The 64171-nt window shown below is 32.9% G+C and overlaps 7 protein-coding genes and 2 pseudogenes across 18 annotated transcripts in view; 3 read left to right on the forward strand and 6 right to left on the reverse strand.

Annotated features, from left to right (window-relative positions):
* Positions 1-3133, reverse strand: part of LOC18109942 (FCS-Like Zinc finger 14) — a 3224-nt gene extending 91 nt beyond the window's left edge. Inside the window, exons 1-2 of the mRNA XM_006388178.3 lie at positions 2252-3133; positions 1-439 (exon numbers count right to left, since the gene is read on the reverse strand). The exon at positions 1-439 is cut by the window's left edge and continues 91 nt beyond it. Coding sequence (XP_006388240.2) covers positions 280-439; positions 2252-2817 — 726 coding nt within the window. The 5' untranslated portion in view covers positions 2818-3133 and the 3' untranslated portion in view covers positions 1-279. The remainder of the gene's footprint in view (positions 440-2251) is intronic.
* Positions 3134-13508: 10375 nt separating this feature from the next.
* LOC18107855 (pentatricopeptide repeat-containing protein At3g42630) lies at positions 13509-18421 on the forward strand. Of its 9 annotated transcripts, XR_008058083.1 has the most exons (4): positions 13509-13729; positions 14176-15713; positions 16066-16143; positions 16242-18421. XR_008058083.1 is itself a non-coding variant. In XM_052449057.1 (2 exons), exons 1-2 carry the CDS (start codon positions 13604-13606, stop codon positions 15334-15336), a joined length of 1287 nt encoding a protein of 428 aa, XP_052305017.1. In that variant the 5' UTR covers positions 13509-13603; the 3' UTR covers positions 15337-18421. The 9 variants fall into 9 exon arrangements, 1 of the variants encoding a protein (XP_052305017.1); XR_008058079.1 differs by having other exon boundaries at positions 14176-17423; positions 17653-18421; XR_008058080.1 differs by having other exon boundaries at positions 14176-16753; positions 17295-18421.
* LOC18107857 (U-box domain-containing protein 35-like) lies at positions 15998-26120 on the reverse strand (annotated as a pseudogene).
* Positions 20993-22720, forward strand: LOC112325079 (uncharacterized). The gene is made up of 3 exons (XM_024590655.2): positions 20993-21618; positions 21878-22021; positions 22271-22720. The coding sequence occupies exons 1-3, from the start codon at positions 21262-21264 to the stop codon at positions 22409-22411; spliced, it is 642 nt and encodes a 213-aa protein (XP_024446423.1). The 5' UTR covers positions 20993-21261; the 3' UTR covers positions 22412-22720.
* Positions 26121-27868: 1748 nt separating the features above from the next.
* On the reverse strand, positions 27869-30778 carry LOC18107858 (pollen receptor-like kinase 2). The gene is made up of 3 exons (XM_006372161.3): positions 29959-30778; positions 29089-29718; positions 27869-28870 (listed from the first exon to the last, which is right to left on the reverse strand). Exons 1-3 carry the CDS (start codon positions 30755-30757, stop codon positions 28191-28193), a joined length of 2109 nt encoding a protein of 702 aa, XP_006372223.2. The 5' UTR covers positions 30758-30778; the 3' UTR covers positions 27869-28190.
* Positions 30779-31405: 627 nt separating this feature from the next.
* LOC18107859 (uncharacterized) lies at positions 31406-35461 on the reverse strand. 2 transcript variants are annotated; one of them, XM_052449160.1, is made up of 10 exons: positions 35191-35461; positions 34947-35052; positions 34641-34825; positions 34108-34253; positions 33611-33702; positions 33443-33513; positions 33173-33412; positions 32434-32497; positions 32117-32179; positions 31406-31763 (listed from the first exon to the last, which is right to left on the reverse strand). In XM_052449160.1, exons 1-10 carry the CDS (start codon positions 35352-35354, stop codon positions 31578-31580), a joined length of 1317 nt encoding a protein of 438 aa, XP_052305120.1. In that variant the 5' UTR covers positions 35355-35461; the 3' UTR covers positions 31406-31577. The 2 variants fall into 2 exon arrangements, with proteins under 2 accessions (XP_052305120.1, XP_006372224.1); XM_006372162.3 differs by having other exon boundaries at positions 33173-33513.
* Positions 35462-36909: 1448 nt separating this feature from the next.
* LOC112324902 (probable cation transporter HKT1;4) lies at positions 36910-38252 on the reverse strand. The gene is made up of 3 exons (XM_024589536.2): positions 37808-38252; positions 37414-37632; positions 36910-37283 (listed from the first exon to the last, which is right to left on the reverse strand). The coding sequence occupies exons 1-3, from the start codon at positions 37894-37896 to the stop codon at positions 37085-37087; spliced, it is 507 nt and encodes a 168-aa protein (XP_024445304.1). The 5' UTR covers positions 37897-38252; the 3' UTR covers positions 36910-37084.
* A 4239-nt stretch (positions 38253-42491) lies between these two features.
* Positions 42492-47561, forward strand: LOC18107861 (mitochondrial outer membrane import complex protein METAXIN-like; annotated as a pseudogene).
* Positions 45629-54331, reverse strand: LOC18107864 (receptor-like protein 13). Of its 3 annotated transcripts, XR_008058130.1 has the most exons (11): positions 53926-54331; positions 53365-53520; positions 53166-53234; positions 52929-53075; positions 52707-52847; positions 52007-52156; positions 51770-51919; positions 49997-51675; positions 46334-46373; positions 46048-46200; positions 45629-45983 (listed from the first exon to the last, which is right to left on the reverse strand). XR_008058130.1 is itself a non-coding variant. In XM_052449207.1 (10 exons), exons 1-10 carry the CDS (start codon positions 54281-54283, stop codon positions 46133-46135), a joined length of 2955 nt encoding a protein of 984 aa, XP_052305167.1. In that variant the 5' UTR covers positions 54284-54331; the 3' UTR covers positions 45629-46132. The 3 variants fall into 3 exon arrangements, 2 of the variants coding, with proteins under 2 accessions (XP_052305167.1, XP_024446536.2); XM_052449207.1 differs by having other exon boundaries at positions 45629-46197; XM_024590768.2 differs by having other exon boundaries at positions 45629-46200.
* Positions 54332-64171: the final 9840 nt, after the last annotated feature.

Raw genomic sequence — 64171 nt, forward strand, 5'->3', positions numbered from 1 at the left:
ACCCATGGACCATGGGGCAATAATAATAAAATTGAAAAACTCAAGTCTATATATGATACCCAAGTTGGAGTCAGAAAAACTTGTAAATTCTTTCTGAAATAATCCAATCCCAGAAGAATCTTTCTTGCAATCTAGGGTATGGAGACCACCTCCTTTAACCCTATTAAAAACTCCGGTCTACTGTCTCTCCATACCGTCAATGGCAATTTATTTGTAGGATATCCTTCATATTCTTTAGTTTCCTTTTATTTACTGAATACTGGTGTTTTGTAAAATACTCTATGCTGCAGCTACTCCAGCAAAAAATAACAGAGGAGAGGAGCAGGGCGTTACAGAGCACTCTTGTTTCTTCCGAGCTTCAGACCCAGACTTCTCCTTGAAATCTTCAATTCTGATATGTTTATCGCGGCACTCTGGACTGCAAAATGCATTTTCACCCCTGCAAACAAGGACCCATTTCTGTTTTAGTAGCGCAAAAGGAGTGTGTGATATGAGATAAGAGAATGAGAACCGAAAGTTCTCAAGGCTCAAGTTAAAAAAAATATTCTAACAAAGCCTTCCTAAAAGAATCAGGAACCACATGCAGAAGCAAATGTCAATTATTAGGTGTTTCTACTGCAGCACAATTCTCAAACAAAGTGAGAACTTGTTACTTATTTTCGGGAATGGAATAACAAAATGACATTTTACCAACTACAATTTTTCATCCAAATCCCGCAAATTATAGTCCAACCTCAAATCTTTTTAAGGCTATATAGCACTTGTCTTTCTTTTATAATTTGTTCGAATTATAGCATTTAATGCATTCTGAGGTGCTAAAGGGTTATAGCAATAGAACTAGACTTTCAAACACAGTTCAATTGCTATAGCCCTTTAGCACCAAACTTCTGCAACCAAACACAGTTCATTGTAAACAATCCCATGACATGACTCTATTACACAATTTCAAGTCCTGCAACGTAGGGATAAAGAGCCATCAAGTGCTTTTGCAGTGATTTTTTTAATTTGAAAAGAAAAACCCATGTATATAGTTGACAAGGCATCAATGCTTCATTTGGTCACCAAGCTGGCAGCACAAAGGTTTCTTAGCCAACACAAACTGTAATTGACTGTTCTAATTTTCACCAAGTTGCACCATCATTCTTCTGCTCGGGAATTAGTTGGTCCTATTTCTATGGAATGGTCTCCTTAACTAAAATAGAAAAGTGCATCCAACTTGCTGCATACCCATTTCATACTGAATTGTGGTGTATATAATCATTTAGAGGTAGCTTAATAAGATAAAATCAACTAAAACATTGCTTTATTTTATCATTTGCACTCATCGGATTGCAGTGTTCTATTTCAACATTTTTGTATGAATAAAATGAAATACAAAATGAGGTTGCAAAGTTCTATTCCAAACAGTCAGCGAGTCCAAATTCATGCATGAATTGAAAAGAGCATCACTTATGAACAATTCTTTCAGAATTCATGTATGCAGCCTAAAACATATGAGATTCAGGACAACAATGGAACCCCAAATAAGATGCTGGATAAACCACCTTGAATCAAATTCTTTGAGATAAAGTACATTGGCCCAAATCGCTAATTTTGAATGGCCTGATATTAAACATAAAAAGATAGAATTAACTGCTATTAAACCCCACAACGAAGCAGCTACAATTGAACTTTTTTAAACCAGTTAACTTTTATAACATCAAGTACTCAAAAGAGATAACGAGATCAATTAATGCTCTAATTGTACGGCATCTTTGGTCGAATTACGATCATATTACCCATTTCTAGTCCACATGTTTTTCAGAACAAAGAAATCCGAACATAAATATGTTCTACAGAAATGGAACTTAACAGAAGACCCGATCGATTGTATGATCACATAAGCTATCCCGTGTCATGTCCACATTTTCCATGACAAAGTAATCCAAAATAATCATCTTTTAAGTGGAAGTTTTAAGTCAAAACTGGTAATCTACTTGAATAACAATGCAGCCATGACAGAAACAGCAAGGGTAAGCAATATTTTGTCCAAACACAGATTTGCCAACTAATCCATTGACGGTTAAGCCATCGACATCTATTAATATATTTCCAATCAACAATTTGCACTTTCCAAACAAAAAATTTCATATCAATTCAAGGCCAAGCAACAATCCATGCTCAAAAAAGAAAAATCATCAGTCAATCAGAATTCACACAATTCCAAACAATTAAACCGCTAAAATTAAAAAGAAAGCAATCCTTTATGTACCTGTACATGAAAATGTCCAGCCCCTCAAGCAGCTTCTTGCAGAGATGGCAAGAACTCAAGAAATCCTTGCTCCAAAACTCCCTCCTTTCAGCAGTAGCAACATCAATGGGCATCATCACAGCTGGTGAAGCAGCATAAAGCAGTCCAGAACCAACATCAAACCAACTCACTGAATCAACACAAACCTTATCATCATAATAAACACTCTTCTTAATAACATTATTCCCAACATGAGAAATCACACAAGTATAACTCTCATCATTCTCATCAACAACAACACCACCTTTATCAAAATTCCACACCCCAATGCCTCCTTCTTTGAAACATGAAGCAGGTTTCTTCAATGAAACAACAGGGACAGGACTGGATCTTGGTGACAAAGCAAAGTCAGAGACTTTATCAGACTCATCCATTGCAGCAACAATTCCCAACCCAACAGCACTACCACCATTCTTAAAATTCCTAGGTGATTTGTTAGCCATTGAAAAGGTCTCAGTTAAGGTTGTAAACAAAGAAAGACTGATTCTTGGCCTCTTTTTCTCCATTTTCAGACCAAACTGAGACATGGGCAACTCTCAAATCTTGAATTCTTCAAAATTCAAGACAAGGGTTTTCTCTTGTAAAGAGAAAGAAAGGGTTTGGAGTGTTTCCAGGTATATATGTCATGGAAGTGAGACTTAAATGGAGAGATATTAATTACAACAACTCAGAGATTTTAGAGAGAGAAAAAGAGAGAGACACCACTGCTAAATTTAGAGTAGTGAAGAGCAAAAGAGAGAGATTCTATGAAGCTAGATTTATGGGGGAAGATTTTTTTAGAGAGAGAAAGAGAGCTCTCTGCTTACCTTGTAGAGAGAGGGGGGCTTCAATGCCTGTGATTTCAGTGGAGAGGGGAATATAAACAGTTTGTACTAATAATTATTTTGATTAATTAATTAATTATAATAATTTGTTTGTACTTAAACAACTTATTGTTATTTAGTGATTATTGCTTTTAGGTCCTCCTACCTTTTTTTATTCTCTAATGTTTCCTTAAATATTTTTCATTTTACTGTAATCCTTCTTAATCCATCATTTTATTTTCTATTTTACTTAATTAATCATCATCATTATTCATCATATATAAAAACATATATATTCCACCAATACAGAATCCAATTATTGATAAATTAGTTATATATGCATGTTTAAAGAGATATTTATTCTTTAAGTCAAAATTTAAACATCTTTGTGAATATAATTAAGAAAATATAAATTTAATATATATAAAAATAACAAGGGTTGGACTCATACTTAAGATTTAAAAATAAAAACTTCCTTTTATTTATTTTTCAAAAGAAATTTTTATTATTTTTTTATATTATTTTAAAGTTGAAATGTTTGTTTAGTAATGCAGTAACTTCTGTTTTTTAAAGTTTTTTAAAGTGTATTTCAAATTATTTTAGGTCTAAAAAAAATAAATTTATTGTTTTTTAAATATTTTTGGATTGTTTTAGTATGCTAGCATAAAAAATAAAAACATCTTAAAAAATATTATTTTAATATATTTTTAATTAAAAAATACACCACATCACATTATTAAATACACAAAATCTTGAATGCATACGTTGCATTGGTAAAAAAAAATACGGTTAATTAAGTGAAGATTTTAATAATTAGTATAGTCTAGTTATAAAGAAATTGGCAAACTATGAAACTAGCTTTGAGTACAATTTCTGAGCATTTTACGCTTGTTAATTTCAATATAAAATGAAGGGCAGCATGGACTTGCATTGACTTTGTCTTGACCTAACTCACAAAACTCCAAATGTCAGTAATTTCATGACTCAGTATTACCTTCGACAGGACACCTGATTTGTGATTCTTAAGACTGAAATCTTTTCAAACTTTACCCTAATTTCTCTGTGATTTTCTTCTTTTGAATTCTACTTGTTTTGTAACATTCGGCAATTTTTCAACATCGACAATAACAGTGATACATGTGATGGTGACAAATAAACCATTATATAACAGGAGATGAATTAAGAAGCCTCATTTGGATTTAATTTTTTTATATATAATGTATTTGGGTTTGTGCTTGGTTAGTATGTCAAAACAAAGAAAATAAGTGAGGATATGAATACATTTGATTGAAAAGATGAAAATATAAATATAAAATAAATATTTATGAAAAACATTTGAAGTAAATTTTTGTATTTTCATAAGAAAACAAGTCCTCATATTTTTACCGTCTTTGTTTATTCTATTACGAGATAATAACAAAATGCTATCCATTAATTTTTATTTATTTTATTACAAGATAGTAACTAAATACTACCCATTGAGACTGAATCTTTCAATCAATCATTCATATTAAAACCAAAGTTATTATTCATGACTTGATTCATGGGTTAGGCAAGTTGGTCTAGGTAAATTTAAGCAACGTCATTTGACATTTTTTTTATAAAAAAAATTAAAATATAGTTTTGAATTTTTTTAAAAATTAAATCAGATTTTGATCAAATTAATTTAATGAATCGCTCAAATTTAATCAGATCAACTTTTATTTTGAGTTTTTTAAAAACCATAATAAATCCGGTTTAACAATCAATCCAAGTGGAAAAAAGAGAGGTAAATAGAGTTTATTTTTCTTTTATTAGTAAGTGAAAATAAAGTGAAAACAACTTAATTCTTAGTAAATAAAGCTCATAAATAAAATTCCTGAAAGTGAAATATATCTCGAGAAAGATCATTCCAACTTTGCAAGAAATTTAATAGAAGAAAACAGGGGATGCTTTTTGAATGATGAGGAGACTACACCGAAAGAGAAAGCACAGTTTCCATTGTATTTCTTGCCGGCCATGCTGTTTACACCGAGCAATTTCGAGAAGAAAATTGTGCTTTAAAGTTTAAACATAAAGTGCACGGCCCCACAATTGTTAATAAAAAAAAATATACAACCTTTCTTTTCCCATTCAATGTCATTATTATATCATTTTTTTATATATCAAGTTAAATTAATTTTTTATCTGTGTTGTAAATAAAATATTTATATCAAATTAATACATTTATATATATAAAAAAATTCGGTTAACCTGAATTTACGCTGAACAATCTAAAAACTATCATTTTAATATATTTTTTTTAAATTAAAATAACATCATTTAGAAAAAAATAAAATCAAATTTTGATTAAATCATAAGTTAACTTAATAAGTTAATTATGTTTTATCAAGTTAATTTTTATTTTTATTATTTATTTTATCGATATATTACTAAAGTGAAACTCGTGGATCAAGTTTAATAATAGTGGTTTTTAGCTGTATTCAAGTGTAGATAATGGAATTTGCTCTTTGTTAATGATTTTGTGTTGGCTAATGTAAATTAGTATGAAAATTAGGTAAGTAAGCCCAAGTTTTTTAAGAAAAAAGAAAATAACAATAACGTAGAGTCCCTATTCAAAGAGCGGCTAATGTATATTATTTTACACTATAGTTTGTTAGCATATGCACAAATACATAAAGCAATTAAAAAGTTGTTTACCACATGGTTTTCCTTAATAACAAATATGGCCCAAAATTAATAATGAATAATTAATATAGCATGTGGCCATGTAACATCGATCGTATGAAATATATTTTCATGATTCAATTATTTAATTTGTGATGTGACTCTTTCATAGAAAAAGGCATTCCTGTGGGGCTTCGGAGGATCAAAGTGATGAAAAGGCACTCTCCTTTTTCTTAGCCAATCATTAACTAGTTTCTTCAATTCGAGTGCGCGACCTCACTCGGTGGTGGACCAGAACATAGCTTCGGTTCCATGTATGAAAATGTGGTTGAAATCGTGTTTTTTTAAATTTTAATTTTTTTTAAAAAAATTATTTTTTTATTTTCAGATCATTTTAATATACTGATCTTAAAAATAATTTTTTAAAAAATTAAAAAAATTATTTTAATGCATTCTCAGTGAAAAGTATTTTGAACCGCAATCATTATTACAATTTCAAACAGGCCCAGAAAGATAAACATGGATCCATCTTAAAAAACTGTTTTAAAAGGATCAAACACTCTCGTTTTGATAAAAATATTTCAAAAAAATAAATATCATAGGTTAAATACCAGATCAACCGAGTTGATTGAGTCAACAACTCAATCCAAGTTTTTTAGTGGGTTAGCTGATTTTTTTCTTCAATCCAAACTGTTCTAGACAATGAGTTTCCCTGACAGTGTAGCCCTAGTTTTACAATTATAATACAAATTGCTTTTTTGCTTTTGACGCTTTCATCGGTTTCAAGTTCTAAGAAATTTGGAAGAAAAATACTCACTGGCGTTCACTACTACTTTGCTATATAGTAAAATTATAGACATATATCAAGAAAAAGTACCTCATAGTATAAAGTATCAAGAAAAATATATAGATTTGATATATTCAAAATAATAACATATTTTAAATACTAATTTCATTCTTCGAAATTTGAAAACTCAAGGAGCTAGGTATAACAGTACCTTCCTGAGCCATATATAGCTGGATTAAGTGATAAGAACTTTCGAATATTTGCTCATCTCGAGCAACTCATGTTCGATTCTTATATAAATAAGGCAGAGTTATTCTAGATTTTATATACCAAAAAATTAGGGACAGGAGCTAGGATAATTTCTTGGGAGAGGCCAAAACTTTTTTTTTTTAATTTATTTCTTGTAAGGAGCTAGGATAATTTCTTGGGTGATGATATATGAAAGTTGCCAAAAAATTAGGGACAGGAGCTAGGATAATTCGTATATAAAATATGAATACAACCCGAGAAGAATTTAAACCATCACCTTCCAATATTTCCCCAAACATACCTCTGGGTCTTATCTTCCTTCTTACAGAGGGAAAATTATTTGTAGCATATATAGCTAGTTCTCTAGCTTTCCGAATCACATGATAAACATCGCTAAATATAGAGTTGAGATCTATATATATATATATATATATATATACACACTGTTGTTAATGGAGTTCAAGACATTACCTTTAAGAAAAGCTTAGTTACTCAAAATAGATAGAATTAAACAACCCATTTCATCTCTTTAATTGCAAACAGTTAAATTATCAAATAAATAGCACTTTGATTCTTCATTTAATGGAAGGTCTGTCAATTTTTGCACTTGTAGACAAAGGAGTTCCCGCCCCCTTAATCCCTTTCTCACCCTTCATGTGAAGAAGATTTAATCAATAATAATTATATATGAGATTAATAAATGATTTATCAATTAAACTATGTATTTTTGTAACCGAAACAAAAGAATCCAATTCCATTTATTGATCATCTCATTAATAAATTACAAAGAACAAAGAAAACCATTATGTTAATTAATGAGCAATAAATTCATTAGCTACTCTATTGTTTGTTTATAGAAGTTGATGCACGAAAAATCTTTATGATGCTCACATTGTAATAATCACTGGATATATATTAATTTACCACCGTATAAGAAAGAGATATTCACAAAAACAAGAGAGAAAATCATATTTGATCCCGTAAATAATGATTATTACAAAAATATTTTTATATTTTTCCTATTCTCTTTATGTATATTTCTTTTATATTCTTTATAGTGTAGTGTTAATTTGATATTATAGTAATAGTTATTTTTAAAAATGCTTTTCATTTGAAAATATATTAAATTAATATTTTTTATTTTTTTAAATTTATTTTTGATATCAGCATAACAAAACAATTTAAAACATTTAAATATTAATTTTAAACCAAAAAAAATTAAATTTTTGACCAACAATATTTTGACATACACGCATACACTATATATATATACATAATACAGTCATAACCACAACTTTTCCAGCAGACTCTAAATATTTTTTTTATTATTGTTGTGAACCATAGAAAAGAAATAAGGATGTGAAATGCACCTTTATAACATTTTCAGTGTGAATAATAATAATAATAATAATCATAAAGGCTACTACTGTATGTTCTATTTGTGTGCTTGACTTCTAAATTGTATGTTAATCTCTTGACTGATTTTGACCATCAACTTATTAATTAGCAAATGGATTATCTTTTTAAGAAAATCCCTAAAGTGATAATTCATGACCTCAGTAAGACAATAATGGATGATTGATGGAGAGATCATATATGGTATAAATGTGTATGAAAAAACATAGGAATTAAATATGGATTTTTCAAACAAGAGAGACTAGTTAATTATTAATTTCTTAATAATACTTGACTCTTTTTTTATAATGATAAATTTCATAATTTTTAATGTTAGCCACGTTTGAAGGAATAGTGGTTGGGGGCAGCTAAATAGATCACTGTGGATTATTATTTTTTAAAAAATATATTTTTGATGGACTCAGATTATTGGGATTTATTATTTAATAAAAGAATGAAAGAAAAAGAATTTATAGATTAACCCAATGACTCATGTTTAATTTAATTAACAACTATATTAAAAGAAGCCATATGATGAATTCTACCATAAGAAGCAACAAGCACCTCCATTATCAGCTCCTGAGACCTCATACATGAGCCAAGAAATTAATGGGCACAAAAACTTCCTCCACCAAGATTGGAACAAAAGGCCTTGGCCGAAACGTCTTTTAAGAAACAAAATATAATTTTACTGAATCATTGACAATCATATCTTTTCCAGTCACTTAGATAGAAAGAAAAATTAACCAAGGAAATTATAACTCTTTACATTAATTAATAGAAATCATGACAAATTAAGGTACTAATTAAGTCTATATATATATATATATATATATATATATATATATATATATATATATGGTAGGGAATGAAATTTAGGGTTATAATTTCTCTTGAAATTTCTTGCAGTGAGACGTGGGAGTCCTATTGTTAATTTATAATGACTTGTTCATCTCTAAAACACAAACTTTTTATATACAAGAACTATATATATATCGATTTTTATTTTATTTTATTTACTTTGTTTAGCATTAAATATATATAATACTTATTTTTAGCTGACCTTGGTTTAACCCTGGATAATTCGTAGTAGAACCCTTAACCCTTGCCGGCCCCTTTTCCGATTCGATTTTAAAAATCTTGCTTGCAACATTGGCTCAACACAAATTATTACCATACACCTTAAAAACCTCTTAAATTATTACCATCACCAAATCTAGTATTAATTAAGAGGTAAGATCTTCTTCATATATATATTTTTAAAGATAGCATAATTGATTTTAAATTGAATAATCATGATTTAGATCATGTTTGCTTATGAACATGCTTTTTATCTAATCTAAATTATTAAATTCAGAATCAACGATGAAATTCAAAAAATAACTGGCAATATTTAAATCCAACATAACTGACAAGATTCAAATCCATTATTTCCTTACATGGCTCATGTATTTCCCTTTTTTAATAATAATAAATAGAATATATAACAAATAAGATGGTTTTAATACCTGCAAGGGTTTGACAAGCTAGAATTAAAAGTTACAAGAACATATACGTACAAAGAGAAAATAAAAACAACGAGAGAAGGAAGACAATAACAAAACATAAGAGATATACAATCAAGAAGACAAATCCAGGACTCATTAGACCAACTTAGCAAACTTTCTGATACTCTAAACAAGTCTAATCTTGTGTAAGTGAAGTTTTTCTCAGTTGTTTGTAATGAATTAACTCAAAGACCGAAAAAATGGATCGGTTCCTCGTATGAACATGAACCATCCGGCCCACCAACAATTATAAAAGCGAGAGTCACAAATACAGTGGACATTTCTTGCTTACTCACAGTCTTCTCCATGCTTGTCTTGGTCTTCTCATATGGTAATTCTCTCTCCTCCTTAAAATATAGAGTCGGGAGACCATATTTTGTTCTCCTAACTCTATATTTTATTTCAATGGATGATTATTATTAGGAGCAGTTGAAGGACTAGCTAGATCAGTGGGCGACCTAGCTAGGGTGGTTGCTCGTATTAAAATTTTGAAGTGCACAAAGCTGGCTTGTGCTCAAGCTTGCGTTGACAAATATGGTGTTTATACCATTGGTGTATGCACCCGTACGTGTTGACAGTTCCTGTTGCTCTATAAATTCAACATGAGAGGCTCCTGTTGTTTGATTTTAATTTGAGCTTAAATTCTATTGAATTTGGAATAAAATATTTCTTTACATTATCACACATTTTATTGAATAAAATAGCTTTTTTTTCCCAGGTTAATTTGATGGACTGTCTAATTGATTTTTTATCTGTATAATTTGGATATTCCACTTGCTCCTCCAACTTTTTTTAGTCCCTCTTACGACTGTTGATGATTTGCAACAGTTTCTTTGATAGATTGGGATGTCTCTAAATTTAAATTTTACTGGGTTGTCTTGGTGACAAAGTTATTAGATCATGTTGGTTGAGTTAACTCAAGTCGATTTAAAACGGTTTCTTTTCAAGAATTTTTTAAAAGTTAAATCTACGTCATTTTTTTAATCCAAATTGAACTTTTATCGATTCAACTAAATTTAATTAGATCAATTCATATCTATTTTAATTTAAAACCTAACTTAAACTAAGTTTTAGGTTTGCGAGTTACTAAGTTAACTTGCATAATCGAGTCAAGTTTAATAACACTATTTGATATTACTGCAAAGGTTTTTCGCTAAGTTAATCTAACAAGAGCCAAATGCTATAAAATGAACAAGTATTTAAAAGTAGAATAACTACAAGAATTTTGCAATTTATCAATAGAATATTTTATCTTTTGTTAGAAATTAATTTTGTCGACAAAGTTTATCACAATCTATTAATAAAAAATTTATGTTGATATTTTTATTTGTATTTAATTTGTTTTGGTATTGAATTTATTCAAAATATAAGTGAAATTGAAGCAAGAAACAATAAATTCTCCTCCCTTTAAGCAATTCAATCCTTCTTGATTGATGTAGTCCTAGGGATGTGATAAAAAACCAAACAATTGAATAAACGAAAAAAAAAAAAGATCAGCTAAAAAAACCAACAAAGAGAGAAAATTGAATAAGCCATTAAAAAACTTAAAAATAAAATCAACTAGGTTTGGTTTTGGTTTTAAGAATCTAAAATTAACAAAACCAGACCTATTCAGACTAGTCTAACCCTAAAATAAATATATTATAAAACAAAAACAAGTATATATATATTTTTCTCAAACTCTATATCAGTATCAATTCACAACCGCTCTATTTTTTTGAAGCTGTTTGGAAGTATAGTAGCTATTGCAGTTCAAAATACTTTCCACTTAAAAATATATCAAAATAATATTTTTTTTTAAAATTATTTTTAATATATACACATCAAAACAATCTAAAAATAAATTAATTTTAAACAAATAAAATTTAAATTTTTACAGCGTGCCCAAACACTTCCTCTACTCTTACGATCTCCTCCACCAGCATCTCTGCCTCTCTGGTGTAAATTCTCTGCTTTCTCGTAGCTATCTCTAGTTTGAGCTCTTACAGCTAACACAATAAACCTAAAACCCTAAAATAGTGACCTCTCCTCTCTCCGCCCCTCTCCAACTCCAATCCTTCTCTCCAGTCTTCTTTGCTGTATTTCATTGGAAGTTCTTGTTATGACTTCATGACTCTTCTGCACTTCATGATTTAATTTTTTTTTTGCCTCCCATAACAATATTTATAGTTTTAGCCCAATAAGTAGAAATAATGAAAATTTGGCTCCTTTTAGAATAATTTTCCTAATTTAGCCCTCCTTAATTTCATTTTCTAGCTCCACCCTGGACATAGAAACAAGAAGTGGACATAGAAACAAGAAGATGAAAGGAGAGAGAGTAATTTTCTTTCCTTGCGTCTGTGTATTTATTTTCTTTTCTTGACCAAATTCCAAGTGGGCCAAAGCGTGTGTGGAGCAAAACAATCCCAGATGCAATCTCTAGATATGGATCTTGTTCTTAAACATCATGCCTAATTTGTTTGTCACCAAATTAATGGGATAAGTTGCAGGATGTTTGTCGCCAAATGGTATGAGATATCATTTTCTGAAAATTGACTCACCGCTAAATTTGTTTTCTAACGTCGGAATGAACTTCTGCAATTGCTCTTTCTGTCAACTTTTTTATCAGCAGCTTTGATTATTAACCTCTACTCCCTCCTCACTCTACAGTTCTTCACAACAAAACCATTTGCTTGCTGCTGTGAAGGAATGGCTCCTAGGAATATCCACACGTCAAGATGTTGAAAAGAAAAAAATGTGCTTGCTATAATAAAACTTGGTTTTCGTAGGCAAGGAGCAGCTGCAGGCAGGAGAAGTGGACCAGAAGAATCTCTTGCACTTAATGTCACTGCATGGGATCCTAACATGGATTCCTGTCTTGGTTCAGCTGAGAGTGAAATCAACGTATAAATATTACTTTTATTCTCCGACTTTCAAACACTTGTAGGTTTTATTGATTTTGATTCGCAGTGTTATACAGCATTGATTATATTGCAAGACCTTCCCTTGAGTAATTAATTGTATCAAACCTCGATGAGATTAACAGAAAATGCACGAAAAAAGAGCTCAATTTCAAGTTTCTTGTATTTGCAAGACTCAAGAAATCATATAATTTTGATTGTAATTATATGTGTAGTAATGCAATTTCCATTAATCCCCAAAGGAAAATATAACATAATTCCTTCCCCAAAAAGAAAAAAAAGTTGTAAATCAAGTCTAAAACAATAATATAATTTTTTTATTATAATTATAATTATATGTATAATGCAATTCCTATTATTATATTATATTATATTATTATACATATACTAAAAATAAATGATATTTTCCCGAAGAAATGATATAATTGTAACAAAATTATAATATTTAGTTTTTTTTAATAGAAAACAAGTTTTATTGAAAACCTGTAACTTAGACACTTGATTTTTTTATTGTTGTCTTCTTAAGTCTGATTTTTTAATTTTTTTAACCCAAAATATACCGATTAGTATTGGATTAAAGAGACTGAGGCAATGAGGATAAATAAAACATGTTTTTGTATTTTTTATTTTAAAAATATAACAATTTATTTTAAAATTATCTTAAAAAGAGATTCATCAAATTTATTTTATACTTCTATTTTTAAATTTTTAACCACATGTTTATCTTTATGTTCTTAGACAGTTACCAATCGATTTTTTTTAAAGACAAATTGCTACAAAAGTCAAGGAAATCATTATTGATTCTTAAATAGAAAGTACTAAATTATAATTTAATTCAAAAAATAGGGACTAGAATATAACTTTCTTTAAAAATGAGGCAAAGATGACAAGAAAATTTGCAGAAAACAGGACCAAAAGTTGTCTATCTGAAACCAGCGGTAGTCTATGTCTCTGTGTTTCGAGGATTATTCAAAGAAGTGTAAGAAATGGAAACAAAAACAGTAATAGCAGCAACTACATGTTATGCTAACGTTATTGGGTCTTATAAACCTAAGCGTTTTGCTATTTTTTCCATCAAAAGAGACCCAAAAAAGAGAGCTTTGGCTCAAAAGGTACGATTATTCCCACAAATCCTTTTGTGTTCATGGTTGTGTACGGATTAAACGATGCAAAATTCAATCTTTTGATTAGAATTTCATATGGGCCTGATCCTTCTTTGATCACATTGTAGTTAACTTTTTAGCTTTTCTTTTTGTGCTTTCTTTCTTTCCCTTTTGAAGGCATGGACTTTATTTGCATGAGAACATAAAACAAGGAAACAAAAATGGAATCACACTTTTGGTTTTGGATTAATATTAGTGGGATTTGATTAGTTTGTATGAGTTAGAGTTATGGTGTTAGTTTATGGTACTTCGTGCTAGAATTTAGTTCTTTGAGTTTCTTGAAAAGATCTTAACTTTTTGTTAAATGGTTTTAGTTTGAAGGCTTGTGTCCAGGGAATTTGAATTTTTTTGAGCGTATATATATAAATATTTGGTTTTATTGTTGCTTCGTGCAGATGATACGGCAATGGAAGAGGGATCAGGGTGTTTTTGGAAAGGAAACTTGTGCCGATTGTGCATCATTAATACAGACATTGTGTAAGCATAGAAGGCCTCATCTAGCTGAGGAGCTTTTACTAGAGTTGAAATGTGAAGGGTTTTTACCAGACAACCGTACCCTTTCAGCTATGATGCTTTGTTATGCTGATAGTGGGCTTTTACCTCAAGCTCAGGCGATATGGGAGGAAATGTTGTATAGTTCTTTTGTGCCTAGTGTTCAAGTAATTTCGGATTTAATTGACATTTATGCAAAGAGTGGACTTTTTGATGAAGTAATCAAAATTCTTGATCAGTTGAGTTCTTTGAGAACTTTTGACTTTTTACCTCAGGTTTACTCACTGGCCATCTCTTGCTTTGGAAAGGGTGGTCAACTTGAGTTGATGGAGGATACATTGAAGAAGATGGTCTCGAAAGGTTTTTGGGTAGACTCTGCCACTGGCAATGCTTTTGTTGTTTATTATAGTCTTCACGGTTCTTTGGCAGAGATGGAAGCTGCTTATGATCGCCTTAAAAGGTCTAGACTCCTCATAGAGAGAGAAGGAATCAGAGCAATGTCATTTGCGTATATAAAGGAAAGAAAATTTTATGGGCTAAGCGAGTTCTTAAGGGATGTAGGTCTTGGTAGGAAAAATCTGGGAAACCTTATTTGGAACCTTCTTCTTCTATCTTATTCTGCTAATTTTAAGATGAAAACTTTGCAGAGGGAATTTCTGAACATGTTGGAAGCAGGATTTCATCCTGATCTTACTACATTTAATATACGAGCTTTGGCTTTTTCAAGAATGTCTTTGTTGTGGGATCTCCATCTTGGCCTTGAACATATGAAACATGATAAGGTTGCTCCTGATCTTGTGACTTATGGTTGTATTGTTGATGCATACTTGGATAGAAGATTGGTTAGAAACTTGGAATTTGCTCTCAGCAAGATGCATGTGGATAATTCTCCAGTGTTATCAACAGATCCTTTTGTGTTTGAAGTTTTCGGGAAAGGGGATTTCCATTCAAGCTCAGAGGCATTTATGGAATTTAAGAGGCAGAGGAAGTGGACTTACAGAGAGCTCATTAAAATATATCTCAGGAAACAACACAGAAGTAAACATATCTTTTGGAATTACTGACAATTGGCCATATGTGACTCTGTAGAATCTCGGTTGGTTTGACTGAAAATTGAAGTATGCTCATGTAGAATTCTTTTAGGTTCCTAGAGTTTGTGGTCATTATGCAACCTGGAGCTATTACTTTGTATTTTGTTGGAAAAGATGATGATTTTTGCTTCAGATGTCTACTCTGCTTAATAGCAATTCCATGTCTGATGATTAGACTAATTGTTCAAAATATGTCCCCTGTCATCTTAAATTCTAGAATATTTTTCAAATCTTGCTGATCTAAGGATGGTTACCCCTGCAGAGGCTGAAGATGAAATTGGACATGGTTGAGATATAAATTGTAATATCCAATATCCGCGAGCTATGTAAGAATGTAAAACAAGCTTCAGGTAACATCAAATGCCAAATTTATCTATCTTTGCTACAGTGAAGTGTTTTTCATTTTGCACTCTATCTTCTCCCTTTATAAGACGCTGTGCTTGTGTGGCTTCCTGGGCTATCACATCCAGATTGTAGGTTGCTTTGAATCATGACATCCTGACAACAGATCAGAAATAAATGAACGGCAAAGCTTGCAGTGGTTGTACTTTTGGGATCTATGATATGCTATGGAATTAGTAAACATTGCATCTTTAGAAAAATTGAAGTTTGCACAAGCAGATTTTTTCCCTTTTCAGTTAAAAAAGAAGTCTTGGAAGCGTGTAAAACTCACTTGAACTGTGGAAAATTGGCTGTGATTAGGTGAACTTCCTGTGCCCTCCCCAAGCATGATGCTAGGCATGTTTTCTTCAGCAAGTTCTCTCAATCTTTTAAGCTCAGGTAGCATGACTGATCCAAGATCTGGTCTGTCTTCTTGCCTCAGTTCTGCACATCGAAGAGCTAACTTGGTGAATTTCATGGCTTCCTTGATGGGCCAGTCTGGAACGTCTGGGTCAAGCATCTCTGCAAAAGTTCCTGTCTCAATGGCCCTCTCAACATGATGAGTTAAACCCATAGGTGGCTTGGCTGTTATTATTGGTAGAAGCAGGATGCCAAATGAGTAACAGAATGTTCCAGCTGTTGATGTCATGCGATATGGAGTAACTGTGTTGGCTATGATGGAGGGATAAGCCTGGCCAAGCCAACATCACCAATCTTACTTACATAGTTGCATTCAAGCAAAATGTTGCCTGGTTTTAGATCACAGTGCACAAGTGGTTCTGGTTTGGTTTGATGGAGGAAAATAAGGCCAGTGCCAATTTCTGCAGCAATCCAGGATCTTAGTTGCCAAGAAAGAGGTGGACTATTTCCTCGGCGGAACAGGCTGTCTTCCAAGCTTCCGGTAGCCATATACTCATAGGCTAAGCAACCATACTTTGGGCATGCTCCAAGGAGGAGAACCATGTTTGGATGCCTTATGCAGGATAATACTTCAATCTGCATAGAAATTGTCAGAATACATCTTAGAACAAATGGTTCAATAGAACAAAAAAGTTCAAATAATAACAATAAAAAGAAAGAAAAGAGAAGACAAAAAAAGAAGAAGAAGGGGCAGTGCCATTTCACTGGATTTTGTTTAGTTTTCTTCCTAAAGCAAAAAAGAAAAAAACAGCTTGTGTTTGAGAAACTTAAATCCAATACATGTGGCTCAACTTTTACGACCTGGAGGAAGGCAATTGATTAGCTCAAAATCATCAGACTTTTTTTTGCTTGACCATTACTGGCTAAATAAATCTGATTAGTTTTTAGTCAGCTCTTTGACATTTCAAAAATCACTAGGTTTGGTTTCTCCTTTTGTGGTTTCTAAAGAAAAGAGTGAGAAGTTACTAGTTCCCCAATTCAATTCCTCATGTTGACTTTGTTTATCGCTTCTGCTAGGATGTTAGTTTCATCATTTTGAATTCAGTTTCATTAGTTTAATTCCAGAAAGTTTTGATGGATATATGGAGGTTTTCGGTGTATTTACTTATTTAATTTCAGTTGATGGACAGAGTTCCAAGCCTCTTGCTGAAACTGTGACATTCCTTGAGCTGCATCTGGATGTAAGACTTTAATGGTGACTGGTGTATGATCCAGATAACACCTGTAATCAGGCCCGTAACCTCCTTCTCCAATCTTGAGTGAGTTTGAAAACTCATTTGTTGCTGCTTCAATCTCCTCAATTGTGTATTTTTGATACCGAAGATCACTGTTTGAAATGGATTCTAGTGCTGTCTTCTTCTCCCCAGATTCCTTTTGAGCTATCATTTCTGCATTTAGCCTTTTCTGTAATTCTAATTCTGCGATCCTTTGAGCTGCTTCAGCTGCCTCAATGGCTGCTTTAAACTTAGCTTTCTCCTTTGCTACCAGTTGCAATGCTGCGTCCTCTGCTAATCATGCTTCTTCTAACCTTAGTTCTTCTTCCAATTTCCAATGATGAAGTTCCCTGGCCTGCAATGAAATTACATCAGAATTCAATCAAATTGCATTTGAACTCAAGGTTTGATTTTTTACTTTTATGTGTTTAGGCATGCCTTTATTAGTGTGTCCATTGGTGCTTTTGGATACTTTGAGCTATTTGTTTATTTTGACTTTCAAGTTTGAGTAACATACTAATTTACAAGGAGCTTGTCTGAAGAAAATGAAAAGAGAGCATAAATAATAAATAATGGAATGATGGAATGATGCCATGCCCCTCACATAGTTTTAAATGTACTGATAATTTCATTCTGAAGGATGGACCTTTTTTTACCGAAGAACTAACAAAATTTAGACTCCGCTCAAAGAAATTTGAAATGTCCAGTGCCTTCTGTTTTCCTGTTAGTGCTTCCTTGCATGCTGAGCTATACATGTCCATTGTTTGCTTGAGCTCATGTCTGAGCCTCCACATCTCGGCTTCCATATCATCCTATAAATTTTGAATGAAGCATGCATTAGCTTTCTGTTTTCTATCTACTCTAATGTGAATCATTTTACGCTACATGAGTGTGTCTTTTTTTCCCTAACGTTTATTATTGTCGCCCTGTCAACCTGCTTTTTCTATGATTACATGTTATGAATGATTATGTTTCTATGGTAATCATATAACTATTATTGAACCATTACATTTTGGAAAAAGGTGTGGGGAAACCCCCCCCCCCCCCCCCCCAAAAAAAAAAAAAAAAACTTATAAAGAAGGTGATGGGTTTGACAGAAAATGGGAGAAATCTACTGGGACGCTTTTCCCTTTCATTGCCAGGGAACATACTTCAATCAGGATCGTACATAAATTGATGCATGTTGGTGGGTGTTTATGCATTTGTTAACCATTCTTTCTCTGGGACTTAATGTCCTTACCATGTTCTGTGAAGATGACCATGATGTGCCACTCTCTTCTTAGGTTGATGAGAAATTATACTGTGAACTCACATCTATTGATTTATTTCCTGAGTTTGATGACCCAAAGGATCTATAATCATTATCTGAGCGGTTTGAAAGCCGAGGTACCATTCCAGTTTCTAAACCGTCATGGAAAGTAGGAAACATGCGATCAGTGCTTGGCCTTCCGCTGCTTACAAATGATATGTCAGAACCTGGAACGGGTTCATATCTGGCTAGTCCACCTCTTCTAGTGAATGGTGATCTGTTTCAGTGATTATTAGGTTTGTCCTCTCATTGATACGAGGATAGTCTCTAATCAGAAATTTCCATCATCTTTAAATAGTCTCTGCTTAAAGATCTACTGGTGCTTTTAACCAGTCTCGTTATCAGTGCTTGTGTCAAATGTCAGCCAAGTGAGCATGGACGGCATAGCTTTTGTTGTGAGAAATATTATGGCTTTGCTTTGACTTGTCTTTAAAGTTGGTGAAGGAAAGCAGTAGTGCTGGGACTAGTGATACGAGCAAAGCAACAACAGCAAAAAAAAAAGGTTCGTAGCATGGCCAAAAGATGCTAATAGATTTAATGCTAATTAGATTTCTTATCAAGCTTTGAAAAGAGAAGTATCAAATTGTGTCAAGTTCAAAGAGTATAATTCAATAAGAACATAGCACTGCCTTCCATTGTTACTGGAAGAGAATGAGAAGAAACTTCCATCCATTTAGAGAAACTTCCATCCATTTAGACTTTAAATCCTGTGAGTAACCTGTATCCATTATGAATTATTGATGGTCATCATTGTTTTATACCTATTCACCCCAGAGAAGTTAAATATGTCGAACTTGATTTCCATATCTTCTTGGAGGCCTTGCAGTGTGCATGTTAACCTCTCTGGTACTGCAAAAGATCAATACACCTCTATTGAGCAACCTCGTTGCATTTTATCTGCATCAAACATCAACAGTGAGATCAATGAAGTAAAAGAAACCCCAGTAATCTCTATTGCTAAATTACGTGTAGCACTTGAAAATTCAATTGCATTACCAAACGTTTAACCTAATGAAATGGGGATTTGAAAATAAAACAGGCAGCTGAAATCACCTCCTTTCTTTTGCAGAAGCAACGGAATGGAAGGAACAACTCTTTGGCTTGGCTGTCAAATTTGTTTCCACCTGGCCAATTATAAGCATCGTACTGATCACCTTCTTTCTTTTCTCCATTCCTTCTGGCCATCTTTGTCTCTCTGTCTCTGTTAAAATCAAATTAGGTGCAAGTTTAAACTATATGAGAACAAACAAACAAACAAAGCTTCAATGGTAGCCCCTTGTCTCCTTGAAATATGCATTAAGACCATAGCAATATATGATCACCATCTTGATAAACATGAAGAACAAAGAGATTTCTTCAGAAACTAACCTTCAAACCCTTTCCTTTCTTTCCTGATGAGAAGGTCAAGGAGATTTTTCTGCTGTTTCTACCTTGTGTAAATCCCATGCAAGGAGGGGGTCAAATGAAAATGAGCTGGTAAACTCCCAAAATCAGCCAAGTAATGCCACACTGTGCAGAGTAGCCTTGTGTTAGTTGCAGAAACTAGATTGAGCAACTTTACCTAGGGTTTTCATGTATTCTGTCTCTTCTTATGAATCTGTATCCACCCCAGCCCTGTAGAATTTCTTACTAACAAATAGAGATCCTCAAATCCAAATTGTGAAAATGTCTGCATACCATGAGATCAACCATATGAATTAGCCCTAGAACATATTTCATGTGAGTGTCCTTAAATTTGTCATTTTTCTTTGACAGGCAGACAAGCCTTTATTTGGGTTGGTTTTGTTTTGAATGAGGTGCCCTATTCTTTGGATTATGATAGGCACCCTCACTTGATTACTTGCAAAACAAATTTCATTTTTTTTCTAATATTAGTGTTATCTATTTGTAATAATTTACATAAATGAGATATAAATCATTAAAAAGTGTACTAATTACCTTATATAATTTGTTTGTCATCCTTACATGGCTCTTGTTCTCTCTCTCTCTCTCTTTCTTTTTTCCCTCTACAAGTGTTGTGTGGCTCATAAAGGGTAAAGATCTGTCGAGAAATAGATGATACTCTAATTTTGTGAAAAACTATAGTCAACAACAAGAAAATTAAAACTTTTTATTCAAATACAATATTTTTTTTATTCATAAAATTAAAAAAATAGTTTATTAGTTTTTTAAATTTGTACTGAATTTGAAAAATATATTTTATAAGGTTTTTATATTTTTCCTTCACAAGTTTTCCATTATTTTTCAAATAAAGAAAAAGCATGAACAATACATTTTTTTTTAGTATACTAGTGTTTTTCAATAATATAAAAAATTAAAATTATTTTTCATATATATATATATATATAACATGAAGATTTTTGATAGAGTTTTAACTCAATTTAGACTAGATTGTAGATTCACATTAAGGCCCACAAGGCAATGAAGATAACCGATTTTTTTGTTCATTCTGAAACTGGCGCCACGCCCACCTCTCCCCCCCTGTATAAACAAACCCAAACCAAACCTTTTATAGATTGCCAAAGAAAAGAAACAAAATAAATCTCTGCATCAATCAAGAACTGAAGAAACGAAATGAATATTGATCTTTTCAATGCCTGTGGCTGCCAAGGAGCTTTTTCCTCCAGCAACAAACGCAGCCCTTCTGACCTCAACACGACTCCCTCCTTGAACCAGCTCAAGAAACCCTTTCTTGGATCCCAAGAAAACACCACCACCACCACCACTGCAAATTATCCTAATTCTTTCCACCGTTGCTTTTCTGATCCATGTTCTGAACCAGTGGCCAACCAATTAGCTCTGCAATCACCACTCGATAGCTCCAAGATGGTAGGTACAACTGCAGTGTCTCTGCCATCACAGCCAGCACTGAGAAGGTCAGTGTTAGACCCATCTCCAAACGAGAGCTGTTCACGGTCGTCAAGCTTTAAGGTCTGCTTATTTATTGTCAATCCTAATCGTATTGTTATCTTTGATAATTACAAAGATTCTTGAGACTATTGGTTTTGATTTTTAGACTTTAAAATAGTTCTCTTTTAGAGTTAAACTGGACTTTCCCTTTTTAAATTCTTCGTGCAAAGTAGATATGTGGTTCTTTTACATTTTTGGGATTCTTGGGTTGGTTTTCTTATTCTTTAAGATAATTGAGACAGATTATAATGTGAAATTGTGAATTGATGGTTAAAAACAGTGGCTGAAGAAGATGAGGGACAACATGAAGGAGATCAATCTGTTGTGGGATGAAATTATTATGCCTGCAGATGAAGAGCCACCGTGCGAAAATCATGAAGAAGATGATAAGGCCACTGAGCTAGAGAATATTAATGCTATCAAGGTACAACTACTTTTCACTTCCAAGAAAAATTTGGGTCAAAATAAAAGTTAGATTGTAATTATGTTTCATTATGCCAAAGCTACTGTATTGACCTTACCTTGGAGTGAATTTTGTGTTCAAAGATCCAAATTTTGAAGATCCTCATATTAAGAATTTTGATACATTGACTGTTTGATGGATTGTCTGATTGATGATTTATGTCAAAGTTAGTGGATGGTTTTCATTTAAATTACTTTCTGGTTGATGCAGAGTGATTTAGAGACAGATTGTGAAGAATCTGTGACAGTGGAAAGAACTGGGGAATGCTTGATTATTCATTTCAAGTGCTCTTGTGGCGAAGGCTATCAGATTCTTCTCTATGGAAGAAATTGTTACTACAAACTCATGTAGATTCGTCTCTTATTGGCCCAAAATCCTGATATCAATTACTGATTTACTTCTTTATTTCCAGACTGGTCATTCATTCTTTAGGTTATCCATATTTTTTTTATGTTCACAAGATTTTCAGATTTGTAATGCTGCCTTCTAAGCCAAAAGTTTCTTTTCTTGATTGATTTTTATTGATGAGTTTCTATTCATCTGATTTGATTGTGTACTATGGGAAGATTAGTGTAATGGAGAGAGTAGATGCTGTATAAACCCTGTTGGAATTCTTGCATTGAATTGTTAATCAAGAAATTTTCTGCTTCAGCTTATAAATTTTTGAATCGAGTACATTTCTGCTGTAGCTAGATTGATTATGTGTGATGATTGTGATGTTCTCCTGTGATTTATCATGAACTCTCACCTTCTACATTGCAATGCAAATCTCTTAAGATGTTATGTGGGAAAAATAAACCATGCCTGAATCACTGAAATCTGTGGAGTAGCCTGAAGAATTGACAGAAATTCGGTAACGTTATTTTACAGGAAACCATAAGAAATCCAATCATATTACAAAGTTAGAGATTACAACACAAATCAATGGTGGACAACACCTCAAAAGAAGATCATTTAAATACAGAGAAGTAAAAGTAAAACAGAAGAACAACAACTATCATGTGGAACAAGCTCTGATGTTTGACAACTATGTGGGATTGTCCTAAAGCATCTAGAACTTTCTTCTTTTCCTCAGTCTCTTTGAGAACTTTCTTTTCAGCTTTGATTCTCTTTTGTACCTCTATCTCAACACGCATCTGAGCTGCTTCTGCTGCTTCATTTGCAGCCCTACTCTTTGCTTTCTCCCACTCCACCATCTTCAATGCAGTTTCCTGGATTAGATTCGCCTCCAGTATTCTTTTCTCCTCTATTATTTTCCAATGTTCAAGTTCCATTGCCTGCAGTTAAAACATTGAAGGTTAGGACTTGTTAAAGCTGTGGCATTAAGTGGGGTAGGAAAGTGGAACTCAGCTTCTCAACAATTCTTCCGCTAGCTAAATTCTGCTAAATTTCTACAGTCCCCAATTAAGATCTTAGTCAACTTTACCTTGCAATTTGGAGAAGATTTGATGATCTGGAGATCATTAAAGTATCACAGGCTAAGATTACAGTAGTATTAGATATTTCGACAAATCACCGATGCTTAAAGCAAAATCCAGAAAATGAAAGTCACTAAATGGACATGTTCTAATCAATACCTTTTGTTTTGCAGCAAGTGCTTCTTTTAAGGATGCATGATACATATCTATTGTTTGCTTGAGCTCTTTTTTTAGCCTTCTAACCTCATCTTCATGGCCTTCCTGGAATTGTAAATAAACATTTGTTAAGAAAGTGCAGCTGAAAGATATGAAAAATTGTTGGCAAAGTACACATTACTTTCCAACTCCTGTCATTGTACAATTTTGCACTAAGACAGGATTGAAACTTGATTTTCGGAATCGAAAGTGACTTATGTAGCACTCTGACCTCATTCAGTTCCAACCATGGTTCTGCATGACTGTCAAAAATTTTAAATTCAGGAATACCCCTAAGCTCAACTGGGGAACTGGACCCTGAATGTGTTGATTCGAAGTCTCTTTCATCCATATCCAAGTCCTTTTGCAAGTTTTCAGTTAGTTCAGAATTCCCCAGATTTTCATAGAAAGCAAAGAATGTGGTATCAGTGCTAGGCCTTTCAGAACTTTCAGTTGGGCTATCAGGGTGATCCGGCGAGAGCTCATCATACCAGCTTTCCGCTCTACACAAATGGTTATAAAATGTTAACAGGTATCTTATTTCATAGGAATTAGCATATAGGTACAAGTGATATGTGACCATCTAATCTACCATAATGTGGTATCCACCACCATAGTTATAGTTCAAAGATATTGCAGAGACTTTATCTAGGCTGCAACTAGCCAGAGAAGAACAAGGCAATTTGTGGTACACCATGGGCAATTAGGCAAAAAGATACAGTCGGAAGAATCATAAAAATAATCCTGAATCCTGAACTTGACTGGGAATCTCAAAATCTTGGTCTGTGAAGATCAACATGTAACAAAAGCTACCCCCTAGAAAGATTCTGAAATTAAGAATGCACAATGTATAAGGTCAGGAAAAGTATTTAGTCTTACATGGCTGTAGGTAGATCAACACTCGAGTTACGCTGCACAAGCAGTGCCCCTCCAGCTGCATATCTAGCTGGGACTGGACGAGTTGCGTTTCGCAAACCACTGACCTTCCCTTTGGAAACTACATATACAGTGCAGAAATTCGGTGCCCTTTTCAACACAGTGCCAGGAATATCAACAGTCTTAAATAGTCTGTGCAAACCAACATTGAAGGTTCAAAAAATTGCTTTATAACCATGAAGCTATCTTCGCATAACAATACCTAGTAGCACAGATTTCTTCAAAGAACAACACCGAACAATTGATAGACTTGTAAGATATAACAATACCTGCCTGCTTACACATTTTCATTTCAGGTTGATTATAATAGATAGAACTATTTGGGAATCACCTGGAAAGGCCATTTCTTGATCCTCCACCAAGCAACAAAGTGTCAACTCCATATCGGTAAACATATCCAATGAGTGCTCTTGCCACATCTGAATCCTCAAGTAGCACAGTTTCGCATCGTACCTAATGCAGAAAATTAAATCATGAAAGAAGGAAATTGAAGAAAAAGCTGGAGTAAGGAACAGAAAGCAAAATCTGAAAACATTGCTTCTTGTCATTTGAATTCGGATGTTTAACAAAGTAATATATAAAGAGAAGGAAGCACCCAAAACCCACTCGTCGACGCCTACAGAAACATCGAAATGGAAGAAAGAAGTCCATCTTTTGACTATCGGTTTGTTGTTCCTCTGGTGCATCATGGTCATTTGAAACTGCAACAAAAATACAAGAAATTGCATAAATATTTGGAAACAATTACATACAAACTTATCCTTTTAACCAAAATCCCATCCCTAGCAACATTTCTGTTCAAAATGGAACAGCAGAACAATGGCCTAGAAATCATGAATACCTCATATGATCGAAAAGCCTGTTCTGTTATAAGATATCTGACTATAGTCCAGACAATATTGTATGTACATGTAAAGATGTAATAAATGAAACAATGGCAGAGAAATAAATGCATGTATCTTAATTCTTAAGAGAGTTAACCTGCATTTTGTCTATCTTTAACATGGACAAGTTTCAAAACAAGGTCTCTGGTGACAAGATTATCAGCAGCCCAAATGAGAGCAGATTGGCTGCTTTTATCCTTATCTATAGCCACAGCTGTTGCCCTCTCTCTTCCTCTCCTCCTCTCTGCATTCTCTCTTAGATTCAACATTTTCTGCCCCTTTCACTCTCCCCTTTTAGTTTCTTGACAAAGAATCAAACGAAGAAACTATGAGAAACAAAACAAGATCATTGGGAAGACTTGCCCTAGGTTCAAGAAACACCCTAACCCTAACCCATGGATGTCTGTCCCCAACAATGGTCTAGTCCTTGTAGTCATTGAGGTTGTAACAAGACATTGGCCCCTCAAATAATCCACCATGGCTGGCTGTCAGTTACAGAACAAAAAGAAACAGCTAGTCACATTCAACATGTTGCCAAATCATTAGCGAAGCTCTTTGAAAACTAATCAGTGCCACCATCCATTTTTATTCAAACTGAACATTTCTTTTACTAATTATAGGTAATGATTAATTATTTATGTGCTTAACTAAACTCATCAAATTCAAATTACGATAAGTTCTCGTTATACAAGAAGACATCCTGTCATTTTTTGACGGTTTTTTTCACATATCAAGACCAAGTCTCTTTTTGTATTAAACTTAGCCTGATTCAAGAGTCCGTCCGAACCCGATCAACATGCCTCCTAGCCTACGTTGAGTGTCAAGAAAATCAACTCAGAATTGTACAGTTTGATTTGGTCAACCTTAGCCTCCAACTCGATTAAAATTGGGTTTGAATTATTTAAATATAATAATATTTTTTCAAAACCTTTAATTTTTTTATTAATTTAGATTAACCCGATTTAACCTATTTAATACATCACCCAACTCTTGTGTTAGATCGATCCCCGAATCAAACTATGGTCCTCGGTCATAGACTTACATACTATCCTTGTCTAGACTGATACATTTATGAGAAATTAGCATACCATCCTCATCTCTAGGAACGAATTAGTTTTGGTTTTCTTGACAACTTGACGGAGAATGAAGGACAGCAAAGAGAATTGGTTTTTATTTATTTAAAAGTTTTGATATTATGTGATTAGTTTAGATTTTATTATTTAAAATTATTAGTATTTATAATTTAGTAGTTAAATTAGGATTTTAGTTTTCTTATTAAATTAAGATTTATTATTTACTTGGTTTGGTGTGTATAAATAAATACCTAGCATCAATTATTTTGATTTTTGAATTATTAATCGAAATTGAACTCAGAGTTTATGCAAGATTGAGTGTGTATCTTTTGTTTTGGTCTCTTCAAGATCGGGTTTCTCTCCTTCATTGATGATTTTTTTATTACTATTCTACTTTGATTCTTGATTTTCATAATTTTTTTTCTCTCTTTTCCTACATCACAACTATTGATTAGCTAATATTCAAAAGCATTTAATCAAATAACTTGATTTAAAGGTTTTCACAAAAGAAGATAGGAATTGTGGGCGATCGTGGAGGCATGGGGGATCGGGAAACTGGACAGGTATGATCATTTGTATGGAGCCAAAGCTCAACGTAGCAGCAGCGACAACAAACATGGGAACAAGGCAAGAGGGTGGCAATGGACCTAGTCAGGAGTTCCAAGAGGCAGGGATCACACACTGTTCTATTCCTGAGTTAGCCTAACATTTTCCTATTTCTCAGTAGCAGATTCAGCAGCAGGCACAGGATTTCCTGTCCTGTTCAATAGACCACTTCCACTTCACTGGACCAACTTGATTTTCCCGAAATGCAGTCACAATATGGAATGACTATTCAACCAGGCCGATACTCCAAAGCAACAGCTCCATTCCAGGGCCTTGTACAATACTCAGAATCCATCATGAAGTTGCTGATCAGAGCTGGAAATGGCCACGGCAGCCATGATATACATCAAGAGACTTGCTTGTAAGGCAGGGAAGGGCCAGTTTAGATTATTCTTATTAGGAAATCCTGTCTTTAGCTAGGTTTTGACTTTCCATAGTCTGTTTAGTATTGAGCTACAATAATGGTTTATATGGACTAAATTAACCAATTGCTTAACAGAAACTTGCCACAGCATCCATTACACTAAGTAATCAGATAATTCTGATCCAAGTGAATCCATTTTGTGTGAATGTTCTTGCTATCCATTGTACTACCAAGGAGAAAGAAAAAGCTGTCAAACCCTAGCTCATTTAGTCTTGGAGATATATATATATATATATATATATATATATATATATATATATATATATATATCATTTCAATGAATTTTGGACTGTCTATTTCATGGATGTTGTAAAAATAATCCATACACCAAATTTTCCACACTACCATAGCAGTACAATCTCTTAATATAAGAATTTTAGTAGTGTATTATTTGTTTTCATGGTAGTTATATAGAGAGGTAAGCATGCAAGAGCAAAGACTATTTCCTTCTTTTTTCCCTCTTCTTCTTCATTTTCTTATGCATTATCATCCCCATGGCTCTTCATTCAAATGCAGAAAATCTTATTTATCTCCCCCCTCCCCCACTCTAATAGATTAGAGATCCAATTTTTAACTCAACCATACTCGAGATGTTTAAGAGAATGTGAATTCATCAGACTTCCCTCTTGAAGATTTCATATCCCCTTCACTGGCATATGAGGAGAAAAAATCATCATCACTATCTTTCTCTTTTATTTCTTCAATCCTCTCAACAGCTTCCTTCAAGTCTAACCTCTTCTCCACGTCGGCTTCGCAACAACTCAAACCAATCTTCAATAGCTTCATCACCTCACTTTCACCACCACCATTGGGTTTTGTTGACACGTTAGTCATATCCTTATCGAGCACCACATTAATCCACTCTTCATAAGGAACAGAATTGACCCAACTTGCCAAATCTTGCTGCTCACTTCCTTTGCCTTGTGGCACGAAGTTTGCTGGCAACTTTCCTGTTAAGATCTCAACTATCAATATCCCAAGACTCCAGACATCTGTCTTCTTGGTAATCCGGCCATGATGCAAGTATTCAGGGGACTTGTAGGCTACCATGAGTTCTTGAGCATTCTCTTGGTTGATAACGGGAACTAGTCCATAATCAGTAAGCATTGGCTCGTTGGATTGAGTGAGAAGAACGTTGGAGGATTTGAGGTGGCCGTGGGCAGCAATGATGTTGGGAAGGTCTTTGTAGAGGTATGCAAGACCCCTGGCTACTCCTTTAACAATCTTCAATCTGCTTGGCCAACCAAGGCTTGGTTGACCTAGAGCTTGATGACCTGAAAGGGAACAGATGGCAGCAGCAAGGTCAGAATACAGAAATGTCACACATTATATGAATGAATGGAAAGAAAAAGACGAGGAATGCTATGGACACTTGTGCAAGCATGCGTAGAGCGATTATGTCCGTCCATCAATGGTGGAGCACACATTCAATGGATGAAAAGCATCACCATGTATGTTTGGCGACTGTCCAAATTTTGTTCTAGAAGCATACCATGAAGATGAGCAGCTAGGCTGCCTTTCTCAACAAAGTCGGTAATCAAGAGCTTCTCTTCCTTCCTATAATAGTACGCCACAAGAGGAAGTAAGTTAGAGTGCTTCAATCTCCCTAGCCTCCTCATATGCTCTTGAAACTCTTCTTTCCCTACATTATTCATCTGCTTAAACCTCTTAACCACCATCATTGTCCCAGAGCTAAGTGCTGCTTTGTATGAGGACCCAAAGCAACCACTTCCTAATATCTCAGCCGAGGCCTTTAACAAGTCTGGCAAATCAAACTTTTCTCTATCATCCCTCACAAAGGACAGCTTTGGACCTTCACCCTTCCTGCTCCCTACCGAGTGGTCCGGTGAGCTTGATGGGCTTTGGTTTTCTTCCTTGAAACCAGTTTTCTTTTTGAGGTTTGATGGTATTGGTGGTGGAGGTGCTTCTATAGAGCCTGATGCTTGTCTTTGACGACGACGAAGGAATAAGAAAGCTGCAACGATGGCACCTATTAGTAATCCCACAGCTGCAGCAAGGATCACGATCAGTAGCACTGGGGTTTTCTTGGAGTCAGAGTCATGGCCATCGTTGTCTGTGGTATTACATTCATTTAATGGTGGTCCACACAGACCTTTATTTCCTGCTCAACCAAAAAAGCTATAAAAGTGAACAAATTGGCAATGTCACCAGGAATCTGAAAAAAAATAGTACCAAGACTCAATTTTGTTTTGGTGAATTGATGTGCTCGAGGTGCCAATGATCTAAAAATCTTTATGACAGAAAATCAATGTCTAGCCTACTTTTTGCAAGTCTCAGAAAACTTAAGTAAAGATGATTACTTGTCGCCATTACTGATCTTTAGATCAAGAGGGCAACTCACCTGAAAAGGAGCTCAAATCCATCTTACTGAGGCCTGTAGGGATTGGCCCCTCCAAAGCATTATTTGACACACTGAATGATTGGAGATTGTGTGTAAAATCTGGTAGCTTCCCAGTGAATTGGTTTCCTTCAAGCCTCAAAACCAAAAGCTTAGGCAAGGCTACCAATGAGGAAGGAATGGCACCTGTAAACTCATTTTGTGCCAAATACACTTTCTTCAGTTTCAAAATGCCATCAAAAGCATCCGGTGGAATCACCCCTGAGAAATGGTTGTTAGACAAATAAATCGATCTCAATGTAACCATTTTCTTGAACTCTGGCATGGGACCATCGAAGTTATTGTTCATTATGCTGAATGTTTTCAAATCTGGCAAACTTTTTAGAATTTCCACATCAATCTTGCCAGCCAATCCCATATTCTCAAGTTGTAACCCCCAAAGGGACCCTTCAACACAAATTACACCAACCCAATTTGTTGCATTATTTTTCGTGCATGGCGTGGTCTTATCACTCCAGTCCGACAACACAGATGCGTTCGTTAAAGAACCTTTGAACTTGAGGAGGATTTCGGAGTCCGTCAGTCCCAAAGAGGCAACAAAATGGAGGGATACAAGAAGAAAGACAAGAACAAATGAGGTTTTATGATTAGAAGTCACGATGCTATAGAGTAGTGGGACGCGCACTGGTGAAGGGGCATGCGCGCCCATTGCAGACATGAATGGCTTCGATCGAGGACTATAATGCTGGGGTGGGAGGGGGTGGAGAGGAAGCTTGGGAAGGTGAAGAAGTTTTGATGGCATAGAAAGAAAGATATGAGAGAGACAAGAGAGAGGAAGAGAATTGGTTTGCTAAGAATAGGAGAGGTTAGTATAGGTTGTCTTACAATAAGCAAATGAAAGAAGGGTTCTGCATAAAGTTCTGACAAAGTCAGATCTCTTTGTTAGAACGCACGAGTGAGATATGGATTTAGACCAGAGATCTCCGGTCTGACCTTGAATTAGACACCAAGCTGAGCCCTTTCCTTTCGTATTTCTGTGTCCAGCATTTCACTTGTGTCAAAACACTTTGTTTTTTTTTTTTTTAAAATAACATTATCCATTATTTTCCTCCGAAATCCAAGTCTTCCTCCCTTATAAAATGCCTGCTCTGAAGAATTAAAACACAATTTCTGGTGGAGACAATTGGTTTTTATTCATTTTTCTTTTCTTCTATGTCCAAAGCAGCTGATAGTTCACATAACCAAAATCTAAAAAATATAAGTTTGTATTTGGCATTGTAATTGCTTTTGTTATTTGAAAAAATTAGATTTAAAAGAAGCTATAAGTTGTGGCTTTTTCGTAACTAAGATTTCAAGAAAATTCGCAAAGAAACAATATTGGTTATAGAAGTCATAACATGTATATTTAAAAGAAAAAAAAAAGTAACGACAGAACAAGATATGCAAAAAATAGCATGTAATGTTTTTCTTTTCTTTTCCTTTCTTTTAGTCACTGGAAACAAAAATTTTCATGTAGGATCACTCAAAATCCTATGATGGTCCAAAGCTCATTTGTGCATAACATACCCGCTCAAAAGTAGGCTGAAAGCAATACTTAATGTGAAATTGACATGAGATATGATCTAGGGAATGAGGCAGTTTCGTGGGTCAAACTCAGTATATCCTACATCAACAAGACATAGGCCGTCTGGGGGTGCAGGTGGAGCAGTTGCACGTCTGCATGTAGCATCCATCAGCTTTAGCAGTGCATCCTCTTGTGCACCTGCAGCTGCTTCCCTTACCGAGGTTGCCACAAGAACCCGAACCATCTGGTAGTAATTAAATTATGAATAGTTAAGCAAAGAAAATACGATCCAAAACAAACTGATAATGTTAAAGCATGAGGCCGATGTGGTGTTTGGGATTGGGTGAGAAATAGCCTAACTTGAAAAGAATCGTCATGCATTGCATCAGAGTAAACTAATAAGTGGAGTCCCCCCCCCCCCCCCCCAAAAAAAAAAAAAAAAAAAAAACTAATAAGTAGATTTGCAAGCTGAAATTTCAAACTCATGAACTTTATAGTAATTCTAAAGGTGAATCTACAGGTTCATTCTATTATTGCCAGGAAATTCTAAAAACAAATGCTTCCCTAGTGATAGATATGAAATATTAACTGACAAACCTTGCGTAGGAATCGATTAGCAATGAGCTCAACACACATGACCCTTATCCCTTTCTCATGATCCTATACAAGAAGTAGCATCATTAGTAATGCATCTAAATATTCAAAAATGTTATAAATATAACTTCATAAAGGAGTCTATGTTCAGGGGGGGAAGAGATAAGAGAATTCATTCCCACTCATAGATTCCACAAAACTGCTAACATGTGCTTGCACAAAGCATACCAGTTCACCCACCCATCCACTAGAATCAAAGCGATGTGATTAAAGGGAGAAACAAAGAGTTTCACAAGAGAGGTTATGGTGAGAAAATTTACAGGAGAAGGCAATCTGGTTTCCGTGGCTCGAGCATGATATAAAAAGCATTCTGTTGGAGGACCCCTGTAACAGAAAAATGCCACTAGCAATCAAATTACAGGCTTCTTAGATAAAATTAAAACAACTGCATATTTCGTCAGTTATTGTTAAATCAACATTTAAGTGAAATAACAGCAATTTCCCATAGATATGACAATGCCCACACCATTTTTTGGCATTAACCCAAAAAGTCAGGTTGAGAAAGTGGAAATTTAAGAATAACCTTTTTCTTTTTTAGGTATTTAAAATGACTAACCAAAGCTAACCAAAAACAAAGCTAAAAGCCATGGATGCATGAGTGAGGACCAATGTGATTCATAAGGAATTCACTACAGAGATGGTTCTGATGAACAAAACTCATTTAACCAGCATTATATCTAGGAGCTGAAGATTCATTAAGAATCTAAGGTATATTTATAAGATGTTGACATATAATCCTGTGCACTCTGCATATATGAGGGCATAAACACAGATAAATTTGCTGGCAAGATCAAACCAGTAGATTAAAATTTGATTCCTAAATTCAATAGCTGAAGAATACTTTAAGAAGGATAGACACAGATAAACCCTTTATATATTCTCCACGAGGAACAAAAGCTCATTTATCGGAAGACCAGAACAACTCATAGACCAAAGGCATAAAGGCGCACTTTCCTAGCCATGAAAGTAGAGAGTCTTCGTTTTGTTCTTTATTCTTACACATTCCTCGAAGCTTTGGTATCACGTGCAAACATTTTGTAGGATAATAACTTCCCTTCTAGTTGTTGTAAAAGCTGATTAACCCTGCATACACTGAAACTCCTAGGTTTCTTTGCACCTTGAAGTTCATCCTCGTCACTGATTATTGAATTTTCAACATTCTCCTCACTGGCCAGTTCACCACATTCATTTCTTTGCTTTTCACAATTTTCATGAGAACTAAAATTTTCAATACCCCCCTCACCCTCAATCTCTTCCCTATTTTCTCCATCATTTAAAGGAAATATATACAAATAGCGCCTCCATTTGGCAGAAAAATTAGGATGGAATGCACGTGAAACCTACAGCAAGTTAAAGAACTAATCAGTACCGAGACAGTTAGCTTCTGTTTAGAACAAGGATGAAATCAGGCATTTAGAAGTTTAATGTAATTGATACCTCAGAAATGGATTCAACCCTGACTTTTCCCGGTGCCACATCATTGATGGCATCTTCAATTTCATGAGGCTTAACATCTTTTCTCCAAGTATCTGGACATACAATTAATCAAAAACTAAAATCCAATCAATAAAAAGAACAAGTGATGAAACAGACTGTGAAATCCCACAGTAAATATTTTTGAGGCATCATCCTTGTATCACCCGTAAAAAAATAACTAATTCTGCTCAACTTTAATCTTCTATATCCACAAAAAATGTCAACAGAACTTTTTCATCACAGGAAAATTTGAGGCTTTGGATTGAACCAAAAAAGGATCATAAATGGGGTGGAAAACTGACATGATAAGTTTCACAAACTTAGCACACAATATTTGTTGATGTGGCTGGGAAACACAAAAAGTAGTGAAAGAAACAGGCCTTATGAATAAGAATACTAAAACATTGAATGTATTGTAAAATATAAGGAACTGCAGAAAGAAGAGGGCATTAACATACAGAAAGAACAAACTTGTTGAAGAGCTGACACTCCTTTGTCAGTGCGCCCAGCAACACTAGCACAGCCTTCTAATGGCTTACATTGTTCTTTTAGCTGTTGAGCTTTCTTCTCATCAACAAATCTTCCAAGAGACTTTTCCACTAAGCTGAAAGACACGGAGAAGTGAACAGAAGAACATGAAAACAAATCCAAATAAAAAATAAATTATGAATTCGCTAACTCAATTTCCCTGGATCATTTTAAAGGAAAAAAAAAAGAAGGTAAATCCAAAGAAATTAAGATAAAAATATTGGGGCATTTTGGCACAACATAAAAACATACCCAGATAACTGCATCCATCAAATATTTGAATGCAAAACAGTGTAATTTAGAGTAAAAGTCTCTCTAACAGTATTCATATCATACAGATTTCCTTTGAGACATAATAGATGCCTGTTTCCCCAAAACCTCATTACTAGTCGTGGAGAAAAGGAGCAAGATATGAGGCATCACATATTCCGTGTTCAGAACTTGAAACTGGCAAGCAACTCACCCTTGAACGGTATTCAAACCAGGCTGCTTTTGCCAACCATCAAATGAACCTCCATGATATGAAAGCACAATCTTGAATGTTACCCTTGCCCACCTCCCAGACTTATCTACATTTGAAACACCCTCTAATAATCCAGTTTCATTAGAAACCTCTTCAATTTTATCATCACAATGAACATCATGTGCCTGCAAACAAAATTCTTTAGCATCATACAACAAAAAATTACAAGACCACACTGGATGCTTACAAATAACACAATTTATATGCTAAAAATCAAACTTTTTTAAGTTCCATAGTGAAAAATACCTGAGTTCCAAACAATTCCAACAATGACAATTGCCCATTAACACTTTTGGAGTAAAAATCAACCACTTCTTGCCAAGGCCTTGCATGCATGAATTGAAAGCTCTCCCTAACACCCCCAAATAATCAAAAAACAAGAAAACCAAGTTTAACTTGATTGAAACTGAAAACCCAGTTCGAGAAATATATAAAATCTCAAAAGAAGAAGGAAAGTTTGTAATAAAGATGAGTTCTTTCTTGGTTTTACCTGGCAGTCCACCTTGAAAACTTGCAGGAATCAGTGTGGTTATATTGGACATAGACTTTGTCGTTTTGAGCTTCCATTACCACTGAGTTTTTAGTAAATCTTCGAGTCTGTTGTTTTGTAGTGATTGGAAGTGATTTCAGTGTCTGAAGGGAAGTCTTTAACATGTCTTCGCCATTAAACTCTTCCACTTGAGCTCAAAACATGCGAAAGCAAAAATCTTTGTAAGCGCAGACCAGTGCTGTCTATAATGACTTCTCTACCCTTAGTGGAAGAAAAATTGACCTAGAAATTAGCCCCTTGTATTTCTTAAATATGCAAACTTTGCCCTTCTCAAATCTATTTTTTTGATAAATTAAACTTTTAAAAAAAAAATTAACAAGAAGGGTATGGATTTTTTTTTATAAATGAATTTTATGTTAGTGTAGTTATTAAAATTCTCGTACTTACTTTTTAATTAATATTTTGTTAATGTTTAAATTATTTTTGGACAAAAAATTATTAATATTTTTTTTATAATTTTTAAACTAGATCAATTTAGTATAAATCAAAGATTTTTTATCATTTAGATTAACTGCTAAATCAAGTTTAGAATTTATAAGAAAACCAATTTAATTTTTAATTAAAGATATCATTTTAAAAAAATTAATAAATTTTGATTGAATTTTATTTAAGTTTTCCCCAAGCTAACTAAATTATAGATTAATTCAAGTTTTTTATTAGGTTATATTATATCAATCTTATTTTTATTTTAATTGAAACTCCACTTCACCTACAATTATAGTTTTTAGAACTGTCCGGTGGCTGACCTGGTTTAAGGTTCGGGTTTCAGGTTTCAATTGGGTCACTGGATCGTCTAGATTAATTCTTTTTTAAAAAAATCAAAACGACGTCGTTTTAGTAAAAAAAACACAAAAGTCAACGGGTTGCAACCGAGTTTTTGACCTGGTCTTGTCGGGTCAACCTAGTCGCCGGGTTTTTCCATTCTCTATTTTTTTTTCAATTCGACCTTGTTTCAATCTCAGATCAGCTGAGTCTCAGGTCGATCCACCAGGCCGAGTTTCAAAACTATAATCCTGTGCAGTTAGGTCAAGTTTTACAAATATATTCATTTCTTTTATTATTATTATTATTATAAATTTGGAAGATAATTGTAACAAGGCATCGAGGCCAAAAGGGTAGAGACGTAGAGGCATTTATCCCACAAGGCACAAGATAATACAAAATTCCAACCTAAGCAATTAGTCTCGGAAAAGGAGCATCAGGTTTCAGCCCAATAAAAGGACTAACCAAACTTCATATTATATATTATAGTTATTAGTCTTGATTTAATAAGAAATGAGAAATCCAAAACTTGAACTGGTTTTAATTTTTAATTAAATCAAACAAAATATTAATTTAGCAAAACTTGTCCGACTAACCTGAGTTTTTAGTAATTCAAGTGCTTAATCAAACTCATCTAATTAACTCAATAACCAAGAAAAAAAACCATGATTAATTCTAGTTAATTTAACAAACTAATTTTTTAAGTTCATTCTCCAGTTAAGTATGAAAACTATATCTCTAATTAGCCTACCTCTAAATATCCATTTGCACGAGAATTATTAGATATTCTAAGAGTAGCACTCCTCGTTTTGTATAAAATTTAAATCCATTAATTATAGCAATTATATATTCTTGAATTTTATTTTCATATAAAAACAAGGAGTACAACTACTCTAATTAAAAACACTAAATAATTGCTTCATTTTTATATTATGTGCTTTGTTGAATACCTGCTCTCTCCTAAAGAAAGAAGAGAAGAATAATTATGCCTCTTCGAGGACTAATTAATTATATACATAAACATGCATGGCGCCACACTATATATATTGCTGATATTTCCATGTCTCCATGATCACAAGAGTTTCCAAGCTCTGCCACCATCCATATTGAACTTCTTAAGTCTTCCAAACACCATCACCACTATGAGAATAATCTTCCCCTCATCACTCCATTTCCCTGAGAATCCATAAAATTTGTTCACACAATTACTATTAGGTTGTGTTTGCCTGTCACAACTGTAGCCTGTTGTAAACCCTACACTTCCATATGCACTGCACCAGAAAAAAGAAAATCAAAAATCAATATCAAAGATGTTAATTAGCTAATTACCACATTTATTTCATCAATTATATTAAAAATTGAGGTCAAGATCCAAGGAGAAAAGGGCAAAAATATTTGTACCTGACTACTTCAACCACAATATTCAAAACATTGAAATTGAGAGGATCTTCCTTCAGTTTTTGCCTCTCTGTGATGCATACAAGGATGATGAAAATAGCTAAATATGATAGTTGAGAGAACAGTATATTCTCCAAAAGCTTTCCCCTTCTGTTTCTTTTCTTCTTATATATTTCTTCGTCATCTTTTATTGGGAGGAAAGAAGTATAAGGAGGAAGATACCTGAAAAATAAAATGGATAAAGCTAGCTATTTCAATGTATATATTCTATTTTCTTAGTATTTTAATAATCAAAATATGTTTTCTATTTTCTTCTGTTAAACAACACCTTATATGATTAATTTCAAAAAACTAATCGCATTTCAACTTCTAAATATTTTGTAATACGAGAGCAAACCTTAATTTGTTCTTAACCCAACCAGCTATACGATTATCTGACAAAGTAAAGAGCGTTGAGTTCTTGGAAAGGAAGAAACAAAGAGGCATTTAAGGACCAATCTCCCAGTTCCTGATTCCTTGTGCTGTCAGAACGAGTGCGGTGACTCGACCTGTACTGCTGCTGCAGATAATACTTTCCCAATCACAACAGTGGGCGTGGCCTTTTATCCAGGAGGGTAGGGATGTGCCATTGGGATAGTTAAGAGCATCTTTGAGGTGCAACAGAGCGATTCTCTCTTCCCCCAAGCAACCAAGAGGCAGCCATCCTTGCACGGAAGCCATCATCACTAAAACCATCAACATCTGAAGGAACAGCCCCATCTTAATCAAATATAAATGCTGATCAATTGTTACAACATAACAATCTCTTGCAAAGGGCAGCGAGGAGGTTCAGGCTTTTATAGAGGACTTGCCCAGCTAACGGACCCATCCCGTAGAAAAACACTGCATGATGGCAACAGTCTGACGGACCCGTCCCGTAGAAAAACAGAATTTTTAAAAAATATTTTACAACACAGTATCAAAAACATATTTAATAGTCACATTATATATAAATAATCTCTTTACACTTTTAATCTGGATATCTTTTATGAAGAAATGCATGATGGCAATGGTCTAACGGACCTAACTCATGGAAAAATGCATGATGGCAACATCCAACGGACCCATCTTGAAGAAAAATAGATGATGGCAATGGTCTCACGGACCCATCTAGTAGATAAAACGCTTGATAGCAATGGTCTCACGAATCATCCCACTGACCCATATCGTGGAAAAATTATAGATGACTATAGTCTCACATATCCATCTTAAACTGCAAATTCCTATTCCCATGTTACTTGTTGATTGTGTTACAAAAAATAGACTGATTAGTACTTTAGAAAGAAAAAGAAGACTTATTGTCATGACAAGAAGTATTTTAGAAAAATTATCATTTGTGGTTCATTTTATCAACGATACCGTTTGATTTTGCCATCGCCATCAAAATTAAGGCATGATTTTCCACATGTTATTTTCATAAAGAAAGTAGCAAGTCTTCTATATCCGTTGTCGTCACGCAAAGTGAGCTTCCTAACCTAGCATTGTTCCATCAGTACTTCATAGTAGCGATTAATTAAAAATTTAATTTTAATTTATTGAAAACAAACAAATATTTAACATTTCATTTTTAGGGAAAAATTCTAGTTCAAGAAATCGTTACCTAATATTATAGTTACTAGAAATCCTAATTGGTTAATAAAAATTTTATGGTATAAGACTAGTTACGCGAAAAAGAAGATACTATTACCTCTTAAATGTTCTATTTAAGACATGTTGCATTGCTGATTTTATCTAAAATTGCTAAGAATTTGTTCTTTTTTTCATATAATATTTCTGACTCTAGCGTTAGTGAACATTTATTTATGAATATTTTCAACTCTAGCATTGATAAATATTATATAACCCAAAAATTATGATATTCCTGACCTGCATTGGCACTAGTGAATAAGCTTGCAAAATTTCAATTTTTAATGAATAAGTAACAATTATTTTCTTTGCTTTTTTCCTTTTTTTTATTTGCTCTTGACAAAAAAAAAAAAAAAAGACATTGCATAATAGGCTTGCGTTTAGCAATAAAAGCCTGTAGATGCAGCATATATAAAAAAATAAATATGCAAAGAAAAAAAATAAAACAAAGCACGTGGAATTCATAAATAAATCAATGAAAATTCCTAGATTATTTTAGAATTTTCTAATATAAAAAATAGTCTTATTTAGTTACATATCAAAATAAAAAGGGAATAAAATACATAGACAGAGTACAAAGATGTATTTGACAAAACACTCTCTTAGAAAAAAAAAATAATTTGGACCAGATGGGCCCAAAGCCCAGACCTGGCACAACATTAAAATTTCTTCTTTTTTGGGCTGGATCTAACCCAGCCGTACGGGCTGGGCTAGACCCAGTAAACCTGGCCCGGTTACTGGTTCAGACCAGAACCGGATGGTTTTTGCCTGCAGGCACGCGTGATTTAATTCACGCGTGCATGCAAAGTAGAAGGGTAATTAAAAAAAAATGCGGGGGCGGGATAAAAGCGCAAGCTTACCTGCCGCTGGCGTTGTGGACGAGCGATGCTGCTGGTTTTTGGCTGGGATTCTGGAACTCCCCTTCTCTTCTTCGGCCTTCTCCCCTTCTTTGTTTTTTTTTTATCTGTTTCTGTCTTCTTCTTGTTTTTTTTTTAATTAATTCTCTCTGTTGTTCCGTGTTGTGATATCTGTTCTTTCTTCTCTCCTTCCTCTCTCTTTTAAATTTGCTGCTTTGTGCGATGTCACTCTTCTGGGGTATTTATAGGGGACTTTCTTCCTTCCCCAGCCCACATCTCTTCTATTGATAAGCACGGCGTGGGAGTTATAACACTGCTACTTGATTTCTAAGGAATCACAAAATAAACTATTTTTTAAAAAAGTGACTTTTTCTGAAGATGACTATATTATTTTTTAACACTCATTTAATCCTTTAATGGTTTTTATTTTTTAAAACACGTCTATGATACCTAATTATTTTATATATATAAAAAAATAACCTTAAAATATTCTACTAATGATAGTGTATTTTAAAAAATAAATTATATAAAATAATGTGTAAATATAATTAAAATATCTCTTTACTTTTCAAACTACAACCACGCATCATTTGCTGAGAAAATTGGAGGGGCTGAAAAGAAAGGGAAAAAGGAATTTTGGGTTTTGATGGTGTTGTTGTTTTGTGTCAGTTTTTGGTGTTTCAAGTATGTAAATGGTGTTGCTTGTAGCCTACTATCCTATTGCTTAAGGTTTATAGGTCTTTTCGATTATATTAGGACTGTTCAGCAAATGATGCCTGGTTCTATAGTGATTTGTCAAGTTGCTGTAGAAATTCAATCTTCAGTCAGTATGGAAGACAAACATTGAACCTGGATCATTCTTGATCTGACCTGTATGCTTTTGTATTTTTCAAAGAATGGCTTATCTTTATTAAAAACTTTTTAATATTTTTACTTGTTGGATTAATAAAAGTACAGAATCAGATCTGGAACAATAGGTTTATTGAAGATACATTAGATATGAATGGTTTATATAAAAACAAAAGTTAAGTCAGAAAAAAAAAAACTCGAGTCGAGTTAGTCTATCAAACCATATTTTAAGTTATTAATTTAGAATAATTTTATAAAATTCCTAATAAAATTGAAAAGAAAACACAAAAAACCCTCCTCCTTTAATTGTTTTTATTAATTAAAGCAAGATGACTCTATTTTTCTTTTGATCATAAGATGACTTGATCTTAGCAGTGCATTAAGTAAATATTAGGTAACAAAAGGTTGGCCTCTCATTTATTTCCATAGATCCATATTAAAATAATATGATACATATCAAGTGTTTTAGGAAACATAAGAGGAATCAATCAAGCAACTGCTTACAATATTATTTCATGAAATGGTGTCATAAGTTTAGCCATAATTCTTCCCTCGATTCAATCGCACATACGAAAGCATGTGTAAGGAAAATCCATAAGTGCATATACATGCATGAAAATGCCACCGGCCCCATGATTCTTTCCTCTCTGTTTTCCTTTGATCATGCATTGTCCGATAAGTTCAGCCATACTTAATTCTATCCTCGATTCAATCGCTTATATGTAAGCTTGTGTAAGGAAAATCCATACGTTTCATATATTCCAAAAATTCGTAAGGAAGTTACAGCAGTTTCTCCTAACAAGTGCTGTAAAGGGTTGAACAGTTCAATCTGCTCATTATAACAGGAATCTCCAAGTAGCTCAAAAAGAGAAGCAAATGGAGGCGATGATGAAGAGGTCTCTCTTGATAGCTTCTTTAGTGGTACTGGGGATGAGCACTCTGCTAGCTGGAGGCTCTATCTTGGATTGCTACCCAAATTGCTTGCTACCTTCCATGCGTCCTCTCCCACCAAAAATCTGCTCTCGATCGGCTGTGCTGCTAAATGTTTAAAAGATTGCAGCTTGAAGACTAATTCCGCACCACTAACTCATTATTTCTGCAACCCTTACGCTTCATGTGCTCATCTTAGCACCACGGATAACCCTCGCTCGTAAGAACACACTCTCTCTCTCCATGACAGTATTAATTTCTACTCTTGACTTTAAATTCAAAATCAAAGTTTAGTGAGACGTAAATCTTCTACATCTTCTTGTTTGAAAAGGAAAAAACATTATAATGTTAAATCCACAAAATAGGGTTTATGTGCATATATGCATGGAACATTGTTGTTTGTGCTTCGCAGGTTTAAAGGAATTGTGGAAAGCTGTGTGAATTCTTGCGCAGGAAAAATTAAATATTTTTTTAATTTGTTAATTATTTTTTTTTTAATTCAATAAAAAAATTAATACTAAATTAATTAAATATAAAAAATAATAGGTAAGATTACACGTATTAAATTAATTTAATCAAATTAATTTAATGCAAGATTTGAGTTACAACCAACTCAAAAAAAAATTAAAATCAAAACAAAGTAGTTTTGACTTTTTTTTCTTTTAAAAAAAGTCAATAAAATAATGGTTAATTTTAAATGAATAATATCTAAATTGATTAAATTAACCCAAATTTTAACCCGATTAACTAAGGTTTTTTCCTTAAACCAGATCAATTCACACCCGGGCCTATCCGCCAAGCAATCCAGATTTTAAAACAATGCTAAAAACTCTCCCAAATGTTATTCATGTCATTACCTCTAGAATATCTTTGGTTTGAGCAATGGCATGATGATTGGATTGAAGAGATAATTTGATATCAAAGCATAGAACAAGGCTCGAAAACCCAAAGATGCAACCCAAATTGAGGGAGTTCCACCAAGCAAGCCTATTCTTACAAGAAAAATAACTAAGATGGCCTAACCCACGCTAGACATGGATCTAACGACCTAAACCCCTCCTCTGCGTTGTCTCTCTGGTTGTTCGGTGCCTGAAAAACCCTTTACCCATCAAGAATCAAAGAAAACCAAGAACCCTCCACTCTCTCAAGCTTTGAAGCTAAAAGAGAATTATCAGCAAAAACATTAAAGATAAAGAGAGATGCAAGAATCTCAAGAAAGAGCAGAGTATACTCTTGTTGCAAGGAAACCCAGTTTTGGTCTCCCCACTGGTTGTCCAATCTGCTTGCCTCTTTTCCTCTACCTCAAATTTTCTAACTTTCCATTCCATTCCATTTGGTTTTCAACAACACTTTCCCTGATTCAGGTATTCTTTTTTGGGTTCTTATTTTCATTTATTGTTATTCATGTTTGTAAGTTGTTGTTCTGGGTTTTGGCTTGTTTTTTTTTTGTTGCTGCTAGTTTACCTTGTGTTTGTTTTCTTTGTTTCCATTTTCTTCTTTTATGTGTTGATAGGTCTGAATCACTAAGGAAACGTACCTCATTTCTTTAGCAGAGTTGTTTTCACAGAATGGATGTGAATTTGATCATGTTAAGATGGGCTGTGATCATTTTCAGTTTAACTGGGTTCTATGCTTTCGTTTAACTGAGTTCTTTTGGATATCTGAAAGTTGGTATTTTGTTGTTCAGTGGGAATTTTAGTGTGTTTTGGGACTCGGTGTATGGCGAGTATTCGGAATAAATGAGGCTAACATATTGTCTTAAAGAAGGCCATGGTCATAAATAATAGGGAAGGAGTTAGTAATTAGCATTCAAGATTGGATCTGCATGACCAGGACTGTTTTTGATGGATATTGGTTTTTTGATTGACAAGAAATGGCAGCTGGTTTTTAATGTGTGTGCATGCTTTGCTCATGTTGTCATATATGTTCGTTTTCTCAAATATATAATGCAAATATCAAAATTGTCTTCAAAACACTTATCTGACTTTCTGTTGTAGATCAAATTCCATATATTGAATCAGGCATTTATGTGGCCTACAATGTCGAGAATGGTGGGGTAATCAAAAGTTTAAAGGAAGATGGTATTGTTGATTTGGACACTGACTTCAGCTTGCTCCCAGAATGGATATCAATGAAAGCGATGGTTAGCACCTGGCTTGCAGATGCAATCATGGATGAACTCTGGGTGGGGTCTGATGGAACCTCTGCCCGAACTAGTGCACGTTATTAAGCAGCGACTTGGGATAACTAAAGAAAATACTGAACGAAGGGAAGCAGAGGTTACACTTCTATCGTTTATGATATTTTTCTGCAACTTGTTGATATCAAATCTGCGCACATACACTAGTGGAATGATTTTACCCGTTTATATATTGCTTCATTTTCTGTTAATTTTCCTTGACCATGGCCTTGCAATTTTTTTATTTTAATTTATGGATAGATCTACAAGAGAGCGAAAATTGCATATGGAGCTTTGTCAACCACATTAGGGGATCACACATTTCTTTTTGAAAGGTGTTTCTTTTTTATATCATGGTTAATATATATATTTTCCATTTTTTACCTGAAATCATCTAAGATATTTTGGTTTTTATGTTTTGAATTCAAATTTTAAGTTTGATGTCTTGACTATGCATTGATTAGACACCCAACTTCATTTTTCTGTTTGTGCAGGCCATCTAGTTTGGACGCATATTTCCTTGGGCATGTCCTTTTCACTCTTCAAGCATTTCCTGTGAGTCACTTTACCAATTGTCTTGATCTGTGACCTGTGAGAGCTGAATGCTGGCATTTGTATGGCGAGAACAATTATTTACAGCTGAAAATGTGGTAATACATGACCTGGGATGATGGTGCAAAAACAATTACATTATTACCATTCACTTTCTGTAGTTGAATGCCCTGATGACAAGCATCGCTATGGTTATTACATGTGGCCTTGCTGTAAATATCTAACAATCAAGTTCTTCTAATTTCTTTCAAGAACACTACATCAATCTATGCTGTTATAAAACACATTACCATCAATTTTATTTTTTCCATTTAAAAACTCTTTTGAAACCATTTTCTGTTAACATGGTTTCTACTTATTTGATTTTCACGTGATGTGCTATTGTTATTCTGTCTTGGCACAAAGCATTTGAGTTTGTTGCTTCACCTGTCAAATATTTTCAACTCTAATCCTTTTATGTGTTCCATGCCATTAGGAATCATCGATGCTGCGAAGTGCACTCTTGGAGCATGGTAATCTCATATGATATGCTGAAAAACTTAAGACAGATTTCTTGGAGGCTGGATCGTCTTCTTCTGTCCCGCAATTCCTTTCAGACGCTTAATCAACTTCATCAAGACGTCCTTCAAATTCAGGCAAGATATTTTCATCTTTTATTCTTGTGAATATTATATTGGTCATCTGATAGTGTCTTGAATTGTGGATTTACTAAACCAAACCAGCCTACAGATCATGTTTTAGTCATCATCAAACTAACAATTTGTTAATGTTTAAGATGCTTCAAGAAAAATAAAAGCCATTGGGAAATAAGAGGTCAAAAAGTACCATCCATGTCTCTTTTCTTTCAAATAGAATTTCTAACTATTTTCATGTGTTTTTATCACTAGGCTCAAAACCTAAGAAGCAACCCAAGAGGGAAAGGACAGAAGAGGAGAAAACTTTCAGAAGAAGGGCAAGATACTTTCTAGTGACACAAGTAGTTGCGGTTTTAGTCTTTCTATCTGTCATGAGCAGTAATGATTTTTCTGAGGTGGAGGTTGATGATGATGAAGATGAAGATGAAGATGAAGATAAAAGGCTTCAGTTATGACTGAAGAAGCATTCATTTTTTGACAAATTTGTATTTTCCTTGACAATTTTTTTCCTCATGACAATTCAGTCATGGACATCACTGTGAGAACGATAGTTTCCTTTTTACCTTTCATTCTTGTATTCCATGTAAAATTTTTGAAAAATAATCATCCAACAGTTGTAGGTTGTTAATTGTGAACATTTCCTTAAGCAAAGTGATAGGTGTTTCAAACTTCAGAGGAAATTGTGGCCACAGTAGTTGGATTCTAATCATGAAAATTCAGAAACTCTCCGTGCTGCAGGAAATAGCCCTTGTAGTTGTTGAATTTGAATCCACTGTAAAAAAATCACCCCGTGAGCACTCATTCATTCTCATTGATTCACTTCCAATTCCTTCTTCCTGTTTCTGCTAGAACTCTGGAGCACTTGGCAATGGCATTCTCCCATTATAACATATTCTGCATATCCCTCTGCAGAACCAATAGCAAATTCAGTAAGCGAGCTGTTTGCAACTGACATTCCTGCACAAAGTACCTTTATGGGAATTTCAGCCATTTTCTCTGTAGTCATTACATCTTCTACTTCATCAACCTCCACCATTTCCATACTTCTGCCTCATTCAACTGACAACCCTGCTCCAAATCTCTTTGAACGGATTGGGACCCTGTGTGTATCGCCTCGTAGCTGCTGTGCATAGATAAAACCCATTCCAGCAGCAAAAATAAATACATTGAAATTCTATGCTATAACCATAGTCTTGAAAACTAGTGACGCTCAGAATGCATCATTCAAAAAGTTATGCAGAAGATTTGAGATGTACCCTGACTTCTTGGTAGAGTTTCTTCTCCCGGGCATATAATCTGTCAAATATTGATTGGTGACTACATGAGAACATGCAAGAAATCAAATTGGTGTTGCAAGAAAAAACCTTTTTTTTAATCAAAACAATGATGGTAACTACCTATGCAATGCCTGTTGTGTCCGAAGACAGTACAGGACAAGACCTACCTCTTCTACCCCCCAACCACCTCTCTCTTTCCAACCTCAACTTCCAAACCCAAAAAAACATCATCAAAACCTAACTGAAAAGCTTTTATCTCTGATAAAACAATGCAAATCGAAAAACCTACTAAAACAAATCCACACACAAATGCCTATAAACTCAATACCAAAACCCAATTTCCTTCTTTCCAAAATCGTTGACCTCAAAGACTTGGCCTATGCATCCCTTGTTTTTAATCAACTCACCAAACCCAATATTTATGCCTTCAATTTCATGCTTCGTGGGTTAGCTACCACATGGAAAAAGTATGATTTTTGTGTTGAATTGTATTACAAGCTGAAGTCTTTAGGCCTAAAAGCAAATAATTTCACATGCCCTTTTTTGTTTATAGCGTGAGGGAATGTTTGGGGTTTGGTTCATGGAAAGATCGGTCATTGTCTGGTGTTTAAGGCTGGTTTGGATGGTGACGAGCATGTGAATCATTCTTTGACTACAATGGACGCAAGGTGTGGTGAAATGGGGTTTGCACGGAAGGTGTTTGATGAAATGGGTGACAGAGACTTGGTGTCGTGGAATTCGATGATTTCGGGGTATTCTAAGATGGGTTTTGCTAAAGAGGCAATTTGGTTGTTTATGGAAATGAGGGAGGAGGGGTTTGAGCCAGATGAGATGACGCTGGTGAATGTTCTTGGGGCGTGTGGGGATTTGGGTTTGGGGAGATGGGTGGAGGGGCTTGTTTTGGAGAAGAAGATGGAGGTAAATTCGTATGTGGGGTCTGCCTTGATTGACATGTATGGTAAGTGTGGGGATTTGATATCTGCGAGGAGGGTCTTTGATTCAATGCCAAACAAGGATGTTGTCACTTGGAATGCCATTATCACATGGTAATTAGATCGGTTTTATACTTTGTAATTGTCACATATAGTGGAATTGTGTTTATTTCTGTTCCTTTAAACTAACTTGAAATTTGAATTCTTCCTAATTAATCAGCTATGAAATAAAAACCACACAAATATATGAAATTTGTAAATGCGTTTCAAGTTAATATGTTTTTTTTTTTGTTCAACTATCACTTCATATGTGTGCACAGAATGGAGCTTCCAATGAAGCAATTGATAAAGTCAGTCAGGTCCTAATCCAAATTGAATGAGAGAGGCAGGTCCTAATCCAGATAAAGTCACAATGATTGAAGTATTGTCTGCATGTTCCACAATAAGGGCCCTTGATTTGGGGAAATGGGTTGAGACACATGCATAAGAAAGAGGTTTACAGCACGATGTCTACGTTGCGAGTGAATTGATTGATATGTATGCAAAATGTGGGAGCTTGGATGATGCACTCAGGGTTTTTGAGAGGATGCCTAAAAAAATGAGGTCTCATGGAATGCCATGATTTCTGCTCTTGCTATCCATGGGCAGGCCCTGGAAGCATTATCATTATTCAGAGGCATGTCAAAGGATAATGACACTGTTCAACCTAATGACATCACTTTCATAGGAGTACTTTCTACATGTGTGCATGCCGGATTGGTTGATGAGGGCCGCCAATTGTTTGAATCAATGAAATTGTTATTTGGATTGGTCCCAAAAGTCAAGCATTATTCTTGCATGGTTGATCTTTGTGCGCGTGCAGGACTTCTGAACGAAGCTTGGGACTTAATCAATAAGATGCCTGGAAAACGAGATGAAATTGTGTTGGGGTCATTGCTCGGTGCCTGTCAGAGGCGTAGAAATGCAGATGTTGGTGAAAGGGTCATTCAATTGTTTCCAGAGATGCAATTATCTCATCTAAGATATATGCAAATATGAGAAGGCGGGATGATTCTGCAAAGATGAGGCAGTGTGGTGTCTCTAAAACCCCTGGCTGTAGCTGGATTGACGTTGGAGCTCGTGCTCATGAATTTCATGCTGGTGGCAGCTTACATCATCATTCGGAGAACATATACCAATTGCTGAATGAGGAGATGAAGAGATAAGGTTACATTCCAAATATCGGTTGCATATAGAGGTGGAAAAGTTGAAAACTTGGAGGCCTCTTTTAGCCATTGAGCAGTGCATTCGGAGGGATTGTATCTTCTGGTTGATGACTACAGCCAAAATGTTGAATGGTAAGTTGTGTTCTTAAGAGCTTGAGCAAGGATCTCTATCTTGCTGATAGAAATGTATAGTTTACCCTCGCATGAGTATGTTTCTATAGAATGAAAATGGTTGTTGGATTGTTACATGCATTTGCTGTAAAATAATGCAAGTTCATTGCGGAAAGAATGCTAAAACTATTTTTTTTCAGAACATAAGGAGGGAATGCAGGGGGAATTTTGGTGGATTGAAATAAAATGCACTTGACACCTTTTAAGTTGTTAAGGGATGCCATAAATCATTTACATGAAAATATTTTTCATGAAACAAATAAGGCCAGTTTAGTTTTTTAATGCTCCCTTTGCTTTCTTAACTTTCTCCTTGTTGTGGCAATTGCAGCTGGAAATATGATAAAGCTAAAGGACATGCAAGTGGAAGTGGAAGAGAAGAAATGCATTTTGATTTGTCAGTGTTTTAAGCAAGTGGAAGTGGAGGTAATTAAAGATTCTAACAAGAGACTTAACTTTATTTTCATGTATTCTTTCACCGGATATTTGTCCATGTCTAATTGGATCTATTATTCTTGTACTTCTCATTTTCTAGTTTTTTTTAGAGGAAGTTTAATTTTTTTTCTTTTTACCTCCAGGTGAAAGCTAATGATATCAAATACAAGGTTTTCTAGTTTTCTGTACATCACTTTTGGAACATCCAATACCTAGTCTAAGCGTAATCAAATGACTTTAATCAAGCATTGCAGCATATGCTGGACGTTTGAGATTAGAGTATTCAGAAGTGGAGATGAATTGTTATGTGGAATCTCGAGACTGCTTTGATTCATTAATTTTCTCAGTACCGGTGGTCATCCATTTCAAGTGGCCGGGGAGTGCCATATGGGCAAGGGTCGGCCCTGAAGGGATTCGTTCTCGACATTACCCTTTGATATTAGCTATGAAACTCAATCTAAGGCAGCTCAATACTCTCAGTTACTGAAGTTGTAGATCAAGCAAATTATCTAAGTGCTCACAAGCTTATATACAATCAGTGAAATAAATTTGAATTGATATTTGTGTTGTAATGTATTCCCTTTAATATTAAATATTTTTGGATATTTGTGTTCTAAATTTGAATTGATCATCTGTAAATATCAAGTAATAATATAATATACAAGGGAAGTAAAAACTCATGGAATTGAAAAGCCCCTGCTGTGTAAAAACCCACAAAACCGAATGAAATTGTATAAATTAATACAACATCGCTTGAGCATGCATTTAAACTTTTTTAAATCTTAAAACTAGAAAACACAACGATGCACCAACTCTTGGTACCATCAAGGCTATGAAAACCCAAACTTGGATAAAATGGGAAAATTGTCCACTAGAAAATAATAGCAATTGTTAATACTCACCTCAATAAAGTAAAACCATCCTCGTCGCCAATATGGATTTATATACAGAACTGCACCTATCACTAGCAGCACCATGATGTATGCAACCCAAAAGGTCACATAGAAAACCTTCATATCCATGAAGCCACCATTATCTTCATTGTTCGTTGAAGTTGGTGATGGTGGCATAGCCACACCACATATTTTGGATAGCGGTTCTCCACAAAGAAAAGGGTTGTCCTTGTAGCAACTCTCATCAAACGTGGCAAATTGTGCAACTCTCGCAGGAGTCTTCCCAGACAGATTATTGTGAGCCACAATAAAAACTTCTAGAGAAAATAGTTCAGTAAGTCGAGGTGGGATTTCTCCATCCAGTTTGTTGTAGGAAAGATCCAAGCTCTCTATTTCCTTTAAGTTCCAAAATGTTGGTGGAATTGGTCCCGTCAAATTGTTATGCGAAAGGTTCAATACCTTGATCATACTGAGGTTTCCAATTTCAGGAGGAATCTCTCCTGTGAAATTGTTGCATGAGAAATCAATTCCTGTGAAGTACCAGATAATGCTGCCCCTATAAGAAAGGGATACATTCTTCGTTGTAAACTCAAAAGATTGTTGTGATGAGGACAGAGAATCACGAGAATTGTATAGTTGTGGGAAAGAATGAGTAGATATCATCCAATAGAGGATGTTACCAGAAAGGTGATTGTGAGAAAGATCAATCAAGGTTAATCGATCCAACCTGGATAATTGAATTGGGATTTCACCTTCAAGATTGTTATAACTCAAGAGTAAAAATCTCAAGTTAGATAGCCTATCAATCCATTCTGGAATTGTACCAGTTAAATTATTATGGGAAAGATCTAATGCGAATATCTCAGCGAGGTCATAAAATGTCATTGTGATCGGCCCTTGCAACTTATTTCTAGACAAATAAACATATCTCAAATTTGAAGAAGTGCTGAATCTAGGTGGGAAACGACCGGAGAAATTGTTCCCTGATAAGTCCAAGAATTCAAGAGAAGACATATTCCCTATCCATCCAGGGATCTGCCCTTGCAAAATGTTGTTGGACAGGTCTAACCATTGTAGCGAGCTAATGTTACCCAACGAGAAAGGAATGCTTCCATTGAAACCATTGTCAGACATAAATAAAACTTCTAACCCTGGCAAATGAGCTCCGATTTCTGAACGGATTTGGCCTCGGAAGTGATTCATGGATATACTTAGGAATGACAAATTCACATGAGAATTCTTTGGCAACAAGAATGGACCCGAAAGAGAACAATTTTCTAAATGAAGTTCTTGTAGGTATGTGTTGTTCTCAATCAACCAACTTGGAAACTCTCCCTTTATTTGGATGTTTGTAAGATCCAAATATCGGAGGCTGAACTGATGGTAAAGAAACCTGGGAAATGCTCCAGCACCTTGTCCACGACTGCTTAAATAGAGGTACTCTAACTGGAACTTTGAGCTCATATTACGATCATCTTCTTCTGCGAATATTTCATTACCTGAACCATCAAAATACTTGAGTTTTGAAAGGTTGTGGAATGGGCTCAATGACATAGGGATCTTCAAGTGATTGGAAGAGAGAGATAATCGTTGAAGGGAAGTCAAATTTGCCAGACACAGAGGCAAGAAACCACTGAGATCATTGTCGCTCATATATAGCTCTTGGAGATGATTTAAGTCGCATAGGCCTGGTCATATTATAATTTAGAGAAAATTAAAACTCAGAGTGTTTAATGGAAAATATATAACCTATAGAAAGAGAGTAAGAGTCATCAACCATACCTTGGGTTGTAGGTATTCGACCATTTAGTCTGCAGCTCTGCAATCCTAAAGTTTTGAGAGAGGTCATTGCTCTGATGGATTGTAAGATGTTGTTATCGAGAGTATTGTCACTCAAATCTAAGTATTCTAGGTTCTTGAGATTAAGGAAGCCTGCCACAATCAATTAAACAAGAAATTATAATCACGTAGAAGGAATTAATTAAAAGGAAATGAAAGAGCAAGGGTGATCAACCTTACCTTGGGTTGAAGATATTTGGCCATTTAGACCGCAACCCTTCAATTTTAATGTTTTAAGAGAGGTCATCGTTTCGATGGCTTGGAAGATGCTATTATTGAGAGTATTGTAACTCAAATCCAAGTATTTCAAGTTCTTGAGATAAAGGAAGCCTGCCACGATCAATTAAACAAGAAATTATATTAGCATAGAAGGAATTAAAATTATAAATAATTCATTACTTATTAATCATGGCTAAAAAAACTAAAATAATAATTTAAGTGTAGAAATTGTAGTGTCCATTTAAGAGAAGGATTTTTTATACATCTGACCCAAAAATAAAAACACACAATTGTTAATTTATTCTCCTCCTAAAAATAGTTCTCTATGTATGAAGTTACCTTTTCATTAAAGAAATTATTGCCTTTTATGTTGTCATTTTATTTACATTACACTGAAATAGTGATGAGAGAGAGAGGGGGGGCAAAATTAAATTGAAATATTTTTTATATTAAATTGATGGTGGAATTTTAAAATAATAAAGATTTCAATTGAGTTAATTTCTAAATTGGAGATTTAATTGTCTCTCCAAGACTTGTTTAGTAGGTTGCTAAAACATAAAATAGGAAATCTATACAGACATCTAATTGTAGTTAAGCTGGTATAGAGAGAAATAAAATGATCAATGATAAGTAACAGTGAAGTTGAAATTTGTTAATTTACCTCCATAAGGTACAGTGCCATTAAGTTCTTGCAATGATAGATTTTTTAGAGAAGGCAGTGCTCCAAGACTTTGAAGAGAGTGTTCATCTAGAGAACAACCATCCAAATACAACTCTTTCAAGGAGCTCAAATTTTGCAACGCTGTTTGTTCAAAAGTAGCAAATTGAATTTTTCAATTAAACCCAAATATATAAACAGCACTATATATGTGATATAACTTACCGTCACCTAATATTCTTCCTCTAAAATCGTTGGATCCCAGATAAAGTGTTGTGAGGTTTTGGAATGCTCCTAATAATTGCAGTAACTGGAAGCTACTTCCATAGGTTGTGATATTATATAGGGATAGAGTCCTCAAGTTGCTTGGACCTGCAAGTTAGTTAAGGAAGAAACAAGAATAATTAATATTATCTTCATGATGCTACCAGCCAGGTAGGTAATGAATGTGTTACTAATTACCTCTTGAGGCTACCAACTTGCTAATATTGTTGCCGTCTAGACTCAAGGTCTCCAAGCTGCTCAAAGATTCTTGATATTTATATAAAAAAATAAATGAATACAATACTCATTAATTGTGTTTTTTGAAATTAAATTTAATAGATAATTGTGTTAATTAAATTTAATATTTATAAAAATAGTAGTATATAAAAAAACTAACCTTTCAAATCTATTAACCCCTCAAGTCTATTATAATCTAAATACAGTGATTTAAGAGACGGAAGCCTCTCCACAAATGATAGAATACTGTTATTGAAGCTATTATATTCCAAGTCAAGGATCTCCAAATTGCTCAATTTCTGTAACTCATAACCACCTATATAAACAAATAAAAAATAAATAAATAAAGACTTCATGTAAAGAATAAAAAAAAGATATTATTGGAATAACTTAATTATTATTGATGAAGAGGCATGTAATTGGTACGATGAATTCATGTAAAGAGGTTGAAAGAAAGATTATAATTTACTACTTGTCCATTGCTTCCATCATCACTGGCTTAGTGTTCGTTATGAATATGCATTTACAGGTAAAGCTGCATTTCACCCTCAAAATGATTATATTAATAATGTAAGGAATTAAACAAATTACTCCTTTTTACTAATTAAATATGCTTTCTATTTTCTTCCAAAATGATAGTAATTAAACAACACCTTATTTGATTAATTCTAAAAAAATACAAAAGTAATATAAATATTTTGTAATACTTAAGAGAGCAAACCTTTGTTCTCAACCCAACCAGCTATACGATTACCGTACAAGGAGAGAGCGTTGAGTTGTTGGAAAGGAAGGAACAAGGAGGCATTTAAGTACCAATCTCCCAGTTCCTCGTTCCTTACGCCCAAAAGATCGAGTAAGGTGACTCGACCTGTACTGCTGTTGCAGACAATACGTTCCCAATCACAACAGTTGGCGTGGGCTATTCTCCAGGAGGGAAGGGAGGTGCCGTTGGGATAGTTAAGAGAATCTTTGAGGTGCAACAGAGCGATTCTCTCTTCCTCCAAGCAACCAAGAGGCAGCCATCCTTGCAGCGAAACCGTTATCACTAACACCGTCAACACCTGAAGGAACAGCCCCATCTTAATATATATATATCAACTATTACAATATTAATTGTTGCGAATGGCAGCGAGGAGGTTAAGGCTTTTATAGAGGACTTCACGGACCCATGCCGTGCAAAAAACACTGCATGATGGCAACGGACAATAAATATTTATAATTCAATGTTGATGACTTTCTTAAGCAAAATACATTAAATAAAAAATCTCAGTAATTTTAAAACATATCTTAATGAAAAACACACTTAGCAGCTAGCCACATAAGTTAGAAGCTTCATTTTTTTGGTTTTTTTTAAAAAAAAATTCCACTTGTTTTTTTCTTAATTTTTCAATTGGCCGAAAGCCTATTAATATTTTTTTTCCAACTCAAATTCCATCATGCATTTTTTCCTAAAAGATATGCATTTTTTAAAAAATTAATTTTTGTCTTTAAAATTATTTTTTATGTTTTTTTATCGTTATTAATGTTAAAAATATCTTTTTAAAAAATATTTTATAAAGCAACTTCTTTTATTTTATTTTAGTACATAATTCATAATATCTGAATTCATTCATTTAACATTTATCTTTAATATATACAATCTCTTTGTTTCTTTTTATAATACTCTTAATCTGAATATTTTTTAGGAAGAAATGCATGATGGCATAGGACGGCAGTGTCCTCTTCATCACATTTGTTTTCGTTTTGATATTACTCTGATTATTTTTTACATTTTAAAAGTATTTTTTTAAAAAATAAATTTTATTTTACTTTTTAATTTTAAATTAATGTTTTTTTAGTGTTTTCAGATTATTTTAATATATAGATGTTAAAAATAATTTTAAAAAAATAAAAAAAATATTATTTAAATGCATTTCCAAACAAAAAATATTTTGAAAAGAAAACCAACTACTACCACGCTCCTAAATATTAAAAAAACCTTGTCAAGACTTTACTGTTCATCCTTTTGTATATTATTGTAGATGAACTGTTGAAATTTTATTTTTTTAATTTGTTGCTCAATTTGTTTTTGACGATTTACTTCTCGTTAAACTCCAGCTAATCCATAGAGAAGACTTGACTTGGGGTGCCTAGCATTAACCTTGACTTGGGGTCAACGTTTTAAGATGGAATATAAGTTTGGATTAATTACTTTTATGCAGTTCAATACATTTTTTTTACTCTATGGTCATGATGAACATGACTTTCTTAAGCTAAGCAGATAACTCATGTCACATTCACATGATATGTTTAAATATTTGTAATATGTATAAATTTTGAATTTAATATTAATAGTTATAAAGTTTGATAAATTCACAAATTAATACAATAGGTTTTAATATTTATTTTTAATATATATAAAATAAAAAATAGTTAATATTGTTAAGTCATACATGCTGTATATTAAATATCTTAATTTTAATTGTTTTTTAATTAAATATTGATCTAATTACTAAATACTACTTGTATAGGCATTTTGATTTGTGATGTAAAAATTTCTTTTTTTTATTTACGTTCTATTGGTTTGTTAAAAAGTATTTTTCTTTTGTAAAGTGATTTTCTTACAAAGTGATTTTTTGAAAAGTGAATTATTTTTTGATGTTTGGTAATGTTATGGAAAATAAATTGAAAAATATTTTTTTAGTGTTTGGTTATGTCATAAAAAATGAAAAATAAATTGAAAAATAATTTATTAATATTTGTTTTAAAATTTATTAAAATAAATTAAATCATATTAAGTATTAATGGTCTCACGGACCCATCTCGTGGAAAAAACAATTGATAGCATTAATGGTCTCACGGTGAACCAACCCCCTGACCCATGTCATGGAAAAAATGCAGATGGCATTAATGGTCTCCCAGAACCATTTTACACTGCAAAATAGCTGGCTAGCGTTAACCTTTCATTCAATGTTTTTCCACAAAAGACTTTGACTTTGGGGTCAACTTTTCAGTTCATTACTTTTATGGAATTCAATTTTATTTTACTAAAATCCAGTTCAGCTTGACTGCAGGTTCGTCCATGATGTAGCCCGATCAACTAGTATTGATCCCCCCCCCCCCAAAAAAAAAAAAAAACAAAAAAAAAAAATATATATATATATATATATATATAGTGATATAACAATTAACTCTTTTTAGATGAGTCTGGATTGAATTTGTTTTATTTTTAATTTTTGAACTATAAAATATAGATAAATTTAAAATAAATATTTTTTTACAATATTTTTAGAGTGAAATAGAGTAAAATTTATATTTTTAAAATGAAAAAAATACATAACATGTTCCCACTATTTTTGTATTATATATAAAATATGGTAATTAAATGTTGCCTATTAACATAAATAAGGTGGCTGTAAATTAGCGGCACAAGTCGTTCTTACAATATGCTACTTCTCTTCAACCACCAAGAATATTCATTAGCGTAATGATTATAATTCAAAGTAGATTGTTTCCTTGCCAGAATTATATAAAATTAAAAACGGATAACCTCGACCTCTTTTATAAACACGTTCTTGCTTATCATCCTTTATTAATTTTAGAATAATATAGCCAACATATTATTAGTTTTTTATTTTTATGATCACTTAGTACCTTCAAATCAGTTTTCAAGTTTTGAGATTACGATCCCGTTTGTTTGTTGAAAAGTAGTTTTTTTTTTAAAATAAATTCCGGGAAAATGAATTATTTTTCGATGTTTGGTAGTGTAATGGAAAATAAGTTGGAAAATACTTTTTAGTGTTTGGTTATATCACGGAAAATGAACTGGAAAATAGCTTATTAATGTTTTATTTTTTCAAGTTTATTAAAATAATGAGAAGCAAATCTTATAAATTAAAAAGTTAAATGAGAATGAAATTAAAAAAAAATATAATTTCATAAATTATCTTAAATAAAATAAATAATAATCACAATAACTTGTAAGCTCAAAGGTCATAAAAAATGTAAATTCAAATGAACTTGATGACATTGAATGAACATAATAATGAAAAAATGTAAGAAAATATCTAGATATTTATATACAATGTATGATTTTATAATAATTTCATGTGATAATAACATGAAGGATTTTTTTAATCAAATAAAAAAAATTGATTATCTATAAAAAAAATTTACTTGCAATTAAAAATATTTTTTTGTTAATTAATTTTTTTTAATAGTAAATAAATACAAAAAAAAATTAAAAAAATTTTCTAAAAAACTACTCTCACTGAACAAATGAGCAATTACTTGCTCTCGTAAGTTTTAGAATCGACAAACTAGAGTCTGTCCATAAGTTTTAGAATTAATTAGTGGGTTGGAGAGTGGGGGAAAAACGCGTTTGTTCTATTTTCTTCAATTTATCTATAACTTGACTTGGGGTCAACGTATTAAGAGAAGGAATATAAGTTTCAGTTAATTACTTCATTTTATGCAATTCTTTTTTTTTTTTTTGGTGGAAAATTTGTTGCAATGTCCTCTCCATCAATATCCATTTTGTTTTTCCATTAAAATACTTATTCCGTGTACCCTTGAATAATTAGGAAGATTAAGTTTTTCCATTAAAATACTTATTCCGTGTACCCTTGAATAATTAGGAAGATTAAAATACAGTTGAAAGGATTATATATATATATATATATATATTCAATGATCACTCAATGATCATTTAATATCTTTATATAATTAGTTTTCAAGTTTTGAGATATAAGTTCATAGCTCTTTTCTCTTTAAAGACAACAAATATACTACAAGATTAAAAACTATTTTATATTTCATTAAAATAAATAAATAAATTACTTACATACTTTTTATAGAAGCTATACACACCAGCTGTTTCAATTAGTAATTCACCACACTTTATTGATAAATATTATGTGCAATATATACAACAGCATGGAATTCAGTTTTGAAAACAAATAAATAATAATGCTAAAACTATGCTATTATAATATACAGCTGCAGATTTCAAGTTCTAAATATAGCGTTAATGGTAGAGTCTTTGCCATTATTTTCGGCTATTCCTTCTATGTGTTTGTGTTGATTTGAGCAGATTCTTTACAAGTTTCTTTGATATTTTTCACGTAAAATCTTTAATAATTAGTTAGAATCTTTTTCCCATAAATCATAAAATAAAAAGTCCAAATTGAAATTAGAAAATTTAAAAATTAATACTTCTAAAAATATTAATATTATAAAGAAACTAATCAAAGCAATTCATTAAATATGAATAATTTTCCACACGTAATTTTTATAAAGAAAGCAGCAGGTCTTCTGTACCCATCATCGTCATGAAAAGTCATGAGGTGCTTAGCATTAATCTTTTATTTATGTTTTTTCTTTAAAAAAAAAAACCTTGACTTGGGGTCAATGTTTCAATTAAGATGGAATATAATTTTCGGTTGATTACTTTTATGCAATTTAATTTTATTTTTTTTTGTACTCCATGGTTTTGATGAACATACCTTTCTTAAGCTAGTTGTACTATATATAATTTTTTTAAAAATTTTAGAAATATAATTCATATCTGAATTGATAAATTCACAAATTAATATATATATATATATATATATATATAATAGGTATTTATTTTGAATATATATAAAATGAAAGATAATTAATATTGTTAAGCCATTCATGTTTATACAAATAATTTCTATTAAACCAGATGATATGTTTAAATATTTGCAATATGTATTTTTGAATTTAATATTAATAATTATAGCTTCCTAACAAAAGTATATTTAGTTAATAAAAACTATTTTTTTCCGATTTATGTTCCCTCATCTCTCTCTCTCTATTATTTCTTTTTCTTCTTCTTTTGGACTACTTTGTCTCTCTTTGTCTCTCATCTAAAAAAAAATTCTCTTTTATTTTCTCAATCAAACCCCTAAATTCCCAATTAAACCAAAGTTTTTCCACGAACCCATCTCGTGGAAAAAATGCATGATGGTTGGAAATGGTCTCACGGCCTCATCTCGAGGAAAAGCAACGCTGTCGGGGACCAAAGTGCAGCTAGCAATGGTCTTACAGACTCATAAATGCATGATGGTGATTGTATGTCGGACCCATCCAGAGAAAAAAAATGCATGACGCATGGAACTGGAGGATTGCCACCAATTATAGTGATATTTTCACTGTTAGAGACATAAAGTAGTTTAGGGAATTTTTTTTAATATATTATATTAATATAAGAGGTGCATCCTTGAAGTTATTAGGATAAAAAACTTAATTAGTTTTTCAATTAATATACAATTTAACCCATTGATATATGTTTCTGTCGAATACGGTAGATTTGGAGCTAAAATTCTAAAAAATATCAGCAGCAAAATTAGTTTTTTGAATATGCTTGCTACTTCTATTCAATATAGTATTTTAATCAAGGATAATGACTCTTTCTCAAGGATGGAGGTTGGTATACCTAATGACGATGAATAATATTTTCAGCTTTTGAAAAGGAGTATATTTTCAGCTTTTGGAATCTCGTGAAGCACAAAGGATTACCTGAGGTGAGCTTATTTAGGGACAAAGGATCCATAGAGAAGACTTGACTTGGGGTGCCTAGCATTAATTTTTTATTCATGTTTTTTCTTTTCAAAAAAAAAAAAAAAACCTTGACTTGGGGTCAACGTTTTAAGGTGGAATATAAGTTTTGATTAATTACTTTTATGCAATTCAATTTTTTTTTTTACTCTATGGTCATGATGAACATGACTTTCTTAAGCTAGTTGTAGCATATAGAAATTGTTTTTTTTTTTAATTAAAAAAATGGAAATATAATTCACATCCAAGCAAATACATTCACAAATTAATATAATAGGTTTTAATATTAACTTTTAATATATATAAAATGAAAGATATTAAGAGTTGATTAATAATATTGTTAAGCCATATATGTTTATAAAAATCATTTCTATTAAACATTTGCAATATGTACATACTTTGAATTTAATATTAGTAATTATATATAAAATTTATATAGTTAATAAAAACTGCTCCACTTTTGTTCTCTCCTCTCTCATTCACTATTGAAGGGCTTGTCTCTCTTTCTTTTATGTTTTCCATCTCTCAATCCTTCAAGATTCAAAATACATAGCCAATTTATGTTAGTAATATTGATAAAAAAATTAAAAATAACCAGAAAATAAATACAAAAAAATGATATTCTAGTAAAGCATTTACATTTCCATTGAAAGATGCGTTATATATTAATTATCTAAGGTCCATTGTCCATGAATTAATCGATAGTTGCATTCTAACCCTTGAGATTTATTTTTTATGCTTAAGTATTTAATTTTTTTTATAAACTAAATTGAAATTAAAGCATATTATCTATTCCCAAGCTTATGGAGCAAAAGTCTCATAGAAAAAACAAAAAACACTTGATAGCAATGGTCTCATGGACCATTCCACTGGCCTATATCATGGAAAAAATACAGATGGCAATAGTCTCACAAACCCATCTCACACTGCAAATTCCTATCCATCTTATGTGTTGACTGTGCTACAAAAAATAGACTGATAAGAACTATAGAAAGAACAAAAAAAAAGACTTATTGTCATGACAATGACATGAAGTATTTTACAAATATTATTATTTGTGGTTCATTTTATCAATGATATTGTCTGATTTTGCCATCACCATTAAAATTAAAGCATAATTTTCCACAAGTTAATTATTTCCAAAAAAAAAAAGTAGAAAGTCTTCCATATCCATCATCGTCATGCAAAGTGAGCTTCCTAGCAGTAACCTTTTATTCATGTTTTTTTTAAAAAAAAAAACTGGCATTGGGTAACTTTATAAGAAGAATACAAGTTTTTGGTTAATTAGTTTTATGCAATTCATTTTTTTTCCTACCATGCGGTTTTAATCAGCATTATTAAATTAGATTCAAGATATCTAAAACTAACTTGATTCATATTTGAAAAAACTTAAGTGAGAATTGACTCAATCAAACTTAATTGACTAAATAAATCAACTCATAACTTAATCAATTCAATCAAAACCTAATTTATTAAACTATGTAACGTATTTTGAATTTAATATTAATAATTATAACTTAAGTTTATTTAGTTAATAAAAACTGTTACACAATATACTCTCATCTTTTTCTCATTATTGTTTCTTCTTGTATTATTTTTGGTGCATGCTTTGTCTATCTTTTTTTTTCTTTTTGTCTCCATGAATACTTATAAAACTTATACAGGTTATTGGTCGAGTGATTAAATTTAAAATAATATTATTTTAAGATATATATTTAAAAAAAAATTATAACAACATCATTAATTTTAAAAGATAAATTTGGTAGATACTAAGTTGATCTACCATATTGATATAGTTTGATAATTTAACAATAAAACTTCATTTGAGCTAAATTCTAAAATCTTCGGATCATTAAGTTGACCTGGGAGCTTCTACCGGGTTTAATAACACTTCTAACGTCTCTGAATCCATCAAAATTCCTCTTCAATTTTCTCAAACAAACAATTAAATCCCCAATTAAACAAAAGGACGTAATGTAATAGTTAAAAAGAAATGGGCTAGGAGTGTGTGCCTAATTAATTTTGTAAACAGGCCTTGGGCTTCATAAGGGGGAGTACACAGCCTTCTCAACTTTATAATACTTTTAATCTGAATATCTTTCGTTTTCCTTTTAATTATTTGTTGTGGCATGACATGACGGAAAGGAAAATCACCTCCAAGAATAGAAGTCTTCATTGTCCGGAGGCTCTATGATTGAACACAAATGAAAAAAAAAGCTTTACGTACAGATGTTTGGGTTTGTTTAGAGAATGGGAAGGCATCGTTATAGCAAATAGGCTCAAAAGGTTGGATATGTTATTACTTCCTCGCCCTGTCCTCCGTTTTTATTTTATGCTAGCTAGCCTCTAATTTTGGCTCTACCACCTTTCTATACTAATACTCGACTATTATAAAAAAAGAAGAAGCAGAAGCAGAAGCAGAAATAACTTAGCGCGGTTGTGTATAGATAGTTTCCTTAAATGAAGCATGTACATGTCTGATGAGCAGAAAGACAAAAAAGAAGAAGGTAAATGGACTCCTGTATCGAGGACTCACCGTGGCCTTCTGCTGATGCCATGTGAATGGGAGGAACACCTTGCTCGTGAAGCTCTGTTGCAAACTGAGGACAGCATTGCATCACCACCATGGCAAACTCGGCATGACCGAGGAGTGCAGCAATGTGCAAAGGAGTGTTTGATGTTGTTGAATTAATTCTCGTAAAGCATTGACATTTCCGGTGAGAGCTGCATCGTATAATCTAGGGTCCATTGTTGATTAATCAGAGCACATATATTATCCAATTAAAAAAGAAGAAAAGCACATTATCCTTCTACTTTAGAATTTAGTTAGAAGAAGAGAAAGGAAAATTATCTTGAAAGGATTGGTTTTTTTTTTTTTATATAATCACCTGATATCTTCAAATTAGTTTTGAGGTTAAATACATAGCTCTGTTATATTTAAAGACAATGAATATACCACGAGACTAAAAATTATTTTATATCTAATTAAAATAAATACATAAATTAGTAATTTAGTTGTAATATTGTTAAGCAAATTAGTACCACTCACTTCCAAAGAGTATTTCCATTTAATCCAAAGTTAATGAAAATGAAGTACACAAATCACAAATTATTCTTACCCACCACTCCCAGAGATAGTTTTGGTGATGCTTTTGATTATAAATGTTGCCAAAAATATTTATAGCAAAAAAAATAAAAAAAAATACTAACTTGAATAAAATCTAGCTTCGTAAATTTTATGAACTAACGAAATTATAAGATTGTTGGAAAGTTTATTTTTGTCATTTGATAAGTATTTTTATGTTTTTTTAATTTGAAGTAATATATATGAGTATTATATAAAAATTTAATATTTATGAATGACTATATGTTTATATTTATTTCTTAATACTAATGCTTAAAGGATATAAAAATATGGTGTAGAATACATATATATATTAAAGAATATATATATAATGTTGAAAAATAAAAGTTATCTTTCAATTTATTTTTTATAATATAATTAAATACTAAAAAATATTTTTTAATTTATTTTGTATGAGACTGTCAAATATCAATTTATTTTTTTACAAAATCATTTTTCAAAAAAAAAATTCCTTTCTCTGACAAGCAAATAATGCCTTTGTATCTCATCTCTCAATCCTTGGAGATTCATCTTCTATTTTTTCAAACAAACCCCTCAATACCCAATTAAACCCAAGTTTTGTAATGTAATTGTTAAGAGCTTGATTTGTTTTATAATTTAATGTAGAATATTTTTTAAAAGTGTATTTTAATTAAAAATATATTAAAATAATATTTTTTTATTTTTTTATTTTTAACATAACACATTAAAATCTTTAAAAACAGATAAAAAATTAATTTAATATTTTTTTAATAAAAACAATTTGAAAAAAAAAAGGCAGAAGCTAAAAAGCATTAACAAACAAACACTGAGCTATATGTCTTATGCCAAAAATACTAGGATTTGACGGTTATTAGATTGTGTGTATGCCATAAAATTATGTATATAAGACGTGGTGTTTAATATTATAATGTATGATATATTTTTAAAAAATAATTTTTACTTAAAAATATATAAAAATAAAATTTTTAACTTATTTTTTATTTTTCATATCAAAACATTAAAATCATAAAAAAAATATTAATAAAATATTAATTTAATAAATAAATAAACGACCTCGAAACAATGGCTTGAATTGGGTAAGCAATTTTGACTTAATAATCCAAGCCACAAAACAAAAAGAAGAAGATGTTGACATTCTATCTTTCTTATTTCTAGGGTTATTAAACCCATCCCAGCACAATAAGTTAATCCAATGACTTGCTAATTCGATAGTTAACTTAAATTGAGCTTTAAATTAAATTTAATATGAATTGATATAGTTAAAATTAGTTGATTTAAG

The sequence above is a fragment of the Populus trichocarpa genome, chromosome 18 (genome assembly GCF_000002775.5).
Source record: "Populus trichocarpa isolate Nisqually-1 chromosome 18, P.trichocarpa_v4.1, whole genome shotgun sequence".
In the NCBI taxonomy this organism is placed as follows: domain Eukaryota; kingdom Viridiplantae; phylum Streptophyta; class Magnoliopsida; order Malpighiales; family Salicaceae; genus Populus; species Populus trichocarpa.

Coding starts and splice junctions, on each gene's coding strand:
- LOC112324902 (XM_024589536.2), bottom strand. CDS start 37,896: ATGCCTCTTTGTTTCTTCCTTTCCAAGAACTCAACGCTCTTTACTTTG. Junction 37,633..37,807: donor TGGGTTAAGAACAAATTAAG/GTTTGCTCTCGT, acceptor TTTATTTTTCAG/GTATCTTCCTCCTTATACTT. Junction 37,284..37,413: donor ATTGTGGTTGAAGTAGTCAG/GTACAAATATTT, acceptor TTTCTGGTGCAG/TGCATATGGAAGTGTAGGGT.
- LOC18107855 (XM_052449057.1), top strand. CDS start 13,604: ATGGAAACAAAAACAGTAATAGCAGCAACTACATGTTATGCTAACGTT. Junction 13,730..14,175: donor AGAGAGCTTTGGCTCAAAAG/GTACGATTATTC, acceptor TGCTTCGTGCAG/ATGATACGGCAATGGAAGAG.
- LOC18107859 (XM_006372162.3), bottom strand. CDS start 35,354: ATGTTAAAGACTTCCCTTCAGACACTGAAATCACTTCCAATCACTACA. Junction 33,703..34,107: donor TCAACAAGTTTGTTCTTTCT/GTATGTTAATGC, acceptor TTGTATGTCCAG/ATACTTGGAGAAAAGATGTT. Junction 31,764..32,116: donor CTAATCGATTCCTACGCAAG/GTTTGTCAGTTA, acceptor AATTACTACCAG/ATGGTTCGGGTTCTTGTGGC.
- LOC18107864 (XM_024590768.2), bottom strand. CDS start 54,283: ATGGGGCTGTTCCTTCAGGTGTTGACGGTGTTAGTGATAACGGTTTCG. Junction 52,157..52,706: donor TGGCACTGTACCTTATGGAG/GTAAATTAACAA, acceptor TGATCGTGGCAG/GCTTCCTTTATCTCAAGAAC. Junction 51,676..51,769: donor TCGAATACCTACAACCCAAG/GTATGGTTGATG, acceptor TAATATGACCAG/GCCTATGCGACTTAAATCAT.
- LOC112325079 (XM_024590655.2), top strand. CDS start 21,262: ATGAATATTGATCTTTTCAATGCCTGTGGCTGCCAAGGAGCTTTTTCC. Junction 21,619..21,877: donor CACGGTCGTCAAGCTTTAAG/GTCTGCTTATTT, acceptor GGTTAAAAACAG/TGGCTGAAGAAGATGAGGGA. Junction 22,022..22,270: donor AGAATATTAATGCTATCAAG/GTACAACTACTT, acceptor TGGTTGATGCAG/AGTGATTTAGAGACAGATTG.
- LOC18107858 (XM_006372161.3), bottom strand. CDS start 30,757: ATGCCATCAAAACTTCTTCACCTTCCCAAGCTTCCTCTCCACCCCCTC. Junction 29,719..29,958: donor GGATTTGAGCTCCTTTTCAG/GTGAGTTGCCCT, acceptor TTGGTTGAGCAG/GAAATAAAGGTCTGTGTGGA. Junction 28,871..29,088: donor CCTAGCTGCTCATCTTCATG/GTATGCTTCTAG, acceptor GTTCCCTTTCAG/GTCATCAAGCTCTAGGTCAA.